The sequence below is a fragment of the Nyctereutes procyonoides genome, unplaced genomic scaffold, assembly GCF_905146905.1.
Source record: "Nyctereutes procyonoides isolate TBG_1078 unplaced genomic scaffold, NYPRO_anot_genome, whole genome shotgun sequence".
Taxonomy (NCBI): domain Eukaryota; kingdom Metazoa; phylum Chordata; class Mammalia; order Carnivora; family Canidae; genus Nyctereutes; species Nyctereutes procyonoides.
This window is the reverse complement of record NW_026575051.1, coordinates 3,092,429-3,162,145: the sequence shown is the minus strand read 5'-3', so window position 1 is coordinate 3,162,145 and position 69,717 is coordinate 3,092,429. Positions and strand designations below refer to the sequence as shown.

Genomic DNA, 69,717 nt, shown 5'->3' with positions numbered 1-69,717 from the left:
TGGCCCTGAGGCTGGGGCCTCCTCTGCTGGAGCTTTCAGTGGGACCCCTTCCTTTCCCTGCACTCATTCCATAGTTCACCTGCCACCCGCACTGTTTGCTGGGAAGATGCAGCCCGCCCCCCTCCCACTCCTGAGGAGGGAGGGCACATGCAGGCTGAGCTCAGGTTGCTGGTGTTGGGCTGGGACCTCAAAACGGCGGACCCCAGGCCAGCAACCTCCCAATAAGGCCGCCTTGCCGCCCTACCCTACCATAGCAAAAACTTGCCTTAACTGGAATGCCGCCCTGCCCCCATCTTCCAGCCAACACCATCTAACCTCCCTACCCTACCATAGCAAAAGACCTGTAACCCTTGCCCTAATTGGAATGCCGCCCTGCCCCCATCTTCCCACCAAAAACTCTTTTTTTTTAATATTTTTTTCTTTATTTGTTTATGATAGTCACACACACACACAGAGAGAGAGAGAGGCAGAGACACAGGCAGAGGGAGAAGCAGGCTCCATGCACCGGGAGCCCGACGTGGGATTCGATTCTGGGTCTCCAGGATCGCGCCCTGGGCCAAAGGCAGGCGCCAAACCGCTGCGCCACCCAGGGATCCCCCCAAAACTCTTTATAGACCCCCCACCCCGCTACGGTTTGCCTGGGCGCGACTTCCCTGACTCAAGCCCCTCCAAGTCACGGAACCTCACCCGGCCCGGGAGCACTCCCCATTAAAGCACTCTTGAACCTACTGCCTGGCTTTGCCTTTTTTTTTTTTAATTTCTCCCCCGTTCATTTGGGAAAAAACTAACAGCTGGAGGGTAGGGACAAGCCACCTAGGAATGTAACCTGCTGCAGGCAGGCAGGACACCCTCTCTCCATCCTCCCTCTCCCCCCCTTCAAGAAGTGCTGCAGTCCCTGGGGTAAAACAAGCCTGTGAGCAGTCTGCAGCCTCCTCCTTTGTGTCTCCCATAAGGATACCACTTAGTCCACATAATTAGGTGGGGCTGGCCCCACTCTGGGACCTGCGAGGTTAGGGGTGTACTGGGCCTAACCAATCAGAGGCCTTCTGTGCTCTGGCCCCAGGGATTGGCTTAGGGATGGGCATGTGACTCGAGCTGGCCAGTTAGAACCTTCCCCTGGGATTTTTGCCTCAGCCCCTTCTCTGGGATTCCGAGCTGTAAGGATGGTAGGGTAGGCTGGGGACATGCCTCCCTCCCCAAGATGTATTCACTTCTAACAGCCAGAACCTATGAAGGTTACCTCATATGCCAACGATATAATTGAGTTGTAGACCTTAAGAGGAGAGGCTTGTCCTGGATCATCCAGGCAGGCCCTAAGTGCCACACCCAGAGGAGAAGGTGACATGAAAGCCAAACAGATGAGGTGACCACAAGGCAAGAAATGCTGACAGTCACCTGAAGCTGAGGAGGCAGGAACAGATTTTTCCCCTGGAACCTCCAGAGGGAGGGAGCACAGCCTTGCTGGCACTTTGATTTTAGACTTCTGGCCTCCAGAACTGTGAACAAATAGATTTCTACTGGGGCACCTGGGTGGCTCAGTCAGTTAAGTGTCTGCCTTCAGCCCAGGTTGTGATCCTGGGGTCGTGGAATCGAGCCCTGCTTTGAGCTCCCTGCTCAGCGAGAAGCCTGCTTCTCCCTCTCCCTCTCCCCGCACCCGCTCATTTTTTTTTCTCTCTCTCTCTCTCAAATAAAGTTGTTTTTTTAAAAAAAAAAAAAAAGAAAAAGAAGGAATACTGGGTTTGTTGTAATTTGTTTCGGCAGCCCTAGGAAACTAATACAGCCAGTGGGCACCTAGAGTGGCAGAAACACCTGTGCCTGGTGGAGGCGCCCACCTGTGAAGAAGCTGATTCTGAGGAAGGCAGAGGTGAGGGTGGAGAAAGAGGGACTAGTGGGTGGCAGAGGCCTCGGAAATCAGCCCCTGAGGACAACCTTCTTCCCTGGTCTTTTCAGCAACATAAACCAGCATGTGTTCCCTCCTTACTTAAGCCAGTTTGCATTGGTTTTCTGTCACTTGCAACCGAAGGAGTTCCGACAAATCCTGTGTCCCCCAATAATTACCAAGAGCCTTAAAAAGAGCTTAAATCTTTGACACAGCTTTGTGCCCTAAGAAAATAATTTGTATAAGGACAGGCACTATGATGAGGAAAAATAGGAGAAAAAAAAAACACCATTATATGTAACAATAGGACATGGGCACATCCCTTTTGAGGGATACTATGCAGACATTAATAATCATGTTTCCAGGGATCCCTGGGTGGCGCAGCAGTTTAGCGCCTTCCTTTGGCCCAGGGCGCGATCCTGGAGACCTGGGATCAAATCCCACGTCGGGCTCCCGGTGCATGGAGCCTGCTTCTCCCTCTGCCTGTGTCTCTGCCTCTCTCTCTGTGTGTGTGTGACTATCATAAATAAATAAAAAAAATTTAAAAATCATGTTTCCATGTTCATTATAAAATGTTCAGTGAATAGCAGGACATCACAGAGATGCACACACACACACACACACACACAGAATGAGCCCCTTTTAAATTTTTGTTTTAGATCATTTTTTAAGAAATAAAGCATTACACATACAATTGAAATCCTTTGTATATTTCTCCCAGTTCCTTACGTAGCCTCTTCCCTCCCCAAAAGTAGCCACCCTAAGTTGGTGTCATTCCCATGCATGATTTTAAACATACATACCACTCGTGTGTATCCATAAGTAATATATAATATTTGTTCAGTTTTACACCTTCTTAAATAGAACAAGACTTTCTGGGAGTTGCTTTTTTCAATCAACAATGTTTATGCACTTAATCCGTCTTGGTAACATGAAACATTAATTTTAATTCTTGTCAAGAACACCATTTATGTATCCCTCTGGTTAATAAATGCTGAGACTATGGACAACATTTTTCCCCAAAAAATGCTGCAGCTCTGGGGTCCATGGGTGGCTCAATGGATTAAGTGTCGGACTCTTGGTTTTGGCTCAGGTAGTGATCCTCAGTTGTGAGATGGAGCCCTGGGTAGGAGTTCACAGAGAGTAGAATCTCACCTGTTTGAGATTCTCTCTCTCCGTCTGCCCTCCCCCACAGTCACTCTCTCTCTCTCTCTCCAAACCACACACACACACACACACACACACACACAGAACAGACTGTAGCTCTTAGGTTTCCTTGTGCACACGAGTGAGACTGGCTCTGGGATTTACACCCCAAAGTGCAGTTGGGGTGCAGGGCATGCCCCCCTTCCCCTTCCCAGGGCGCTGCTACCTTGTGCTCCCAAGCAGTGATACCAAGAGTGGAGTGTTTCTGTTTCCCATATCCTGGATGTAGAGACATTTCATTTTTTTAAAAAAAAAGATTTTATTTATTCATTCATGAGAGACACAGAGAGAGGCAGCAGAGACACAGGCAGAGGGAGAAGCAGGCTCCGTGCAGGGAGCCTGACATGGGACTAGATCCCAGGACCCCGGGATCACGACCTGGTCCAAAAGCGAACGCTCAACCGCTGAGTCACCCAGTGTCCCCAGAGATCTTGTTTTGTCAGTCGGTGGGTAGGAACTGTCTCCCAGCGTGGCTTTGGAGTGCACGCCCTGGTCACGGTGCCCAGCACCTTTGCACACGTGGGTCCTACTCGGTTTCCTCTTCCATTACATGCCTTCTCTTCTACTGGGTGTTTGCCCTGCGAAGGGAAACTTAGTAGACCCCACATCCAAATGGGACAGCGCTTTGACAGGGAAGCTGCATTCCCCTCCCCGCAGGAACAGGACGCTTACCTCGGGAGCCTTCTCCGCTGGAGGAACCTGCACCCCACCTGGCACGCCACGAGGCCCAATGGGAGCTGATCCCGCCCACAGGCCACGGTGATTGGCCCGGGGTGAGCAGGTGCCCCAAGCTGGGCCAATCAGAGCTCCCGCGAGGTCCCCGCGCCTGGAGCGGTCTTTCCTGCAGCAGCCTCAGGGGGATGGAGCCGCCGACCCGGGAAAGGGCTGAGGGCGGGGACAGGTCCCGCACCGCCCTGCCCGTGGGGTCGCCGGTCGCCGAGTAACGGCTTCCCTCCTGCCTGCCTGGGCTCCAGTCGGCGGCCCCTCACGTGCCACCCAAGGGCTCCGATAACAGAAGACTCGTCCTCGTGTTTCAGGTTTTCGACAATAGGCCCGTAGGTTGCCACTTAAAATAGAAATTAAATAACACGTATATTGTTGGCTCGTACTGTCCTCTCTTCCGTGAGGGCTTCTCCGATCGCGCGGCCCAAGCCCTGACCAGCGGCTGTCAGAGCTGGGGCCTGGCCCTGGGGCAGCCCTGGGCTCCTGTCCAGGGGAAGGGCCCAATGGAGATGGGCAGCGGGGGGACAAGCACGTGGGCTCTGGCCGCCACTGACCTGCGCAGCCGCAGCCCTGGGGGTGAGGCCCGCCTGGCCGGAAACCAGCCCCTCCAGGGCACCCCCCCCAGCCCCTGCCCTGCCTCCAGCCTGCCCAGCGTCACCTGATGCCCAGCCTCTGGCCTCTTAGACCCAAGGCTGTGGAGTTGCCTGCTCTGGATGCTGAGGCAGCAACGGCACCAGGCTGCCACCAGGCTTCTGCACTGGTCCTGGACCCACTGACCCAAGGGGAGGTGTTTGCCAAGGGCAGACCCTTCGCGCCCACTCCAGTTCCCGCATATCTTGCACTTCCCCTTCTTGCTCAGTCCAGAGGCTTAAAATGAGAAGCATGTTCCAAAAGATGAAGCTTATGGGAAAACCTCAGCCAAATCAATTAATGATAAAACCCATGAGCAAACACAGCTACTTCTATCATTTTAGAATGTTGTGATTTGAGCAGCAAAAGAAATTAAATTAAAAACGCAGAGACTCTGGGTCAGAACCCCAGCTGCTCTCGTTGGTTTTTAATCTCCTATTAAATGATTTATCTTCTGATGGCTTTTGTCAGCTTACTCAATGTAATAACACAGGACGTGTGGCCCACCGTGACCCTCTCCACACCCTCTGCATGGCTGAGGGGGCAGGCACTGCTGGCAGCGAGGTCAATTGACCAGCTTAAAGTGAGGACAGAGAGGTGGACTGGGGTCAGGGGGAGGAACAAGGGGCTGCACGGGTCTGTAGGACACCAGAGCTGTGTTGGCAGAGGGCAGGGCCATGAGGTGCCTTGGGACCACCTGTCTAACCACCTACATTACAAATGAGACACTCAGGACCCAGAAAACAGACGTTTTTCCCAAGTCACACTGAGTCAAGATGAGAACACAACTGTCCCAATGCCTGGCCTGTAGCTCATTCTGCTGAACTACCCACATAGGTCATCCAGAAAGGAGACTGGGCTTGGTGCGAGGGAGTGAGGTCCCCAGCCCTCCACCTTCTCTCAGGGCCTTAGCAGTGGGGCTTCTGAAGCACAGTCTGGAAGACAGTTAGGATTCCAGTTCCCATCTTTGGGGAGATCCTGGCCATTGGGGAAAGGCTGTTCCCAGGCTTGGAAACCTCCCAGTCTGATGGTGGGATACAGACAAATACATGGAGCTGAATCCACAGGTAAATTGTTCCGGTGAGAAAAAAAACACCATAACAAGAAAGGATGGCTCGGCAATTGTGTCATCTTCACCAAGGTAGTCTTCCTGGAGGAGGCAAAGACTTAGGGAGGAAGAGCTGGTCTTAAGACAGCTTAGGCAGAGGATCTGAGGCAAGACAGGAAGGCTGAAGCTGGTGAGGGAGATGAAACGGAGGATGAGTCGCCTCCATGAGTTGTCTGTACCCACACACAGGCACATCGATAAACACACGGGCCTGTTTGCATACACTCATGCCTACGGGCACATACTCAGCCGTGTGCACTCATAACCACATGCTTACATGCCAGGTGTAAGCACACACACACTTTCTCATACCTCCACATGCACACACACATTTTTGTGCCCACACTCCTACACATGCAATCATATGTAGTCTTGTACTGGCCAACCCAGCTTTGTCTACAGCTCAAATATGCTCTGCTCTGTACCCAGATAGGGGGGGTCCACTGCCCACAGCCTCACTTGGGGCCCTCAGAGCCTGTATCACCTGCCAAATGTCCCCGAGCCACCCCCTCACCCCCTCACCCCCTCTTGGGCTCTATCTGCATCCCCTGCCCCTGCTGTGGTCCAGACACATGGTTCCCAGATCTGTTGCCTCTCCTCTGGCCTTGTGGGTGGGCAGGGACCATGGGCTGATGTGGAGAACTCCCAGGGGAGCCGCTGAGAGCTCCCTCCTACCCAGAGGACCCATAGGCTGGGGAGGAGTCTCCAGGGGTTGCCTGGGGCACCTGCCAGCTTCAGAGTGGGACTCCCTGCAACCACTCACTGCTCCATCTTGTTTACTCCAAATGTGACAGGTCAGGTTCCTGGGAAACAGACTCTGAGCTGGAGGGTCATGTATGGGTTTCCTGGAGACAGGACCCATGGGGGAGTGAAGGAGGTAAGATGGGGCAGGGTACGGAACTGGGCCCTGAGCAGGCACAGCAAAAGCCTTGGCTTCCCCCATCCCAACCCCCATCCCCAGGAGCTGCCAGTAGGGGATGGTCCTGCAGGCAGTCGCTCAGGAGGCCTGGAGGGCCTTCCCTTATGCTGTGCATTTACCAGTCACTGGATGCAGGCTGCCTCGGGAAAATGGGGTAACCTTGGGGAAGGAGGGTCCCTTCAGCCGGCAAAGGATCCCTTTCCTCCTGCAGGTCAAACTCCAGTCCCTCCCACTGCAGCCAGATGTTCCCCTGGAGTGTTTCTGGGCCCTGCTCCCTTGTCTGTCCTTCCCACATCACCCCATCTCCCTGGACTGGTGATGATGACTCCCCATTGCAGGCTTAGGTTTCCCTCCCAGAAATCCAAGGAGGAGGCTCCCTCCAGCACACCTTCCCCTTCCTTCCCCCAGGCAGAGAGCATCTCTGAGCAGCAGGGAGCTGAGTAACAGGGGAGGGGTTAGGACAGTCACTGCGCCTGCTACTCCTCCATGACTCAGATGGGGGGACAGGGGCTGAGGCCATCTGTTTTTCTCTGGGCTGACATGACGGTGGCTGGGCTTGTGACTTTATTATTCAACAGGCTCTGTAGGTGGTAGATTCATTTCCACTCTCTACTGCCAGGATCCCCTTCTCAGCTTCCCACCCCCCCCCCAGCCCTCTGTTGATATCACCCCCATCTCTGGTTCTTCTCACAGACAGCCCTGGCAAGGGTGGGAGCCAAAGCCTTTGGATCAGAGGCAACCCTTCCATTCCTTCCTTTCCAGGGAAGGTGTGAGCCAGAGAGCGCCTAGCTTAGAGAGGAAGGGGCTGTTCCACCTCCATCACAACTGTATTTTATCAAAGATGCACATTTGCTCTCACATTTTAATATCGCTGAAACTAAGGTCCATCTAGTTATTGATGGCGCCTCCTGGTTTAATCAGCAGCATTTCCCCCCTTTCATGGTACCTACGACAACCATCACTCTTTAAATGAATGGAATCTTGGATTTGACGTGACCAAGTGGTGCCGCCTCCTCAGCACTTAAAGGTGGGACTCTGTCCCCCTCCTTCAGGTTTTCACAGCACAGCTTCGGGCTCGAGGCTCTCCCAAGGCCTTCTGCAGGCAGACGAAGAGCAGAACCAGGTTCCAGAGCCAAATAGAAAATACTTTTTGAGACTCAGGGCTAAGGTTCTCTTCCTGTGCCCTGCAGACTTCATCTCTGAGATAGAAGTAGCTGCAAGCAGGTCCTCCAGCCGCCCGTATGTGGCTGAAAGGATGTCAGACATGTTAATGTGGGTGCAGACAGTCTGGGGGAGAGCTGGGAGCTGCAGTGCCAAGTGAGGCCTCTTAACGTAGCACGGGGCCTGGCGCTGTCTCCAGGTGAGAGGAGCCGCCCCGCGGGTGCCAGCTGTACCAAGCTTGGGACTTGAGGAAGAAAATGCTGCATGGGAGGAGAGGCTAGGCTGGGGGAGCCAGGGATGCTGAGCTGAGCAGGGAGGAAAATCATCTGGGCCTGATCTGGCTACAGACAGTGCAGAGAGTTCTGGGGTGGGCTCCCCCCAAAACAGCCTCACTCTGCAGCCAGGCACTTAACTTGCTCTGTTTTCCAGAAGCCTTCATGAAATCCCAGGTGGCCAGCTGAGCCAGGTGAGATTTCAACAAGCAGCAGAGACTGGAGGAAGCCATTCAAGGGGCAGGGGCAAGTGTGAGGGAGGCCCAAAGGAAGACACTGGGTGCTGAGAAGGTGGGAGGACCTGAGGGGGAGGGGTGCAGCGTGTGGCCTGGGAGCCCCCTGTGCTTCCTCCAGAACCAGAAGCCCACAGCAAGGGCCCCTGGGAAGCGAAGTTTGCAGGAGAAAGGCAGGAGCCCTGCCAGCCCCCCAGGACCCTCAGGGCCCCCAGGCTCCCCAGGTCAGCTCTCATGCATTCCTTCACCCACAAATATGTTCTGAGCACCCACGGCAGGCCATACGCTGAGCTGGGTGCTGGGGGTTCAGCAGTGATGCAGGCAGACAACCCCCTCCCCCCCACAAGAGACTGTGTTCCAGTCTGGAAAGAAGGGTAATAAAATAAACATGTAGAACGCCAGTGCTATGTGCTATGGAGAAAGATAAGGATAAGGGAGCAGGGGAAGGATAGGGATGCTGCTTGATGTAGGGTGATCAGGAAAGTCCCTCTGGAAAATTTGACTAGAGAGCTAAATGAAATGAGGGAGTGGGCTAGCAGGGTATCTGCAAGCGATGGGCTGCAGGCTCAAGAAAAGCAGTAGATGCAAAGATCCTGGGGCCAGAGCGAACTTTGGTCGAAAACTAACAAGCCCAGTGACTGCAGTAGAGGGAGTCCAGGAGGCAGGAGGAGGCAAGGACAGGGACGTAAGTGGCATCTGATCCTGCAGGGATTGCTGGATGTGGAAAGTACTTCAACTCTCACTCTGAGTGGACTGGGGAGCCTGGGAGGGTTCAAGCAGAAGGGCCTGATCTGACTTCTGTTTTAGCAGAACAGATTGTAGGGGGCCAGGGACCAGAGGCAGGAAGACCCATCCATCAGGAGACTATTGTAATCTTCCAAGTAAGAGATTATGGAGGTTGGATTCTAGATATATTTAGAAGGCAAAGCTGACAGATTGATTCAGGGTGCATTCCAGTTGTCTATTTCCACATAACAAACCACCCCCAATACTTGGTGGCTTAAAACAACCACACTAATTTATTTTGCTCATGAGTCTGCAATTTGGCAGGGTTCAGTGAGGAAGACTCATGTGTTCCATGTGACATCGGCCGGGGCAGCCTGACAGGAGCTACCAGAGCCACCTCCAAGACAGCAGGCACAGCCAGTGTGGGTGACAGCGGCTGGGAGCTTGTCCCAGGCAGGTGGCCCAAGGTCTATTCCTCTTCCCACAGGCCTCTCCCAGGTGCTCCAGGCTTCTTTCTCATAACTGGCAGCTGGTGACAAGAGCAAGTGTTCCGACAAACCAAGGTGGAAGCCTCTTGTGATCAAGCATCTAGTCCTAGAATCTCATTCCACCACCTTCTATTGGTCAGATGACACCGAGCCGGCCCTGACTCAAGAGGAAGGTGATTAGCTACCACCTTCACCTTTCAGTGGGAGAAGTGGAGAACTTTTGGCCATCACTAATCTGCTACAGGGCGTGTGAGGGAAGGAGGTGAGTCAAAGGATGACTCCAGGATTTGGGAGCTGAATCACTTCTGTCCTGACTGGGGTTTCTATTTATGTCCAAGGACAAGCTGTGTGACCTTAACTGAGTCCCTTCCCTGCACTGGACCTGTTTCTTCCTGTCAAATGAGGGGCTTCGATTGGGAGAGGCAGCCATGTTTCCAGCCCGGACACTAGCCACGGGGGCTGGGAGCACCCTGCCCCATGGGCTTCCCAGAAACCAATGACCTCTCTTCCCAGGACAGCTCTCAGAACCTCGTGGGGAGGTCTGAGGCTCAGGCCAGAGCAGCTGACAGGAGGCTCACCACACAGCAGGATCCCAGCTCCTTCACATCCTGCCTCTGCTAGGCTCCCACGGCCCTCCCCACCACAGTGGGCTTGGCCCAGGCCACAGCTGCCCACCGAGGCCTACCTCGGTGGAAGGAAAGAGGTGGAAGGGCCCAGCCGCTAATGCCAGGTTATGGTTTCCAGCTGTCTCCAAGCCATTATTTATCAAGACCTAACTAAGCAACAAGAGAACCAGGGCAGTTGGCCAAACCGTGCCCACTGCGGCCCCACTCTGGGCTGGGCAGCCTGGTGGGGACCCTGACGTGCTTCCTTGGTGCAGAAGAGGGGTGGACGGGGGTTGCTGCAGTAGCTGTGGCCACACCTGGGGCCCCGGAGGGGTATACAGTGCCCCTGGAGGAAGGACTGGGGGGATCTAGACCCTCCCCTGAAAATGCTCAGCGCAAACTCTGATGTGCCTATGAATCTCAGGGGGAATAGAGTTAAAGTGCTGAATCTGCATGGGGTTTCTGCATCTCTCACCAGCTCCCAGCTGGCGATGCTGCTCAGCCATAGAGCAAGGGCCTGCGCTAGCCAGACCCGCGGCTTCCCAGGTGGACACTACAGCACAGACAACCCAGCTGGGGGGACAATCATCCAGCCTCCCCTTGCTACAGATGACACGACCAGCAGCCTTGGTCAAATTCCTGGGCTTTGAGTCTCCATTTGCTCATCTGCAAAATGGGGAGGGAGCTGGAAAGTGGGAGAGAGGAGGAAGGGTTGAGGAAGGAGGTAGGGAGGGAATGGGGAAGCACCCCCACAGGGGACAAAGGGGAAGGATGGAAGGGGAGGGCGAGGGGAGGGCAGAGAGAAAGAGACACAGGCCAGAAGCCCTGAGCAGGAGTTGGCAGGGAGACCACCAAGAAAGCATGCTGAGGTGGAGATGAGGGGCCGGGACTGGGAGGGAGGGCAGGCCCAAGGGGTGGCAGTGTCTCTCATCTCCTCCTGAGCTGCAAGGCACTAAGGAGAAATGAGATTCTAGCTACAACTCTTCTGGGAAACATCTGCCTTTTCATTTATGAGGAAAAAGCAGAAAAATGACCGGGGGAGGTACCACTCTGTTTTTTTAAGCAATCAAAGCAAAAATGTCACCACTGGGAGTGTAAAGCCCAACAGGATGGTTAAGTAATGGCCTGGTGGCCTTCATCAAGCTCCGCCACCCACAAACTCCCCTTCCCTGAGCCATATTTCACCCCAGGGCTCCGCAGTCCAGACTTGCCTTCCATCCTGTAATGAGCCACAGGACAGATGTAAAATGCTCACTATTGGTCAGCTCGCTGGCAAGCCAGGCCCTTCTAGTGCAAGATTCAGAACTTGCAAGGCCTTGACTGTCCCACCCCAGTTCCATAACACAACTGTACAGAAACTGAGACACAGATCTTCCCGACCCCTTTCTGGACCACCAGACTTACTCATTGTACTGGCTTCCCCTTCCCAGTGGGACCTGCATGGGACTAGAGTTATCCCTGGGTTCATGGAAAAACTGTTTGGGAAACTCCTTAAAAAATAGAAAAATGGAGGGACACCTGGGTGGCTCAGTTGGTTAAGTGTCTCCTTCAGCTCAGATCATGATCCCGGAGTCCTAGGACCGAGCCCTGCATCAAGCTCCCCCCTGAGTGAGAAGTCTGCTTCTCCTTCCCCTTTGCTTTTCCCCTTGCTTGTGCTCTTTCTCTCTCTCTCTAATAAATAAATAAAATCTTTTTTTAAAAAAAATAGAGAATGGATATCTGTGCCTTTCTGTAGCCCACCCCCCACACAAAAACTTTCTCTTTAGATTTTTTTTTTTAATTTTTATTTTATTTATGATAGTCACACAGAGAGAGAGAGAGGCAGAGACACAGGCAGAGGGAGAAGCAGGCTCCATGCACCGGGAGCCCGACGTGGGATTCGATCCCAGGTCTCCAGGATCGCGCCCTGGGCCAAAGGCAGGCGCCAAACCGCTGCGCCACCCAGGGATCCCTCTCTTTAGATTTTTGCCCAGAAACAGTTCTTGGTTAGGTAAGGCTGGTGTGGGAAAGGGAAGGGGAGGCCTTGGAAAAAAACCAAAAGAATCCCATCAATGCACTGCCCAGAGTGGAGGCTTACATTGCAGGCCCCTGAAAGATGCCAGGGCCATGAGGGCTCAGCATCTGTCCAGGGTATAATTAGTGAGCACTGTGTGCTGACAGCACCTGCCAAGCTCAGGCAGGGGCTGGGCCTTGAGTAGAAGGAGGGGGTCTGGGGCAGCCCATCCCCTCCTGCACAGGGTGGGGGGCAGAGGGAGGGCTGAGCAGCCCCTGCCGCACCTTAGCTCTGACTGTACCTTGGCCCTCTCACTCCCCTTCCCTTTCCCACACCAGCCTTACCTAACCAAGAACTGTTTCTGGGCAAAAATCTAAAGAGAAAGTTTTTGTGTGGGGGGTGGGCTACAGAAAGGCACAGATATCCATTCTCTATTTTTTTAAAAAAGATTTTATTTATTTATTAGAGAGAGAGAGAAAGAGCACAAGCAAGGGGAAAAGCAAAGGGGAAGGAGAAGCAGACTCCTCACTCAGTGGGGAGCTTGATGCAGGGCTCGGTCCTAGGACTCTGGGATCATGATCTGAGCTGAAGGAGACACTTAACCAACTGAGCCACCCAGGTGTCCCTCCATTTTTCTATTTTTTAAGGAGTTTCCCAAACAGTTTTTCCATGAACCCAGGGATAACTCTCCCTCCTGTGCAGCTGTGAGTTTTCTCATCCTTCATGGCCCAGCCAGGGTGCCGCCTCCTGGGAGAAGCCCACTCTGAATCCTCCAACCTCCTGACCAGCCTTCCCTGACGGGCCAAGCCAGCTCATAAATGGAATCCTGTCCAAGGAAGAATCATATGTGACCCTGAGGCCAGTCTTGTCTCTCTCTGTAAACACACCAGAGCCCCTTAAAGACAGAGCCTGACACCAGCCCCTGGCTCATGTGAAGAACGTTTGGAAATTCCCTTTCTCCTGCTGTGCAGAAGAGGCCAGATCATGCCCTGGCCTGTTGGCTCTGCACTCCGAGCTGCTGCCACTCTGGATCCCGCTAAGGTCACAGCACCTGCTGTAGCCCATGGCCCTTCTCCCACACTGTCTCTGAGTTCTTTCTTGATTGCCTAATTCTCCGGACTAGAATGTAAACTCCATCCCGGCAGGCTGGTTTTGCCTGTTTTCCTCACTGCTGGATCCCTGGCATCTGGAATAGCGCCTGGCATATGGGAGGGGATGATGTTTGTTATATCCCGTTCTTTACGAAGATTGAATGTATGCAATGGGTCTTTTCTTCTAATTGATCCATAAACAGAGGCCACACAGGCAACTGGTGGGCAGTGGTTTGTACTGCATTGGGAAAGCAGAAAAGCACAGGAGAGAAATGAGTCCTTTAATACTATTTGGGCGTCTTGCCTCTTCCCTTTGGAAATGCCCATAAAATTCCCTTATCTAGGACACCTGGACTCAGTGGTTGAGCATCTGTCTTTGGCTCAGGGCGTGATCCTGGGGTCCCGGGATCGAGTCCCGCATCGGGCTTCCTGCGAGGAGCCTGCTCTCCCCCTGCCTGTGTCTCTGCCTCTCTGTGTGTGTCTCTCATGAATAAAAAAAATAAAATCTTAAATAAATAAATAATAAATCTTAAAAAAAAATCTCTTATCTGAACTTCAAGCTCTCTGAGAGCTCAAAACACAGATTTTTGTTTGTTAATGTACAGGAGAATATCTAGAGAACCAGTGCCTTTTTGAGACAAGAGCAGTACAGCAACTTGCCAAATATCACATAGCACGTTAGTGTCCGAGCCAGAGCCTCACCCTGCCACAGTGATGCACTTCCACCACCCCTTCCGCACCAGGGAAGGGGACTGGCCATCAGCCCACACTGGCTCTCTTTTGCCACCCACTGAGACTAAAGGAGACCAAAGGCAAGGAAATTTGCTCCAAAATAAAATGCAAGGATCTGTGATAGGGGCTGCACCTGCTATACCTCCCTCCTGTCTGGGCCAGAGGGGTTCAGGGTGGCTCTGGCTCCAGGAGCTTCAGCCCTAACTAAGCTGGTTCTCAGTGGCTCTCACCTGGAGAGAGTGCTAGGCCTGGTCCTCAAGTGGCTGTGGCTCCCGCAGGCCTGCATTTCTAACTGAGGTTGATGCTGTTGCAGGGCCGGGGGGTGGGGTGCCAGCTTTCAGGACCACTGGCCTAGAGAAACTACTCCCTGTGATTGACAGGCCCACTCTGGGGAATTAGACTGGGAGACAAGTATGAGGGACTCTTGCTTTTTATTTATCTACTTCCACAGGGTTATGAATGTGTAAAAGCCCTGGGGATGATTTTTGTAATGATTTTCAAAGTTTTATTTTATTTTTTTATAATAAATTTATTTTTTATTGGTGTTCAATTTGCCAACATACAGAATAACACCCAGTGCTCATCCCATCAAGTGCCCCCCTCAGTGCCCGTCACCCATTCACACACCCCCCCCCGCCCTCCTCCCCTTCCACCACCCCTAGTTCCTTTCCCAGAGTTAGGAGTCTTTATGTTCTGTCTCCCTTTCTGATATTTCCCACACATTTCTTCTCCCTTCCCTTATATTCCCTTTCACTATTATTTATAGATTTTCAAAGTTTTAAAAGAAAACAAGCAATTCATGTAAGATGTGAATGGCAATTATCTCTCCAAAGTAACAAGCATTTATTATGTGTCTATTGTGTCCAGGGCAGATTTTTCAGTGAATAAGACACAGTCCCCATTGTCCGGACACTGAAGAGTCAGATGGGGGATGAGAGTGAAGCGGAAGTAACAGAGAGAAGGCGGGACTGCACCAGAGGTGTTTACAGGTATGATGGGAGCACAGGTGGCCATCGATTCCACCTGAGGAGTCAGGGAAAGCGGCCAGAGAGAAGGGAACATTTTCGCTCAGGCTTGAAGGACCCCAGACAAGGGGAACAGTATGCCCAACCTGCAGGAGTGCAGTATCTGCATGTTTAAGGAACTGACCAAGCCTGGGGTGCAGGGAGGACTCTGGGATGGGGGATGGAGGAATGGAAGGCAGGGCCGACAAAGCAGGTGGCCTGCAGGTGATGGCCTCTATCTATGGAGCTAAGTAGCTGTGACTCCACGGAGAGCCCTCCAAGTTGTGAAGCAGGAAGATGAGTCCCCCAGCCCCCGACCCTGCTGCAGTTTCAGAAGGACATCTTTGTGGCCATGGGAGTGGATTGAATGGGATGAAGCAAAGAGAAGCTGGAGACCAGGCAGGTGATGGAGTCGGGTTGGGGGGCAGTCAGGAAGTAAGCACAGAGAATGCCCCATGGTGATGACAGGCCTCAGGAAGCCAGAGGGAGAGGGAGGAGCAGATCTGCTCTGAGGTTCCCGGCTTGGCCCTAGGACTGTGGTGGTAGTCCTGTGATCTGCATCATGTGACCCCACCTCATTTCCCTAGCCACCGCTGACAGCAAACAACTCTGTCCCTGACTCCCAGTGCACCGAAAGCTGTTCTCCACCCAGGGGCACTCTCTACCATCTGTCTCACACCAGCCCTGCCTCCCCACCCCGTCCCCCTCCTCTCCCCTTCCCACCTCCTCTCCCTGTCCCTCCCCCACCCTGGAGGTTATTCCAGGGGGACTAAACTTTGCCCTCCTCCTGTGTCCTGTTTTGTCCATTTTTCATTTATCAAAAGATCCTATTGTGGCTAATAAAATGCAAATTCATCCAAAGCCTCCTTGAACCAGGGTGGATTTTTGCCACTGATTTCCCCACACAGTGATGCACTTCTACCACAAGTACAGTTGAAAGTCTTTGTTTTCAAAGGATTGCTGGATTTTGTTTTGTTTTAACTCTTCATTCTGGAGAATTTCAAGACTACCCGAAAGTGCAGAGCAGGTTCCTTGTGGCCACACCCCAGCTACGCCCCTCCCTGTTCTTGGGAAGCACACATCCTAGCGCCCTATGTCCTATGGGTCCATCCGTCCATCCGTCCATACTACACTATGCATCTCCACTTCGCTTTAAAGTGGAGTCAAAATACCGTTGTCACACTTAATACTTAATGGTAACTCGGTCATATCCAGTCGGTGTTCAAAGCTGTTGAAAGTTTTTTTATATCAAACATGGATCCTGATACTTGAAAAGTCGGGGAGCCTAGCTTGTCTCAGCCTTCATGTCTCCCTTTCCTTTAATCGCAACCTTCCTCTTAGTCCCCACCCCAAGTCACCCTCCAACACAACAGATTGGAGCAATCTCAGGCCAGAAACTGGGTCAAAATCTTCTTCTCATCTCCAGGGGAGAAACGGGTCAGGACCACCAATTGTGGGGTCCATGGTGGATGCTCCAGAAACATTCATTCAGTTGCATTGAGCTGCACTCTTAAGCTGAACACAGCTGTAAATCTAAGACCTCAAAGCTCCAACAACAGTGACAAACAGTGGGCACCCCACCCTGCAGCAGGAGCAGACCCACTAGGAGAGGGTGGGGGGCAGGGGACACAGTCAGCTTCCTCTCTAGGTGCCCAAAACAGGGTTCCCATTCCCAGACACTTTGCAGACAGGCCTCATTCTCAGCTCATCAGGCCCTGAGAGAACCTGTCCTTGAGCACCCTGCTCCCACCCTGCATCTAAATGTGCCTCCTCCAGGGAGTCCACCTACCACAGGAGGCCCACCAACTTTGTCCTCTCTGTCCGCCAGACTTTGCCCAGCCCACCCTTCACTGTGGATCATTTGCTGTGAGCTTCTGAAGGGCAGGGGCTGTGCCTTGTCCATCTCCCTCTCCCCCATGTAGGTAACTTTACAGCTAAGGACTAGCAGACCATCTTTCTACCTGAGAGTTTCTTTCTCCCTATTCCCCCTCACTAATTTTCTCTAACCTTTAATCATTTTCTCTTTTAAATATTTTATTTATTTGTTTGAGAGAGAGAGAAAGAAAGAGAGCATGAGTGGGAAAGAGGCAGAGGCAGAGGGAGAAACAGACTGCCTGCAAGTAGGGAGCCCAAGTCGGAGCTCATCCCAGGACCCCAGGATCATGACCTGGGCTGAAGGCAGACACTTAACCACCTAACCCACCCAGGTGCCCCTCATCTTCTCATTTTTTAAACCATGACTTCTCACCCATAAACCCATTTATTCAGCGAACTCTAATTAAGCCACATGGTGTGTAGGGAGAGGAGAAAGTGAGGTCACTCCTTCCAAGAGGAGGTCAGCAGGGACACAGTGCCCAAGATGATGTTACACATCTGTACACATAACCAAGGGCAGCTTCTCCAAACCCTCCACGCACAGATCAGGGCCCATGGCCCTCGGTTCACACAACCCCATAGGCCTGGCTCTGCCCCACAAGCAGAGGTTGGCAACTCAAACCTGAATCAGATACGCAGGCCCAGGGACATGTGGGCAACTCAGCGGTTGAGCATCTGGCTTTGGCTCAGGTCATGATCCCGGTGTCCTAGGATCGAGTCCCACATCAGGCTCCCTGTAGGGGGCCTGCTTCTCCCTCTGCCTGTGTCTCTGTGTCTCTCAGAGAGACATTTATTTATAAATAAATAAATAAAATCTTTTTTTTTTAATTTTTATTTATTTATGATAGTCACACAGAGAGAGAGGCAGAGACAGAGACATAGGCAGAGGGAGAAGCAGGCCCCATGCACCGGGAGCCCGACGTGGGATTCGATCCCGAGTCTCCAGGATCACGCCCTGGGCCAAAGGCAGGCGCTAAACCGCTGCGCCACCCAGGGATCCCTAAATAAATAAAATCTTAAAAAAAAAAAAAAGATACACAGGCCCGTCTACAGCAGCAATGGCAGTTAATATGAGACACAGAGACGTTGTGCCTTGCCCAAGGGACACACAGCAAGGCAGGGAGAGAGAGAAGCTGGGCATGAACCCAGCTCTTTATGTGCCTCTCAGTGGTCCACACAGCTGACCGCCAGGGACCACAGTAAGTAGAGACCTGAACCCACATACACCATGCTTGGTCTGGCCCCTTCCAAGGCCAGCCATCACCCAGAAAAATCCTCCCTCTCCCAGTCTCTGGTATTCAGAGAGTTGAGAGGGACAACCCAAACCCTCCAGTACAGCCTTCTTTTCCCCAGTTCCTTGTAATGCTGTTGAAGTACCTGAGCCAAGATGGGGAGAACACCTCAGCATGTATTGAATACCTACCATATTTTCCGGACTCTTTGTATCCAATATGTATTTAATACTCAGAATGCCCCAGCCAGGCAGACCTGATGATCCCCATTATTCACATGAAAAGGGGCTCTAACCAGGCCAAACCCCAATATTTCTGCAGCCTCGATGGCCAGAAGTGGGAACAAGCTTCTATAATCAAAGCCGTCAGCAATTCTCTGATCCATATTGTAGAAAGAGCTCGTTTGTTCTGGGCAAAATAATTCGGTAGAGTCTTTTTGTATCAAAGTGCAGCCAAACTCCTATTCTTGACTAGACAAGATGGATTTGATGAGAAGTGCATGGTTTCAGAAGCAGGGTGACCTCTCTCTCTGAGCCCAGCAGAGGTTGGGGTCCTCGGCTCTGGGTCACAGGCTGTGGCCAATGGCATTCTCATTGAGAGTCTGAACAGGTCTGTAGCATCAGATCCAAGCTAAGATGAGAGTCACCCTGAGGGAGAGGGAGAGGGGCTGGCTAAGCCCCAAGTAAAGCTTGTTTAGATCCCAGAGCCTACTCATAGCCAGGCTTTGGGAATTATGGGAATTAGAACTGTATCCCAGCTGGAGGGAAGGAGTTTGAGAAGGAAGGAATTGGCCTGAAAATGCCCACATGAGGCAGAGACAGCAGACCCCAGGAAGAGCTGTCATCTGGAGTGAGATGCTGGAGGATTTGGAGGGGAACCTGGGCAAGACTGGGCTTCCTGCACACAACGGGAGGGCTCCGAGCCTGTGGTCTGGGTGTTGCAGGAAGTCCAGTCTCTGTAGACCAGAGAAGCAGGGGACATCTGGTTAACAAGGCGGAGAAAACTGAAGGCCCAAAGGGAGAGGTGTGGCAGCTTGCACAAGGCTGTCCCAAAGCCCCACTCTCCTGCTGCAGCCAGAATGCTGCTCTAGGCCTTCCGCCCCACCTCCACGCCACCCGTGCTCCTCGGTGGAACCAGAGGTCAAGAGTGAGTGGCTCGGGTGCCTTCGGTCACCAGAAACTCATTCGTCCACCTTTGTGAAGGGATCCAGTGTTCTTAGCAGAAGGCAGCCTGCCCTGACTCGCCTGTCTGCCCTCCACCTTGGCTGATGGACTTTTTACTTCCCTGCTTGTCCAAGCAATAATTAGGATCCCCTTTCCATATTAAGCAGCAGCTGTCATCACCATTTGATGGCTCTCCTAGTCACATTTCTCCTCCTTCTCTATATCCTGGAGGCAGGTTTCTGACAAGTCGACTGTTTCCTTGTCCCTGCAGAAAAGCAGAAGGATGTTGGACACGGAGGCTGGGAGCAGCCGGCGAGCAGAAGCGCTTTCTTAGAATGTGAGCAAGGCTGGTTCTGACTTCCAAGGTGGATCCATCCCAGATGGGATAGGTCACATTCAGTCTCTCTGTGGGGAAATTAGGAGAGATTCTTGGGTCCCCCAGCTCACCTGTCCTGTGGGCTTGAATCCCCTCCCTAGTGATTTATTCCTTTGAAAAAGGCACGTTAGAAATACAGATAATTTCTGGGAGAAGACTAGTTAACCTGTCACTGTGATTTCTGGCAGACATCTGTCTGACCCCTGCCTGCTTCGCCTGCACTCCTGCTCCTCTCTGGATCACGGCAGCTGCCCCCAGAAAAACGACATTTCCAAGGCTCCTGGCCTGCTGGCTTCCAATCAGATTCAGCCAATGGTTAGAGACCCGTAGGAGGGAGAAGAGGAGAAGCCAGGGTATTTCTTTCCTCTCTCTGATTTGTGGTGTCTCTGCCAGAGGCTGCTTATCTGGCAGTGGCCACATCTCTGCCGTGGCCTCAGCCTCCCCAGCCTGGGAGACCCTTTGGGCAGCCCCTTGCCCACATCCTAGCTCCCACCAGGCAGCCTTAGGTCCTGGGCTTGTACCCCAGGACCTCTTTTTCTCTTATACCTCTATCCTGGGGGCGGGGCTGTGGGAGGAGTGGGGGAGAAGGAGCAGATCCCCGTTTCCCACTTCCTGTTTTAGCTCATTCTGCATATTGTGTTCCCTCCATTGAACTACCTGGCAAAAGTTCTGTTTTCCTGCTTAGACTGTCACTGACCATAGCTGCTCACACTTAAAATGTGCAACATGAAACTGTTGATTCCACCTGCCTCAACATGAATCTCCTCTGTCCTCAGTCCTCTTCAGGACTGCCCACACTGTATCCAAGTCAGAACCCTCAGCACAATCCTTTTATTTAAAAAAAGATTTTATTTATTTATCTGAGAAAGAGAATGAGTGGGGGAGGGGCAGAGGGAGAAGCAGACGCCCCACTGAGCAGGAAGCCAGGCATGATCCCAGGACTCCAGGACCATGATGGGAGTCGAAGGTAGACACTTAACCTACTGAGCCACCCAGGCACCTAAGCAGCATCCTTGATTCCTTTTAGCATCTATCCATCATCATTGAAGCCATGTCCAAGTAAATAGGTCTTGAGTTCTTGGTTTCCCTGCTGCCATCATCTCCCATCTGGCCTATAGCCTCCAAGATGGTATCCCTGCTTCTTTTCCTGCCTCCCCATAACCCACTCTCCACGCAGCATCCAGAAGGATCTTTTAAAAGTTCCCTGTTGGGGTGCCTCAGTGGCTCAGTCAGTTGCGTGTCTGCCTTTGTCTTGGGTCATGATCCTAGGGTCCTGGGATCAGGCCCCACATAGGTATCCCTGCTCAGGGGGGAATCTGCTTCTGTCTTTCCTTCTGCCCTCCCCCTGCTCATGCTCTCTCTCAAGTGTGCACTCTCTCTCTCTCTCTCAAATAAATAAATTAAAAATCTTTTTAAAAATGAATAAATAAATAAAATCCCTACTTGGGATGACTGGGTTGCCCAGTTGGTTGAGCATCTGACTCTTGATTTCGGCTCAGGTCATGGTCTCAGGATTGTGAGATAGAAGACCCATGCCAGGCACCATGTTGTGCAAAGGGCCTGCTTAAAGTTCTCTCTCTCTCTCCCCCTCTGCCCCTCCCTGCCTCATGTGCACATACACACTCTCTTTTTGTCTTAAAAAAAGAAAGAAAGAATAAAGATCCCTGCCTAAAACCCCTCAAAGGCATGCCATTTGAATCCAGACTCCCATGCAGGATCAGTCAAGTTGTACTCATCCATATGTAACACCACCTTTTCTGTCTAGTATGAGAAAAGAAGGCTCTTCTGGGGAATATCAGGCCTCAGAATTGATGACGGAAGACTCTAGGTGTGGAAAACAGGCAAGAAACATTTTTGGCATCAATGGCCAGGACAGAACACACTCAAGGCTGCTAGGCCCCACATTCCCCAACACTACCCCAGAGAGAGACTGACTTTCTTCCCATCTTTGGCTACTTGAGACTCAAAGTGCAGGGCAGGAGGGAGCAATTGGCCAAGCAAATTCAGCCAAGAGAGAATCTGACCAGATTCCTCTCACTGCCCCAACAGGGAGGAAGGGTGGATGCTGGACAGCCGAATCACGATAAATATCTCCTGGTGGCCTTCAAGCACTGCATGATCCATCCAGCTCTTGCCTTCTCCTCACCCCCAGTTTATCCACTTCCCACCAGCTACCTCCTGGGTTCACTCCACACATGCTGACCTACTCAATTTCTAGAACATGGTCAAGCTCTTTCCTGTCATAGGAGAGATGTCTCATGATCCCTGCTACCCACAGTCCTTACTCAATTCACTTTCTATGCTGGAGGGAAGGATGGGGTAAGAGAGTTAATCTTGTGTCTAGTAGGTGCCCAGGTCATGCTCTAGTCAACTGAGATGGGTGACCCTAAATCCAGCCTTCAGGGTCAGCACAGTCTCAGAGCTACAGTGTTGTCAAGGTAGCTTATGGAATAGGCCTGCTTTTCCCAAGGGTGCACCATCCAAAGCCAGTCACACCCCACCCCAGACTTAGCATCTTCCAGGGGGTGCTTCTTCTAGAAGCAGGGCTCACCCTCACTGGGCACAGGAATCTGGTCCCTCTGTATCCCTTCACCCAAATGCACCTTCTCTATCACCACCCACCCCCTTCACCAACAGCAGCAATATTTCAGCAAAAGCATAAAAGAGGTGCTTATCTTTGGCTTTATTCTTTTAAGAAGAAAAACAATGAAGAGACAAACCCTAGGAAATCAAGTGGGGGAAAAAATCAACCCTATGTTCTGGGGGAAATGTTACATCAGCTAATTAAAATGCTGGTGATGATGGAATGCCTAGGTGGCATCTGCCTTCAGCTCAAGGTGTGATCCCAGTACAGGGATCCAGTACCACACGGACTCCCCGCAGGGAGCCTGCTTCTCCCTCTGCCTGTGTCTCTGCCTCTCTCTGTGTCTCTCATGAATAAATAAACAAAATCTTTTAAAAAAATGATGATAATGAAAGTGGGACTGCCAGGTGGAGCCTGTCACACCCACACTCTGACAATGACAGTGTAGTGATGGTGGGGGGGACACAGGCAGTGTCAGGTTGTGAGGCTTAACGTCAGTACCCCCATTCTGCTGGCTCCTGAGTTCCCTCTTGCTGTGGCTTCCCTCCAGTCTCTGGGCCTTCTCATCTTCCTCTCCAGTTTAGATAGTCTGGGTTGGAGGGAGCTCTTGTCTCTGCCCCTCCACACCACCAAATTGTCCTTAGGAGAGTGCTCCCTAATGGTGGAGTGATAATGGAATTTATAATAAGAAATACATAGTTGGTCTTCCTCTTTCCTGGCTTAGAGCTCCTAAATCCTTGGAATTTCCCAAGTGAGGAGAGCAACTGGGGCATCTTTTGTTAATGTTTGTTTTCTGGTTCCTGAAATAGCTCCTGAGCAATGAAAATAAAAGGAGTGTCTTGTTATTGACGACAAGCCCCTTTCTAATGCACCTGGGTTTACGTTAATAAGGTGACTTTTGAAAAGCACCTAAGGGTGGTGGCTTGTTGCCAAAGTGAACCAATCACTTGACTAAGAGGATTGGAATATTCAGCCCCATTCCTCCACCTCCAAGGAAAGGGAGAGGTTGCTGGAGATTGAGTTCAGTCCCCACTGGCCATTGATTTAATCAATGGTGCCACTGAAACTCCTATAAAAAATGCAAAAGGACGGGGTTCAGAGAGCTTCTGAGTTGGGAACACATCCACATGCCAAAAGGGTGATGTACCCCCAGGTCCTTGGAAAGAGAAGGTTCTGTGCTTGGGACCCTTCCAGATCCCATCCTGCACACCTCTTTATTTGGCTGTTTATCTGTATCCTTTATAATAAACTGGTAAACATAAGCTTACCAGTCACAGAAGCTGACTTCTATGAACAATGTAATCAAACCTTAGGAGAGGCTCGTGGGGAATCTACAATTTATTGCCAGCCAGTCAGAAGCACAGGTCACAACCTGGACTTCTGATTAGTACCTGAAATGAAGGCAGTCTTGTGGGACTGAGCCCTCTAGGTAGATAGTGTCAGAATTGAGTTAAATTGAAGGACACCAGCTGGTGTCACAGAATTTCTTGGTGCAGTTAGAGAAGACACGCATTAGAGATGGCCTCCACACTCTTGGTGAAGAGATAGTGGCCTCCTTGGCTCTCTAGAAACAGCCTCTCCTGCCTCCCCCCCCCCCGGCCTGGACCTGGTCCTCCTGCCCACCTCTGTCCCAGAGAGTGTTGAGCCCCCAAGGAGATGGACTACATTCCTATTCCTTATGGACACACAGTCCCTTCGTCATTGACTGTGACCATGGATCAACTGACTACAGAAGGATTTCAAGTGGATTAAGTTGGTGGGGAGAGGGGGCTGAAAAGAGGAGAAAGAAGTGGCTGACAACTGTGGACAGGGGTTCATCAGAGGTAGCTACTCAATGAGAAGCTGTACGACAGAAGAGAGAGGAAGTGAAGAACATTTGGAGACAAGACAGAAACCCAGAGAGTCAGCCAGCAGGATAGAACAGGGGCCAAGTGGAGGTGGGGCATGGGCACCCCTCCGGGAACCTAAGCTTATAACTGAATCAAGTAAGAATTTGTCCACCCAGTGCACAGTAAGTCAATAAAACTGATACTCCACTGCAGTGAAGAAATGCAGGCTATTTATTGGTGTGGTGCCACTCAGAGGAACGGGAAACTAACACTCAAAAGTCCCAAACTCCTCCAGGGGCTTGTCAATGAGGGTTTTTAAGGGAAAAATTGGGGCCTGGGGTCTCCTGAGAAGGGAGATGCCATTGATTGGAGCCCCATGAGGCCATGCTAGCAGGTGCTCTAGTGGAGCTTCATCTTGTTCCCCAGAGGTCTTCTCCATCTCAAGAAACTTGGAATCTGAAACATATCTTTATTTTTTATGTTAGAGATTTCATTGAGTACATCTGATTCATAAGGAACATAAAGGTTTTACCTTTAGGGTGTGCTAATTAACTACTTGTGAACTAGTGGGGTTGCCCTTCTACAGGTTTTTTGGCTGGTCCAGCCCTGCCTGGGAGTGATATTACCCCTAGTGTTCATTCTTTCATCTCAATTGACAAGTTGGACTACAGCTTCAAGCTGGACTCAGGCCTGAAGGGGTCCTACAGGACCTTGGAGACAGCAGCTTGTGAGTTGGAGGGTGAAGGAAAGGTCTGCTGCCCACCAGCATAGTTAGCACCACACCCAGATTGTTTCATCCTTTAATGAGCCCTCTCATCCCCACGCAGCATCTGCCTGCGTGGGTCTGTGTGGTGCTGCTCTCTGTGACAGCCTGGCCTCGCTAAGCAGCTGTGTTTTAGGACAAAGTAAGACCTTCTTCTTGGCACAGTGCTGGGTCTGTCATCAATGATAGGGGACAAATTGGACCTACTGTCTCCCAAAGAGCTTGACAAAGCCAGAGGCTGGGGGAAGGAGGGCTGAGCATGACCACCAGAGCTGGCTCTTCTTCTCGGGGCTCCTCTCTCTTGTGTACTAATGGCAGGCCCCACCCACAGTGGGAACACCACAGCAGAGGCTGCCCACACTCCTCTCTTGCTCTCCTAGCTCCCAGCAGGGTTGCTGAGTACATTGAATGAGGGGTAATTGTTCCAGAGATGCAGCAGGGAATGTTTTGCTGCCCATAAGGGAAAGGGAAATATATCCATTTGTTTAAATTATTAGGTCCTCCAGGGGTGCCTGGGTGGCTCAGTTGGTTAAGCATCCAGTTCTTTATTTTGGTTCAGGTCATGGTCTCAGGGTCGTGGGATCCATTGCCATGTCAGGTTGGGCACTGAGCTTGGAGCCTGCCTGGGATTCTCTCCCTCCCTGTCCCTCTGCCCCAACCCCTGCCTCCTTTTCTCTCTCTCAAAAAAAATTTTTTTAATAAAAAAAATTATTCAGCCCTCCAAGTTCCAAAGCTGGAGCAGAGTGCCGTGGGGTGGCGGGGGAGCCTGATTAAGTGGGGCAACCTGGGATCCTCAGCACCACGGACAGAGCCCTGGGCCGGAGCTGCCACGGGCTGGAGGCTGGAGGATGCTGAGGGCGAGGCCAAAGAAAAGTCCACACTTGAGGCCCTGGAGGATGTCCCTTTCACTGCAGCTTGAAGGAACATCGGATAAAGAATGTCACCGCCAGGCCCAGTTGCCTGGTAATCAACCATCCTCAGTGCCCTGCATGGAAAGGCAATTAAAGCAAGAATTAAAAAGCCATAGCATCATTTAAAATCCAATAACACGGCTGGCCTGAAATGTGTCTTCAGTCTCTGGAGAGGGTGGAGGTGGGGTGTGGGGAGGTGCTGAGGCCAGAAGGATGCAGCAACAAGGGGAGAGAAAAAAAGGGAAAGGGAGAGATGGTGACACGGTGGCGGAGAAGGTTTCTGAGGCTTGGATGCCTTCCCACCACGCCGCTTGCCCATCCCAATGGCATTGGAAGGGCTCTCCGATGACTCTGGCCTTAAGGAAGTTCTCCCCTCTGGAGTCTTCCAGAGCTTACTGCCATCTCAGGGTGCTCAGCATTGATTGGTTCCTTGCTGTCAGCTTTCCTTTTCAACCAGAATATATGCTCCTGCAGGGATAGGCTGTGCTTGTGTCATCCGTGTCCACTGCCCCACCCCACCCAGTGCCTAGCACAGAGCTGAACCCTGCATGGGTGATCAGTTACTGTTATTCATTCATTGGTTCAAAGGCTGAGGCTTTTAACATAGTCTGATCCCCTCATCCCCCATTACTTACTCACAGCCCAGCAAGGCCATCCTTAAAATGAGAATCAAAAAACTCATGATCTTCATGGGCTCATGTGTTAACCACAAAGCAAGCCCGGCCACTCCCCCCTTTTGTTTCTAGTATCTAAAAGGGGGTTTAGGCACATTCCTTCATGTAAAAGCTTTGAATTTGCTTTTCATTCCTAAAAGACCCAGAGAATTTCTAATCTGCTAAAATGACGTTAACCCTTTTCACATCAAATAAAGCCCTCCTGCAGGTAATCTTCCTGTCACAAGCTGACTGCCTTGATGTGACTTGGAAGTGAGTGGGGATATTCGGTTCTCTTTCATATTCCATCCCCCTCAGTAAAATCCTAAACCAGGAGGATTCAAGTTTGATTGGAGCTGTTCTTGCAATTTATGCCTCCTGTCCCTTGGGAGCTTACACGTGCCTATTTTAAATAAATTCTCCCTTTTTTCTGTCCTTTTTACAAAGAACAACTGCAAATCTTCTCTGAGCATAGCTTTTCTTTGGGGTGGAATTCAGATCTGACAGTCAAACACTCAAGAGATGAGCCCTGGGTGAATAATAATTAGATGAATTATCACCATGATTGGGTCTTGCCTGGGACCTGGGGGCATTCTCTCAAAGTCCCGCAGTGTTGTTTGGCTGCAGTTTCTCAGTAACTTGGTTGTTTTTCCAAGAGAAATATTATTCTAGGAAGCAGAAAATGAAAAAAGGAGGACCAGGTGCTGCCAAGGGGGTGAGAATGAGCTCTATCATCCCTGTCTTCAGAACTGCCCAGGGCTGTTATTGTGTAGGACCCTGGTCAGAGTAGCCAAGACTTGCCACTGTCTATATCACTCTCTCCAAGCCCATGTTGCCCTGGCCTGGCTCCCATGGTGCCTCTGGCTCGCCCTACCAACCTATTCGAGAATTTAGGACCTGCTCATTTGGCCCATACCTCGCTTAGAGGTGCCGCACAAGAGATCACAAGGGTTCAGGACCTCTGCAGCATGCTCACTGTGGTGACAGATCAGGTCTCTGCTCAGCCAGACATCTACGAAGGTGGCTGGAGCTGGGAATGGCTCCTGAGCATCAAAAAATTTCTGCTCAATTCCTGGGTAAACTCGCCCTCCTCCACTGTCTTCCACACTTACCCAGACCCTCCCTGGCCACCCAGCCCCAGCCATGGACCACAGAGGAAACAGTATCTTGTCTTTGCCCTGCCACTTGCCTCCAGAGTGGGCTGGTGGGAAGGAGGTCTGTGTGACTGCCACAGCTGTCAATGGCAGAAGCTGCGTGTGGCCCACTGTTCCCATTAGCAGCCACTGACAGCCTCCCAGTTCCAAAACCTGTCAGCCCAGTGGGCATGGGAAAGTCAACAGATGCAGTTCATTGATGCAATGGAAGAGAAAAAGTTTGGACAGCTAGCTCCTTTTACCTGAATCTACCCTGGATTGGGCTGACATTCGAAATGATTTTGGCTTCCCATCCACATGGTGTAAAACCTCCACCAAGACTTCTTTCCTCCTTAAACATGAAAGCACAAACTTTTCCCAACCACAGACTCCCTTAATCATTTATGAAAATGTGTCAGCTGTCTCTGCCTCCTTGTTCTAATGCCTCATGCCCTCGGATCAGGGCGCTGGGAGCCACCAGCCCTGAAGCTGTTGAGGAGAAAGGAGAGGCTTTGGCTTCCCTCATAATTAATTTGTCACTTCCAAAGCCATCTGCTTTCTCTTCACACACATCCATCATCTCTATAAAACTATAAATACATATATTTAAAATTCAACTAAAAGGAGACTTGGTGTCACCAGCTCAATTAACAGTAAGAATAGAAAAAAACAGATCCCACCAGAGAGTCCAGCCCATAGTTTCAGCTCTTAGCACCTGCATCCTTGTCCCTGGAAAAAAAGTTATGTGACCTCTTTTTGAAGTTTTATAACAGCAGCTTTTGTGATAAACCCCCATAAATAGAAAGGGAACCCAGAAGCAAGTTAGTGACTGGGACATTTCTAGGAGTATATTAACCACCCAGGGAGGTATTGACTGGGAAGTCAGCAGGAATGCTATTGTAAAACTCAACCGAGTCCCCAAATTCTGTGCACACTGTCAATAGTCCACGACGCTGAGCTGAACAGGAAAGCATTTTATTGGATTGTTTGGGGTCCAGGGTTGTCAGTGCGCATTGAATGGACTCAACAGGAAGTTAGAGATGTGGGAGCGTTAATTCGAGTATCAGATGCAACACACAGGAAGCTCAACAAATTGGAAATTAATTCTGGACAGACTCTCTCAGAGTTCGTGTTTTCCTTTCCACTCACACTATTTCCATACCAGGGGGCTCTTGGTGTATGGCATCTGCTGTGTATCATTTCTCCACAAATCATTTGTGGCTTCTGAAAAAAACCCTGAGCCATTGAAGGATAAGAATAAAAATACCCCACAGGTCACCAAAGCATGTGTCCCATGGGCCGGGGCATGTTGTTGCCTAAAATACATCTCTCAGTGCTTTGCTTGCTCTAGTTTTAAGCGTCATCACCATCAACTAGTATTTCTGCTGGTAAGGGGTGGGGTCACACACCTCTAGTTCCAGGAAGGCCGCCTGGAGGAGGAGCCACGGCTACCCCGCCCCTCTCCCGCCGCTACTCCTGCACTTGACATTCCGGCGGCGGGGGCGGTGTTCTTTGCCTCTCCTTGGCCTCTGCTCAACATTAGCAATCGCACATTTAAACCTTACGAGCATTCTGGACAAGCCGGTCTTTTGAAACCTTTCATTTTTCATTTTTATACCTCAAGTTTTAGCATTCCCAGCAACCTTGGGGCAATTTTGACTCATCTGAGCTCTGCCTTCCTCTAGCCACTGTCCTCTGCCTCTTTGAGGGAACCATCTGGTAAACAGGGTGATGTGTGCACCATGTCCCCCACCCCACCCCAGGTCACCCCAGTTGCCGCTTTCCTTCTTTGCTGGCCTCTCCCCACGACCCACATCCTCATCTCGTGTCCTCGGGACCTGGATGACATATGTCCAGCAGTTCATCTGGACTTTTCCAGCTTGTAGTTCTAACCTCCTGATGTCTTCTTGTATTAGGGCTCTGTCCTCCCTGATGTTTGCTACATCTCCCAATTTAGTATCATCTGCAAATTTAATTAACATGCCGTTGCCTCCCTGTTCCAGGCCATTAATGAAGATGTTATGGCAGTGCCCAGCAAACAATATTTTCAAGGTCATGAAGAGAGGAGAGCTAAACTGCTAATACTTCTGCCCAACATGGGGGAGAGAGGCAATCAAGTGGCCACATGTGGTTTGAGTCATTTCCTCTGAGTTTTGTGAACTTCCTTTCTCAGACTTGGGTTAAGTTTTTTGCCTCCCCTCTGCTTAAGCCATTGCACATCCATAGCGGTTCCCTTTTGGAGAATGGAGAACATCAGATTATGCCTTCCTTTTATTTTGGCCAATTATTTATTCCTCGTAGGAGAAATAGCCACTAATTGAGCATTTGTAGGGCGAGACGGTGTACATGGTAAAGGCAAAGTAGCCGTTATTAGGCTTGTTATGCACCCATCTCTCCTTTTCTGAAGCACTATCTGTGACAAGAGAAAATGTACCTCGAGGATCAAGGCACCTGACAGAGAGGAGACAGGATATTCTTCTAGTGAGATGTTTCCTAAAGATGTTTCCTGAGCCTCAAGATCCACAGCCAAGAGGGGCACAAGGGAGAGGCCCCTTCATCCTTGCAGCTCGTGACTCCAGAGCAGAGGCCACAGCAGAGCACCCCTCTGCTCCACGTTTTCCTCTGAGTTACAAGGAGCAGCTCACTGTGAACCCTGATTTGCCTTCCTTCTGGACCAAACTGCAGATATCAGACTGAAATATGGCACATTGCTTGGATCAAAAGTACTGAATCACAGGAAAGCTCCAGGATAATGCTGTTCTCGCCCAGAAAATTGATCCTGGATTATTTACTGTTCCCAGCACCTCCCTTCTTCCCATCTCTCATCACAGGCCTGTCTCGGGTACCGAGGTTCTTATCATTTCTCAGACAGAGTGTCTCTGGACTAGAGCCTGGACTGGCCCAACAGACAGGGTACTGGTCTCAGAACCTGGGATAGAGGGGTGACAGGGAGAGGATTCGACTTTCCCTTTGTGCTTGACAGGCGGCCTGGTCCACCATCAGGAGTCCTCCTCTGAGAACAAGAACAACCTGTGTTGTCATCCAGTCAGTCAGCTCGAATGGGTCATACTCAGATGCCTTGGGGGGGGGGGGGCTGGCTTATGAGAAAGTGGCAGGTTTGCAGAATTTCCATGGGGTACTATTAAAAGGGCCTTCCCCTGCTGTAGACATCCGTGTAGTCATGCAACAAACACCAAGTGGCAAAAAAAGCACAGGGGACTCTGAATCTGGATTCTTTGAATCCTGGCCCTGCCATTTTAATCACTGTGACCTTGGGCTCATTGTTTCACCTCAGTCTTCCCACCTGTAGAATAGGATGATATCACACCAGCCTCAGTGGTGTTGTGAGATTTTAAAAAGTTGATCTGCAGGATGTCTGGCTGTTATTTTTTACATAACAAGCACCTTCCACACTCCAGATACTGTTGAGGCAAGGGGTAAGCAAATTTTCTCTAGAAGACCCAAATAAGGGGTCCGTGGGTGATTCAGCAGTTGAGCATCTGCCTTTGGCTCAGGCTGGGATCCCAAGTCTTGGGATCAAGTCCCACATCCGGCTCCCCGCAGGCAGCCTACTTCTCCCTCTGCCTGTGTCTCTGCCTCTCTCATAAATGAATGAATGAATAAATAAATAAATAAATAAATAAATAAATATATTTTTTTTAAGTCCCAAATAATAAGTATTTTCAGCTTTGTGGGTCTTAATGTTTCGGTCCAACTATTCAACTCCCTTGCTTGTAGCCCAGAAGCAGCCACAGATAACAAACAAATGAATGAGAGTGGCCATATTCCAATGAACTTTGTTTATGGCCACAAGAATTTGAATGTCTTCTAAATTCACATGTCACCAAATATTCTTCTCTTTCTAATTTTTTAAATTATTAAAAAATGTATAAACAACTCTTAGCTCACAAGCTGGATTTGGTCCCTGGTCTATGTGTTAGAGGTACAGATATCGACCCTTTTCCCTCCCACGCTTGCCCCTAGAAATCCGTGGTGCGGATGGAGCCTCCTGGAGCCTGGGAAGGCAGTGGGCTCCTTCACAGCCCTCACACCACCTTGTCTCCACCGAGGTCTGTGACCACATCTTAAAAGCCACTCTTGCAAGCTGGGGCGGAGTGGGGACGGCATCTCAGTTCCAAGTCCCGGCATTTCAGGCTCTAATTCCTCTGAGATAAATCTCAAAGACTGCAGAGACCCAGGGCACATGTCCAACAACAGTTGGCGGTCCAGCGTGCTGGGGGAGCTTTGACCTGGTGTTGGAGTGGAATGCAGAGACCCTGCTGGCAAGAAGCCTTGATGAGCAGGGTATTTAGAAGTTATGTGGGTTGGGTTTGAAGCACTGCAAACATTTGTTTTTTTCTGAGAGAAAAGCCACAGCCGACTGAAGGACTGGCAGGGGAGGGGTTCCTGGACCAGAAGCAGTCCCCACCTGGATGTCTGGGGCAGCCTCTGTGAAAGGTGCTAATGGCCAGCAAGGTTCACCTGGGGAAATAGCCTCTGTTAGCCCAGACCCTCTGGACCTCGCAGTCTGTCTGAGACACCTCCCAGCCTCCACTCACCTTGCCCCCGTGACTGTACTCTAGTACAGTCACTGCGTGACCTTCCAGCATGACACAATTATCATGAAATTCAGCCCCTTCCAGGCACCATGAGGGCCCCAATTTCTCCCCTCATTAAACCCCCCACATTCAGACCCTGGAACTACCCTCCCCAACCCACACAGGGGACTTCCAGGGATGGCCCCACCCTGTGCCATCCTTTTCACATCCTATGTGCCCTGCATCCCAGAAGCCCCCACTCCCACCCACTGCCACACTTGGCCATATCCAGCCTTGACTCTTGTGTAAAGAGACCTTGGGGGTGCCTTGTTGGCTCAGTTGGTAGAGCATGCAACTCTCAGGGTAGTGAATTTGAGACCCACATAGTGGTTAGAACTTACTTTAAAAAAAAGAGAAAGAGTGATCTTGCAGTTGAGTCACAGAGGAGCTATTTAATTGTGCCTCAGTTTCCTTATCTGTAAAATGGGAGATACAGGAGCACCAGTTTCATGGCACTGTTGAGGCTTAATTAGAACATTCATGTCAAGCATTCCCTGAGTGGTGCCAGAGACGCAACCATGTTCCAGAAATGGCACTGGCCGGCTGCAGCTGCAAGCCCTGCCTGACTCCTGATTACATTCACCCCTTCCCTCTTAATTTTTTTTTAATATTTTACTTATTTATTCATGAGAGACACGGAAAGAGAGGCAGAGACATAGGCAGAGGGAGAAGCAGGCTCCATGCAGGGAACCCAATGCAGGACTTGATCCCGGGACCTTGGGATTTCGACCTGAGCCAAAGGCAGATGCTCAACCACTGAGCCACCCAGGCGTCCCACCCCTTCCCTCTTTAAATTTTTCAATTGGTCATTCGAATTATGCAATACCATGAGATGTTCCCAGATTGGCGGCTCCTCTTCCCCATTGGGCTACAAACCCATAAACCTTCTGTCTCACACACCTTACACCGTTCCTTGGCTCCCACAGAGCCTCTGGTGCTCCACAGCCTTGAGTCTGGACTGCATTTTCTTTTCAGTAGTTGATTGAAACTGCCACACACCCCTGAGCCCTTTCTTTCTTTTGTGAGGGGCTTCGGGGTGGGGCGGAGGGTGAAGACAAGCTATCTTTCTAATGCAGCACTCTCCCTGACATGCTGAGAATCTGATCACTAAAGAGCTGGTCCAGAGCCGCTCAACAACATCATATATTTAAGTAACAAAAAAGAAAGGGCTTTTGTTAAAATGACCCTCTGAGTGGCAGCTGAGTTCTAAGTGGCCCACAAAGTGCCATCTGGGTGGGAGTTGGCCTCCACCAAACCTGGACTGTTGTCTGAAGCAGAGGCCTTCCAGGAAAGCCCCAGAAGTCCACGGCGTGGCAGGTCCTGCCCATTGTTTCCATGAGCTTCAAGAATCCAGGCTCTCCACCCAAAGCCCCCAAGGGGTGGCCAAAGGTTAACGGGCTCCTAAGGGAGGGCCCGAGGGCCCATCAGACCAGCCAGACACCAGATATAAAGACCGGTCAGATCTGCCAGAGAGCAGAGGACAGCAGAGACCGACTCCGCCAGCCCTGCTCCGACGTGCTGCTGTGAGTAGCCACAGAAGGGGGTGAGGGGGCGGTTAGCATAAGACCCAGGACAGAACAGTGATGTGACCAGAGCCAGCCCAGCCCAGTCCAGAGATCACATCTATGCCCCTCAGCCACCTTCAAATACTTAGCTAGGCTAAGGCTGAAAGTGCTGAGCTGATTTCCCGAGGAGCAGGTTAAAGCCACACAGAGTGTGAGCAAAAGCAGGACTTCCCTGGGCACAGAATCTGGATGGAGGAGCGGTGGGTACAATTCTGGCAAAGGAGAGGCTGTCTGGGGTCCATGGTGCCATTGACTACAGGCCAAGAACCCAAGCCAGAGCCCAGCACGGGCACAGGACCCTATTCGGCGCAGAGGCTTCTCTCTGGAAAGTTAGCAGTTAAGCTGGTGCCTAGGGAGCCTGTGCTACTGTGGGAGAGGAGGGAGGGGGCAGGCGCCCCCCATCCAGAGCTGATGGCTTGAAGGCTGGAGCCCCATCCCTGGAGATAGAAAAGGAAGTCAGTATCTCATCATACAGTGAAAAGCTCTCCCACTCCGAGCTCCCAGGAACACAAATGAATGTAGGTGACATGCCAACTGCCAGTTGGATCAAGAAAATGAGCAGCAATTGGATTTTGCCTTTTTTTTATTTAAAGTTTTTATTGATTCTTATGAAGTGAATTAAATCTGAACATCAGAATGAAAAGGGCTCTATAGCATCTCCATGAAGGAAATGGGATGCCATAAATGTGACACATCCATCTCCACTGGGAGGGAAATCGGGGCCCAACAGACTCCACAAGGAAAGGACAGGAACAGGAGGGGGAATCATGATCGGGAGCCCTCCACTCCGCCCATCCTCTGTTCTGTTCCAGGTCCTCCTGGGCTCCTGGACAGGGTCTTGGCTTCCCGAGAGGTGGTCTTCAGAGGGAGGGCAGTCTTCTGACCTTACTAGGAAATCGTATGTAGCTGGCATGAGAAGCTTTGGCTGTCATGCTCTCATATGCTTTCTCATGGGGTATTAGCCAGATGGAGAGAAAAAGTAGGATGGGGACGGAAGGATCGAAAGAAGGCAAAGGGAGGTGACTTAGGGAGGTGCTTAGTAGAGGTGGCTTCAGATGACCCAGGAGAAGGGTCTCAGAGGAGAGGCCGATTGCAAGCCCACAGCCTTGGAAGATTCTCTCCACAGGGGTAACTGGGGTTGGACCTATGAGAAGCCTGGAGGCTAGTCCAGGGCAGGACCCTCTTCTATTAACAGAATCCAGGCTGCCCCATGGCTGTGGGAGCCCCGAGCTGACTCCTCCGAAGCTCTTCCTCTGCAACCTTTTAGTCACCCCACTCCTGCCACGGCAGGGCTGCCCCTGGCCTCCCCTCTTTGCTCTGGTGCCTGGCCCTGCGCTCAGCAGCCCACTCGCCACAGGAATGTGGGTGCTCCAATAGTATTCAACAGGCTGCCCCCGCCATGCCCTTCCCCGCCCTCTGCGTGCAGAGGCAATGCAGAGTGGGGTGCAGGGCCGAGCAGCAGGCCTCAGAAGGCCAGACTTCCAGCCCCTGCCACCTCTGAATGAGTCCCCTTAGCCTGTCTAGGTCTCCTCCCCTCCCCAGATTGCACCTGCTCCCAGGTGAGGGCAAGGATGGTGTGGGACAGGGCTTGGAAGAGGACTCCGTGCACCAGGGTAAGGAATCAACTGAGACAGGCACCCAGTGGGCAGTACCCTCCTCCCCCAACCACAGGACTATCCTGACCGGCCCAACTGAGCCTATTTTTTAAGCTTTTGCACTCCTGGGGTCACCACCCCCTTCTGCTCCCCGGCAGGGGTCCATCCACAGCCCACCTTTCTATCCACATTGCAGACATTCCCACTCCTGGGACACAGGAAGCCCCATGCATGCACGCAGGCACCCCCAGCACTGGTGGCATTCTCAGCTGTGCAGGGAGTGGGCGCAGGGAAAGGATGCACTCCCTGTTTCTAGACCAACATGCAGCTAGCTGGAGCTCAGGAGAATCTTGTTCCAGACCCAGGGCTGGCCCCCATAGGGGTAGAGACCCTGCTTCCAGCTCTTGGGTGCTGTTTCCTCCTGGAACTTTCCATTTGACTCTGCCTCCATCTGGGGAGAAGTTTCCAGCCCCTTTCTCTCCAGACCCAGGGTCTTTATCTGGTGCTCTCAGGGACTGCCAGGGTCATCTGAGCCTGGGTCCATCTCTTTTGTCATCCCGATCAGCCCAGGAAGCAGAAGGGCTCAAATGGGGCACAATTCTGTGGATAATCTAGTCTTTCTTCTGAAACATGGAGTCCTTCCCACTTCAGGAGCCCTGCTGGCCTTGGAAGACCTGACCTGTAACAAAGAGGGGGCCCAACATGTAGAACACTTCTCCCAGCCTGTGGCAGGGCCCAGGCCGCCTCTCCCGGGTGCTCGCTCACGTCCCCTGGCTCTGGCACAGAAGGGGCTCTGAGCTCCAGTAAAGCCCCGCAGCCTATCCACATCAGGAGAGTCTCGGCGGCTCGCTCCAGGTCACAGCTGCAGGCAAGGTGTGCACCCTGAACCCAATGACAGAGCTTCTTGTCACTGTCCAGCCCTAGGATGGTGTCCCGAAAGGCCGTGGCTGCTCTGCTGGTGGTGCACGTGGCTGCCATGCTGGCCTCCCAGACAGAAGCCTTCGTTCCCATCTTCACCTACAGTGAGCTCCAGAAGATTCGGGTAGGAAATCCCCCAGGCTGCCTGGTTCCCCCGTGTAGCCCAGGTGACTCAGAACCTTATTCAGCACTGAGGTGGCTTCAGTCTAAGGGACAAGTGTCCCTTCGATATGCCCACATTTAATCAGCTATGCCAGCCATGTTGAGGACAGCATGGAACACCCGGACCCAAGCTCACCCCAAACTCCAGCTGCCGCTCTTCTACCTTCACTCCTCCCTAACACCACTCAAAAGTGACAGCAGCTCCCACAAGCGACACCTTTTCCCACCCCTGCCTGGCCTTCGGGAGAGATTTTCAATTAACAAGCCAATAAACATTTGCTGAGCATCTCTGCAGTACAAAGGGCCACCCTGGGTGAGAGGCCAGGCATACAAGGAGATCTGAGGAACCTCTGTCTTCAAGGAGCAGGCTTAGGAGCCAAGGTACAGACATATGAAAAATTCACTAACGATAGAAAACAAGGGAGATGGCACGAGACAGGACATGATTAATTGCCCAGCAAGCGCCGCTGATGGTGAGTGCTGAGCTCCCTGGAGGGCGAGGTCTTCGCGGGCTGGCACGGGTCAGAAGCCTACAGGGGAAGGGTGAGCCGAGCTGGGGGTCTTCAGAGAGAAGGAGGGGATGCTGTGGGAGCAAATGCCCAGAGTGGGAAAGAAGATGCTGCTCATGGAAGGCTCACCCGAGCCGCTGCCACTTAAGAACCCAGAAGAAAACAGGGCAGGCTTAACAGAACCCAGGCGGTGGGGCCTCCGGAAAAGTGGGCCGCCAGACCTGGCTCCTCGTGCCCTTTACTTTAGATGCCAAGGGGTTCTGAGTATCTTGTGCAGTCATTCGTTTCTCTCTAACCCGAGGAGATGATGAAATGGGTCTTCCACATCCCTCCAGTCTGAGATCAAGGTTCTTTTTTTTTTTTTTTAATTTTTTTTTTTTTTTTTTTTAGTTTATTTATGATAGTCACAGAGAGAGAGGCAGAGACACAGGCAGAGGGAGAAGCAGGCTCCATGCACCGGGAGCCCGACGTGGGATTCGATCCCGGGTCTCCAGGATCGCGCCCTGGGCCAAAGGCAGGCGCCAAACCACTGCGCCACCCAGGGATCCCTGAGATCAAGGTTCTAATAGGGACAGAGACATGAATCGGTTCTCTGGTTGGTCACGCGGCCTCTGGACCCACATGCTCTGTCTGGGGCAGGCTGCCACAGGCCCAGTGGCCCGGGTCCTTTGCAGAGCCAAGGCTGGCCCCAGCCCCCCTTCTTCAGGGGTACCCATGGAAATCCAGAAGAGATGCGGCAGGCTCCCTAAACACACTTTCTCCACCACTGGCTTCCTCCCCAGAAGAGACAGCTGATTGCTCTAGAATCACCATGTCTCAGGCAAGGCCTGGAGCTGAATCCCAAGGGTGCCATTAAAGAAACCAAAGGACTGAGGTGCCTCTGATTTCAGTGCCCTGGGACCCGGCAAGCAGGACGCCACATAAGATTTGGGGCTGGGCAGAAACAGTCAAACTCGATAGAACATAAACTAGCAAAATGGCAACCAAAGGACACTTTGCATTAATCCGCTCTCTGGTTTTGCGCCTCATAATTGCCAGGCACCAGGATTTTTATGAAGAAGCTGCAAACTCCTTCCACCATAATTCATCTCCCTGTCTCGCCTCTTATAAATCACCTCCCAGGGACTCCGGTTTCTGGGCCACCCCGTGGTGCCCTCGCAGGCTAGGCTGTCTTGCCACTGCTTTTATAGGCTCTCTGCTAAGAAAAACATATTTCCACACTTAATATGTATGAAGGGCAACCATTATTTTCAACATTTTAACTTAATTAACAGTAACAATCTAGGGGCAGTGTTTGAGCGACAAAGGAATGGAATCTTCTGCGAGTTGATCTGTTGGTGGATGGTTCTGTGAGCCTTTGGACTTGGGGGGCCCCTTGTGTAGAGGCACCTGGGGAGGAGGGATTCTTTAGGCCTGTGGGAAGCCAGGCTGCTTGGCACCCTGGGCACAGACAGGCAGTGGAGAGACCTTGGTTTTGTGCGACTTTGTGTTCTGCCCTTAGGAAAAGGAGCGCAACAAAGGGCAAAAGAAGTCCTTGATTTTACAGAAGAAGTCTGAGGAAGTGGGGCCTCTGGACCCTGTGGAGCCCACAGAGGAAGAAGAAAACCAAGTTATCAAGGTGAGCAGGCAGGGGGACGATGCAGAGAAACCTCGCTGGGGAATGGTTCCCCCGGCCAGCCACAGATTATGCTAGGATACAGCAGCGAACTAGACATTCTGGCAACAAGCTCCATCCTAGAAGAAAGGGAGACAGACACCAACAATGAGACAAGGAACCATTTCAGGCACCGCATAAGGAGGTAGGATAGAGCATGATGGGGTGGGGCTCGGGGCCATTCCTTTGGCTGGGGGAGGGGTTAGGGAAGGCCTCTCAGAAGAGGTGACACTTATTTGATTTGAAACCAGAATGATGAGAAGGAGCCTCTCATACAAAGAGCTAAAGAGCTAGAGCAAGAACATTCCAGAAGGAAGGAAAGGTGAGTGCAAAGGCCCTGCTCAGGAAGCACACTGAAGGTGCAAGGTCCTCGAGGCAAGGGTGCACCGGGAGAGAACAAGAAGTTGGCAGGGCCTGGTGTCCAGGCTAGATGTCTGGAAGGTCACCTGGGGTTCAAAGCAGGGAAGTCACCTGATCTGACTTTGAAAGATCCGGGACAGCACAAGTGGAGGCAGGAGACCAGTCAGGAGGCAGCTGTCGTCCTCAGGGGACAGATGACGAGGGTGCCAGTTCCTCCCCCTAGCAAGGAACCTAGGAGACAACTACAGGGTCAGCCCCCAGCCCCCGGGTCAGTGCTGAGTGCGGATAGCACAGATTGCAGCGGTCAGAGTGAGGCTTGAGTTTGTCCAGGGCAGCTCTTTAATTTCACAAACTCACGCAGGCGACAAATAGTTCCCAAACTCTAAGTGCAAAGCATGGTTCTGGGCCCTGGGAATAAAGTGGTGAACAAAACAGGTAAATCCTCCAAGCTCGTGGAGCTCACACTCGAGTGGGGCACTGGAAATGAGATACCAGAAGGACCGGCAACAGACTACACACAGGATAAATAAGCAACCTTCACGGTGTGGCCAGTAGTGCCATGGAAGAGAGTAAAGCAGAGAATGGAGATGGATGAGTTGTGATTTAAATAGGGTGGTCAGAGCAGGCTTCATGAGTGCATGGCATTAGCACAGAGGCTTGGAGACAGTGAGGCACTGAACCATAAAAATGTCTGGGGGAAGAGCATTCCAGGCAGCAGGAACAGGGCAAAGGCCCTGAGGCAGGGGTAGACCTGGTGCATCCCAGGAACAGTGAGGAAGGAACAGTGAGGAGGTTGGAGTGGCTGGAGCAGAGGGAGTCAGAGAAAGTGGGAGGAGAGACCAGACAGTGGACTCTGTAGGCTATTGTTTGGACTTTGCGTTCATTCTGCTGACGTGGGAGCCATTGCGGGCTTTGGAGCAGAGAAGGGACATGATCAGATTTATATTTTAAAAGAGTTTCCCCAGGGGCATCTGATCTGGGTGGCTCAGTCGGTTAAGCATCTGACTCTTGATCTCAGCTCAGGTCTTGATCTCAGGGTAGTGAGTTCAAGCCCCACATTGAGCTCCATGCTGGTCATGGAGCCTACTTTACAGAGAAAAAAAAGGTCTCGCTAGCTTCTGTGTTGAGAACAGCCTGAAGGGGCAAAGGCAGGATTAGGGGGAGCTGCTGCAGCATCCAACAGCCCAGGTTGGTCATGGTGGAGGCAGAGCAGAGTGGTCAGGTTCCGGAAATATTTTAGAGTTAGAGGGCCTCAGGGTTTGCTATGAATTTAGGCTATAAAGAAAAAGAAAAGAAACATGGACTTCAAGGTTCTGGGCCAGAAGACCTAGAAGGATGGATTTGCCACTCATGGAGACGGTTAACCCTACGATTGGCCACAGGAGGGCGGGAGGAAGGTCGAGTGGGACAGGATCTATGAACTGTAAGATGCCTCCAGGTGGAGGCATGGGACAGGCAGGTGGATATAGGAGAGCTTAGGGCTGGACACATCCATGTGGGAGGCATCAGCAATTTGCTGGAATTTCAAGCCAGGACTGGGTGAGATCCTAGAAGGGGTGAGTGTGGATGGAGAAGGAAGGCGCTGCTGGACCTGAGTGGGGGACACTCCCAGGGGCCTGGGAGGTGGGGAGACTGATAAGTAGAGTGAGTGAGGGCCTTGCCAAGGTCACACAGTAGTCAGGGTGAAACTGAGCTGCATTCCAGGTCTTCCGCCTCCTGCCAGCCACCGGCCAGGGATCCTTCCACCCTGGCAGGTTGTCACAGCCTGTGACCACAAAGAGGGAGGCCAATCACAGCCCAGAGAGGGACCTCAGGGCTGTCACCACACCAGGTGACGGGGTTAGGGCAGTGTGCCTTCCTCTCCCACATGCTCCTTGGGCTCTCAGGAGGAACTGGGAGTGACTGGTTCAGGTGGCAAAGGGGAGCTCACTCGGAGCTGCCCAATACCGGCACCCTGGGCAGTGTAAGGCACAAGTTACATCCTGTGGGACATCTTGGGGAGGCTGTTCCCAGCTGCCTAGACCAGGACACATGGGTCAGGAGGTCCTTTCTGGATCATTCTGTCCAGCCTCCTGACTTTAAGGACGCTGATGTCGGAGAGAAAAGCGTAGCACGGCAAGGGGATGGCGTGGGTCGGGCTGGAGCCGGACCCACAGTGACCTTCCTTCCGTGTGGCCCTGCGCGAGGCCCCAGCCTGTTTTCCACCGCCAGGGAGCCCCTGGGAAATCCTGCGTACAGCTCTCCAGACAGGCAGGGAGTCTCCGGTCTTCTGCCCATCTGCCAGCTGGCGTGGGAACCAAGATCGCTGAGCCAGGAAGCTCTGGGGTGATGGCAAGATTGGTCAGCACACACCCCCTTCCCCCGGATGGGCCACACCCACCTCTCTTGGTGGGGAGCCTCTCCTGAGGCTCCTCTGGGGTCTCTATTGTGTCCCCATAGGGCTAGAGAAAGTCTCGCCTGCTGGCTAGAATCAGGCCCCCTGGGAATGACACCTTTTCCCTCTGCCACTTAGCACCCGTGTGGCTTTGAGCAAGTTACTCTACCTCTTTTTCCTCAGCTTCCTCATCTGCGAAACGGAGACCCTAATGGTCCCTACCTCATAGGGTTACTAAGAGGCTTCTTATACATAAAACTTCCGGAAAGACTCCCAGCTCTAAGGCTCCAGGCGTTGGCCCTCATTATTCAGGAGGAGTGGGAGGGAGAGTTTCCTCCCAACTGAAAAGCCAAGGCATTTCCTGCCCACTGCTCCCCTCCATCCCAGCTTCCCCAGTAGGGAAGTTTGTGGCTCCTCCTCCCGGCCAAGTCTTGTGCGACTTCCAGGATCCAGCCCCCGACCTCGAGTGCAGGGGAGGAGGTGCCACAATTCCCTGGCTGGCCTGGAAGTCCAAGGAGGATCAGGAACAGCGGGGCCACTGCTGAGCAGTCCCTCCCGCCACCTGTAAGGCACCCAGGGGTTAATGGCGCTCTCCGCATCTCTTCCTCCTTGTTAACTCTACCTTATTTCACAGTTGACTGCTCCTGTGGAAATTGGAATGAAGATGAACTCCAGGCAGCTGGAAAAGTACTGGGCCGCCCTGGAAGAGCTGCTGAGTGAGGTGCTGCTGACCCCCCAGAACGGTACGGGAAGGCAGGGCCCTGCACCTGGGACCTGGCCTCAGCCATCCTGTGTCAATATTCTGGGAGCGCACCTGAGCACGGTGTGCAGATGACGATTTGCTTTTGTGCCTTGCACTTGAGAATATGAAGCTGTCTTCTGGGGAAAGGGCACCCGTCTCTGAGAAGAGCCTAATCATTGAGCAATTCCCCAGCCAGGGGCATTTCAAGGTCCTGCCCTGAAGGCTCAGCCCCCTTTCCCAAATGCCCTCTGGCGGAGCAGACCACAACACACCCAACCCTCCCTCTGCTCCAGAAATGTTCGCTCCTTCCCAAAACACTACCAAGGCTGGGCTGTTCCTCTAAAGGAAGCTCTGGAACTGGCCAACCACAAAGGTCTGCATTTTCTTGATCTGTTTTACAGATGCAAGTCCTGAGCTCCACTTGGCCCTCGCCCAGTTCAAGGTCGGCCCAAGTAACTTGGGTCAAGCTAGGACTTGTCTCACAAACAGCCACTGATTACTTCTCCTAGTCTCCAGGAAACTCTCTCTCCAGGAGGGGAGGAGAGAGGCGGGGAGAAAGTGTTCAAGGTGGAAGAACGAGGTTAAATGACTTGCCCCAGGCTACAGAGAAACCTAGCTGCAGAGCTTCCAGATGCCTGACCAATCCCCCCACTCCCCCCACCCCTCCCACCTCGAGCCCCTTCTCCCTTTGGTCAGCAGGCAGGTTTAGAAGTCAGTTTCATAAGTGGAACTGCTGTCACTGAGCTGCAAACCTCCTCTCCTTTTCCCCAGCAGACAAGTGACAACCTGCTCCTCAGGTGGCGGCGGCAGAAAAGGTGGATGACACCAGGAGCCCGCTTCCCACCCGAGGCAGGCCCCAAAATCTGCATGCCCGACAGCCAGGCTCTGAAGGAAAATACTCTCTCCCAAGCAAGCCCCCCTCCAGCAAATAAAGCAGGAAATATACAGAAATGACTCTTTTTATTTAATATTTTAATTTTTAAAGGTCAGCTTTAAGTCACTCCATAAAGGGGGGGGGGAGAATAAAGCTCAGAGGGAGTTGGCCATAAATGGTGGTACATACAGTGGCAAAACATCTGCCTTCGATCAATTCTATGTTCAAATATTAAGTCAGACCCACAGAACTGGAAGATTCGTGCCAATGAGGAAAGATAGCATTTTCTGCCCCCACACCAGTCAGTGGCAGAGCAAGGACTGGAATCCAGGTCTCCTGAATCTTGGTCTACTTTCTGTTTATTGGCAAGCTCGAGGTCTAATGGGCTAGACCTTGTCAGTCTTCTGCACTCAACCCCTTGCCAAGTAACTTCCATCTAGCCCTTTAACCTCAATGAGCCTTTGCAAAAGCAAGGTGGTAATGCGTGCCCTGAGATGGGGGCGGGGGGGGACAGGCACCAGCAAATCACTATCAGTATTATCATCATCTTGTGACTAGACGCTCCAGCATCCGCAGCAAAATTCCACAGCCAACCCACTTATTTCTGCCTTCTAAACAAAACTGGATGAGAAATTTCATTCTAATTTAATTTTACATTAATGAATGTTCATTTATTTATAAACTGGGGCCTTAGAGGAACCACAGCTCCCTCTATCCATAGGTTACCAGCAACTAGACATGCTGCCCCTTTCACATTTCCACCCACCCCAGCCATTTTGAGAGCTTAGCCACAGATCATAGTTATCAGGACAAGATAACTCTGACCCTTAGAAAGGATGCTCCTTTGGGGTGCTCTGAATGCTCCTGAGGGACACCCAAACCTTACATGGGACCCAGACCCCTCATGCTGCACAGTCACAGGATTTCCTGTGTACGTACTGATCAGCTCAAGGGCAGGGGCAGGTTGCTGGGAAATGCTGCCAAGGCACCCTGTAATAAGCGGAGAGAGGGCTGCACAGGGCAGGGGAGGAGCAAGGAGGAAGAAATGAAGGAGAATCTACAAAGTACATGGTTGGGAAGAACTGATCCAGGACTCCTTGCCCTTCAGAGTTCCACCATGCATGCTATTCACACCATTATCTGGAACCCACTCCAAAACGCAGGTCAACAAAATGCTCCCGGTCTCTGTCTAGGTGGAAAACACAGCTTTTGTGTCTTTACCTCACTCTGCTGGGGTCTGTCCCTACACGGAGACTACCTTCCCCCACCACCAGAGGAGGGGTGCTCCTCTCTCCCTCCACCCCTGCCTCTCCGCTTGCTCGGATTCCCGCCCCCCATACCCCTCACCCCCCCCCCCGGGAGGTTTTCCTTAAGATCCTGGGGTTGGATAGCAGCATTGAAATAGGTGCCAAGGAGGAAATGAGGCCCCTAGGTGGTTGTACCCCAGGCAGTCTGCATTTCTGAAAATGGGAATTGGTTCCGCAGCCACAGTACCTAGGTGGCAGGAGGGTGCTGTTCATCCTGCAGAACAGCCCTGTTCAAAGCTCAGTGCTTGCAGCCGGGTTGTCCGTGACCCTCACCCAGTGGCCTCTGATGTGCTGCTCAGTAATGAGCTGCAACAGGGACCCAGCTGCCACCTGCATCTGTATGCACAGTGCCCCAGCTGCCCGGTTAGATGTGTCGGCTCCTTTCTTCTCTACCTTTCCTCCTCCTGCCGTTGTTCAATTTCTCACAATCGGCTCAAATAATTCTTTTTCTCTGACGAGTTCCTCCAGTTTCCAGGACAGCAGACTCGATGGCTTACAGGACGGGCACAGCCCTGGAAGAAATTAAAACTGGGGGAGGCTGGGAGGATACTGTGAGCTGAGCCAAGACCAAAATGACCATATTTTCAAAAAAAAAAAAAAAGAAGTAAAGAGAGATCCACTCTTGGCTAAAGCTATCCAAGGCCAGGACCAGGACCCAGCCAGGAGGGGAGAGGGGGCAAGTGCCCAGAGGAACCAGTCAGGTGAAGACACCCACCTTCCTCACATCTTACTGAGGTCCATCCAGCAAAATCTGCAAGAATCTCTCCAGAAAACTGGGCCATTACAGAGAGCTACAGATTAGCCCCTCTTCATCTGGGATGTACTTTACACTTAACAGGACTATGGGTAATCAGAGGGCAACCTGAACCCAGCTTCACAAGATGAAGATGATGAGGTATTTTCTCAGTAACTGCATCGGTATGATTTTATAATTACCAAGCTATGAGGATTTGCCATGAAATTGAATAGTTAAAAGCAAAGAGTAATTGCCTGATATCTGTACTCTGTAATTTAGTATAATCTAATCATGGACAAAGCCCAAAAGAAAATGTTCTGAAAGCATTACATTTTTCTTCATACACAATTCGTTATTGACATCAGGGAATGTATTCTAGGCTTCTGAAAGAACTCTTACCCACAGATATCAAAGTGTGGCCAAAAGAATGAGAGTTTTGTTATATTTTCAGCCGATTATGAAAAGCAGCCAACATAACTGCCCATTATACCTGTTCTCACATTTCTCTGTGACTCTATTTGCCCCTTCGTCTACCTGGAGAGATGAAAGGTGGCTCTCCTCTTCACCAGAGCACTGAGATGGGGCAGCCAGAAGTTGGGCAGTGCTGGGAACATTCCCAGTCAAAACCTGAGCCTAGATGGCACCTGCTTTGTCCCCTACTTTTCAACCACACTCTCCCAGTGCCCCCACCACTGCACAGCATGACACCACTCACGATATGGTTCCAAGGAAGCCCAGAGGGATGCTTGAGGCTGGTGAGAGGGTAGATCGAGGAGGAGTCCATGGTCCCCCTGCATCTTTAAGGACCTGATAAATGTGTGCAGGGCTTTTTGCAGGAGAAGAAGGAGAATGGAACCCACTAAAAGATTTATGGCTGTTGTTATTATAAGGCTCTGCTGAGACAGAGGGAGGTCAGCAGGACGGCAGGCAGCGTGGCAGCCCTCTGGGAATCCAGAGCCTCCTCCTCCTGGAGGCCCCTCTCTTCTGCTAAATGCGTGGATGTGGTTACTAAGTATATTTGGACATTGCAGCTTGTTTTTCCACTTCCGCCTTTAATAAATCAGGAAGACTGCCCACAGCCCGGCTGCTCACCTTTAAAAAACCTGCAAGAAAGTGAGGAGAGAGGGGGGCCTGCAGGGCAGCCACTGACTTTGCAATGGTGCCTTTTTCTTTAAAATATGCGTTCCCATACTCAACACAGAAGGCAAAGGCACGTGCCAGGAAGAGCCTCCTGGGCAGCTCCCAAAACGACGCAGGGGTACCAAAGAAGCACCACGGCTCAGCCGGGGCCTGGAAAACATGAGGGTCAGTGAAGAAAGCATGTGGTGGTCATGCAGGGGGAGCATGAGCAGCAACAAGCAGGTAAAGTAGTCTTGGCACAGAATGTTGATGGCGGGCCTCAGAGGGACTGTCAATCCACAGAGGAACAAGACTGGGACAGGATGCTCAGGAGGAAAACAGAGATGCCCCAGACTTGAGAAGGACGACTGACTTGTGAGGGGTTTTCTGATTGACTTTTCTCAATCAGATGGTGAGGCTTCTGCCTGGGGGTGGGCGTGGCAGGGACGCGGGCTACCGTGGCGGCACTACCCCAAAGGCTCCTTGGAGCCAGAGAGACAAATTGAGCATCTGGTAGGAGTCCCATGGAGGCAGAGGGTAGACCACCTGGGGGCAGAAAGCCACGGCTGCCAACATGATGGGTTCCGGGCTGGAGGGAAGACAGCAGGTTGGACGGGTGGGGGTCATTTGGCCCTAGGTATGTGTAGCAGCAGCAGCGTCCCCAAACACAAGGCAGGCTGACAAAGCCCACACTGGGGACCACTGCAGGGGGCGGCTCCAGTTCAGTACATATTTTTAAATCATCCTGGGATCCATTGTGATGAAACAGACCGTAACTCTGCGAAATGTCAGAACGTTCACTTTGTTGAAGCGTCAGATTCAAACCCTCTTAGAATACACAGGGCCGGTATTGATGCTGAAAGGCTCATTCCTTATATATTGAACTGCACAGCTGCAAGGAGTTGCACAAATGTTACCAACTCATTTGTCATGCAAACAGTGCTTCAGAAAGAAATAAAATACTATTATGTGGTATATGTGTTAGGCAATCACTATATCAAATTCATGGCATTCCGTGCAAACACAGGCAGAGAAGAGGAAAACACTTGGTGAGAAAAATTGCACCACATGGGAACAGCTACGTCGGGGGATACGAGGAGGCTAACAATGGAAGCCTGACCGAGCAGAGGCTATAATTTTTCCAGCAACCGTGGCCAGTGTAGGAATACCCTGTGGTGGTAGGGCAAGTGGCAGGGATGCAAACCACCCGCAGAGGGGCCTTGCCCATGACCCAGGGAAGGAAGAGGGGAAAGCAGGGTGGGGGGTGGGCGATGGGCAGGCAAGGGGAGAACCGAATTAGAGGAGTCGCAGTGGACCGGAACCCAAGACGCCAAGGGTGGCCATAAACGTTTGGGATGGGGCGGGGGGGGCGGGGCGGATGAAGAAGGCCGTGGAAGGCCTACAAACAGGGGAGGGAGGTGGAAGGACACTGAGCCACAGCTCTGCTCGCACGTGCCTCGCCCCCCAGGCTTCCCTCAGGGCCTCGCCGCTAAGAGCCGCCCTGCAGTCAGGTGCCGTCCCTGCACTGCCCACGCGGGAGGGCATACGTGGGAGCACTACCAGGCCGCGTCGAAGCCCCGTTCTAATTCTCGTCACCGACTTTACTGGCCAGGAGGCCAGAAATGTTCACTGGATGCGATCACACATCTACCAGTGGCGCCCCGGGCGTTTGAGAGGCCCCACCTAAATCCGCAAGTGACAGCCGACTGTCTCGGGAGCTCGGGCACCCACCACCCACCTCTGGGAAGACCCCACCACAGGGCCTCCTCCCAAAGCGGGTGCCGCCCACTCAAGCCCAGGGCATTGGCTCTGGGGCAGGTGCCTGGGGCCGGGCCCACGTCGCGGAGCTGCGCTGAGCGCCTGGACACAGGCCCGCCGCCCGCCGCCCTCCACCTGGGGTCCAGGGCCGGGCCTAGTCCATGACCCACAGCCCTCCCCAAGCACAGGAGGATGCAAAGGGTCCGCAGGGGCTCGTCCTTCACCACCAGGCAATTTATCCACTAGATCAACACTTTACTAGGTGTCTACCGCGTGCCCGGGACCGCGCATGGGGAGGAGTATTCGTAAAGAAACACCGATCGGTCTTACAGACAAGGACTGAGCAAGGAGGGGAAGGAAAGAAAAACATTTCTTAAATTCTCGGACCTCCCCAACATGGCGGCATCAAGGGCCGAGCCTGACCTCCTCAACATGGCCGCCAGCCGGGAGGGCGCGGGCAGACCTTCCCGTCATGGCGCGGGGCCCCGCCCGCTCCGCCGCGGCCGCCGGCGGGAGCAGTTCCGGGTGCGGTGCGCGCCGGGGGCGGGCGGGGGGCGGCGTCCTGGCCATGGCCGGCCTGTCGGACCTGGAGCTGCGGCGGGAGCTACAGGCCCTGGGCTTCCAGCCAGGACCCATCACCGACACCACCCGGGACGTGTACCGCAACAAGCTGCGCCGCCTGCGGGGCGAGGCCCGGCTGCGCGGCGAGGAGCGGCTGCGGGAGGAGGCCCGGCTGCGGGGCGAGGAGCGGCTGCGCGGGGAGGCCCGGCTGCGCGAGGAGGCGCCGCTGCGAGCCCGGCCCGCCGCGGCCTCCCTGCGAGCGGAGCCCTGGCTCTCCCCGCCGGCCTCGGGCTCGGCCTACGCGACCTCCGGGGCCTACGGCGACGGCGGGGCCTCCGCGGCGTCCTGGGCCGGGAGCCGCGGCCTCGCCTACCCCGCCCGCCCCGCGCCGCTCCGGCGCCGCGCCTCGGCCCGGGGCAGCTCCGAGGAGGACGAGGACGCCCGGCCGCTCGACAGGGCCGCGCCGGGCCACGGAGGCCGTCGCTGGTGGGCCGCGACCCCGGCCCCGGCCCCGGCCCCGGCCCCGGCCCCGGCCCCGGCCCGGCCGCCCTCCGCCCTCCTCGGCGCCGACCCGCGCCCGGGCCTGCGGGCCACGCGAACTGGCCCTGCGGGTGCGGCGCGGGCCCGGCCCGAGGCGGGGCGGCGGCTGGAGCGCTGCCTGTCCCGGCTCCTGTTCTGGGCCAGCCTGGGGCTGCTGCTCGTCTTCCTGGGCATCCTCTGGGTGAAGATGGGCAAGCCCTCGGCGCCGCAGGAGGCGGAGGACAACAGTACGTCCCGGGCCGGCGCAGGGGAGGGCCCCGGGCGCGCGAGTGCCCCCCCCCCCCCCCCCCGACGGCCGCCGGTTGCTCTCCGGTTGCTCTCGGCGCCAGGCTGCCCCGGCCCGGGCCTTGCCGGCTGCTTCTGGCTGTCTTCTCCCCTCCAGACCTTGCCTCTCCTCCCTGCCGCCGCGGGAGAAGAGGCCTGGAGTTCTGCAGCCATCTCTGTCCTCACTCTCTCCTGTTCCTGTTCTCCGTTTCTGCCCTAGCCCTCCCTACCAGTCTCCCTTTCAACCACGTGCTGGAAGCAGTCTTCGTTCCTAGTCATTTCCACCCCAACCTCTGGTTTTCCCTCTCCAGAGAAAACCACACCCCTCTCCAACAGGCAGGTCCACCCCCATTCCTTTTTGGTTCTTTCTTAACTTGGATCTCTGGCTCATTCACACATTAGTGCCCATTTGAAGACACCCCAGGTTTGACTGCCCACAGATGGGATCTGGTTGGGTTCCCAGCTTTGCATCTCCAAAAGCGCTTAAACTGATAGACATGGAGGTGTTTATCCTTGCTTGCATTAAGAGAGTTCTGTGAGTCAAGGACATTCCTGGCCATGCTTCTGTCCACATTTTAGTTAGTGATTGGACATGCCAATAAGAGGTCTGCAGGATACAGTAGGTATCCTGACTAGTTGAGGATTGGTATGTTTCTTAAAACGGGAATCTGCTTCTTGGGTAACTGGGCTTTAGTCTCAACATGAAAACCATTTCTTTATAAATGTAAAGGGTAAAGTGTATGAATCTAAAGTATAAAGTGAGCTCACCAGCTTTTGATATTCTTTGCAAAGCATTGTGATGAATACTGTTCCCAGCCTCCCAAGCCAAGGCCACATCTTTCTTTCCATGCCTAGCAGGAACAGCCAAAATGCAGGGAGAGGCTAAATTGTACCTTAGCTGTTGCAGCAGATGGGTGTTTGGGTATATGAATAAGTCTGTGGGCATGGGGATCCCAGACTCACACACCCAAATAACTTCTTGGCTATGAGAGCAGTCTATCCACTTGCTAAAGAAATTAAGCAGACCTGGGAGGGTCGTGGGACTAGATGATACCACAGCAGTCAAGCAGTACGCTTTTCATAGTCCCTGCTGAGATACTTTAAGACAACAGCTCTTGGGTATATCTTGGGATTTAGCTGGAGCTCCCCTCCCATGGTGGTACTAATCCCTACTCAACATATCACTTGGCAGTTTACAAAACAATCATGTGTATTGACTTGTTTGAGGTTTACTCCTTGAGTTAAGCAGCGGAAGCTTTATTGAAGCTCCCATTCTACAAATGAGGAGATGGAGGTTCAGAGTGGTTGAGTTGCCCAAGAGCCCATGGCTAATCATTTCCAGCTAGGACTTGGACCAGTGGTCCTAGTCCTGATTCCTCATCCGGGCTTGGGAAACCCTTACATCTTACTATCTACATTTTACAAGTGCCATATTTAGAGGACATCTTTCTGGTCCCCACCCTTATGGGAATGTTTTACTTCCCCTGAATTTTGGGAATGGTTCTCTTTTGTAATCTTTTCCTGAACCCACACTTTTAATTTCCTCTGTGTTTCTTTTCTTGGTCTCAGTGAAATTATTGCCAGTGGACTGTGACAGCAAAACAGATAAGGTGAGTCTGAGTTTCTCTAGCTTTTGTTATTCCTCCCAAGGATGTTAGCCTCCATCAGGAGGTAAACTTCCCCAGAAAAGGATCATAATAGGATCATTTTCAGGAGTGCTTCCTGTAATGTACCAGAATCACATCGTGTTCTGTGATGTTTGTGTCAGACTCAATTGTGGCAGGCAACAGAGTACTTGAAATAGAAAGAATAGAACTCCCAAGATCCAACCCTGGCTTGTTATGGTAGCTCTTCCATCACTCACAGCACCGGGGACTTTGATCTGCCTAAGTCAATCTAGGCGGATGCAGTAGGTTGGGCTAAAGGACCTCTCAAGCTCCCTGGCTTCCAGAGGAAGGGCTGGCAGTTTTTAAGCTTCTGGAGGCCGAGTTCTCAGGTACACGTTCCCTCTGCTCCGGTTCTGTGGCTGACAATGTTGTTCGGATTTGAAACATCAGGGAGCGGGTGGGGTTGTTTTAAATATATCTGAAGTGGAATTAGGCCTCTTGCCTATAGATTTGTTTTATGAGGCTTTAATGTTCCCTACAAATAATATTTGAGGAAGGCGAGCAGCCCCATCCATTTATGAGTCAGGCACGCGGCATTAGCTAGGAGCTGGGATGCTGGCACAGGTGATAGTCTGGGGAAGATAGGAGGCAATAAATTTTCAGGTCATAAATCCTACCAGGAGGAGCCTTTTCCTGCTAGAGGGCATGACTTAGTAGTCTAATTATTAAGTGTGCAATGCCAGGCCTCTCCCAAGGCCTCAGTCTCCACGTCTGGCAGCCCCGGGGCCTAGGAAAGTGCACACAGTCAAGAGTTCACTCTCTTACCCATGTTAACAGAAGGGGTGGCCTGGTGTAGATAATAGCCTTTATTTCTTCTCTGGCTTCCGCTATGTCATCTTTGGGGTTGTTTTATTACATTCACTTATTGCATTCATCCACCAAGTATCTTTGCCTCTCAGTTGTTTTGTGAAAACAGATTCATATTAAGTTGAAAGTGCCTTCCGTCATAGAAACCACAGTTGATGATTACAGGAAGTGGCCCAGAAAAATAGGTAGTGGCCAGAGGGAAAACTAGAATTTTGAACCCGAAAGCAAGGAACTTTTCTGTAAGATTTCTCTGTTTTTTTTTGTTTGTTTGTTTGTTTGTTTGTTTTCCTGGTTTCTCTGGTTTCTATCTCTTGGTTCATCTCCCCAGCTGAGTGAGCCCCAACGGGCCCATCCAGGGATCTTGCTAAAGATGTGCTCGGTGAGCAGCGTGGGTACTCGTAACATCAGAGCATCAAAAGGCAGAGTCTGGGCCTCATCACAGGCCCCACTGAGCTGAGATCTCATGGGGTGTTCTTGGCCGTCATGAAGGGTGGACACAGGAATAGGCAGTTTGGGAGATGCTTCTTGGCTTTGGTGAGGCTCTTGCTGAGAAGTCTTATTCTTTGTGTGGCTCAGGCTCCCCCAGAATCCAGATGGGCATTGGAGTTTGAGAGATATGTGTTCTTTCCCTTCTCAGCCAACTATGACACTTAGCATTTTTCTCTGTGCCTTTGTGCTGCTGAAAACACGTGGATAGGCTGGGAGTGGGTGTGCTGTCTCAGGCCGTCTTGTGGTCTAGTGCCTTCCGTCCTTCTGTTCCCTTTAGGTGGGATCAGCCCCGCTTTGCCTAAACGTCGGTGAGTTTGAAATGGAGTTAATTGTGACCACTTCTCTTTTTTTCCTGGTTGTGACAGTAATAGATGTTTAGTGTAAAAAAAAAAAATGTGCCAAAATGAGTCATGATTCTGCCACCAAGAAATAATTTTGGTGACATTTGGGGGCATTTCCTTCCCTTCTCATTTGTTTGTGTATGTATGTTTATAGAATTGGGATCTCCATGTATATTCAGTTATATTTCTTATTACCAACATTTTCCATCACATTCATCTTTAAAAGGTAGTTTGGGTATCTGATTCTGCTTACAGATTGGTGCGTTGTTTCTGAACGTTAACAGTCATGTGTGTAAATCTTGGTAACCCCATTTTGTACTTGGAAAGGCTTTTGGGTCTTTAGGCAACACAAGGGAACATATCTTGGCCTCTGAGACTTTCAGAAACCAAGTCCCTCAACGTTGCAGATGAGGGCATCAAGCAAGCCCAAGAAGGAAAGTGACTGTGGTTCTTTCCACAGTTGTCAAGCCAGGCCCGGAGCCCAGGACACCCCAGTGACACCCCAGAGGAGGTCTGAAGGGGGCGGTAGGCTTGGAGTTGATCATCTTCAGCACTTGTTAGCTGTGGGATCTTGGTGGCCTAGCTATGGACTCTAAACCTCGGACTCCTCATCTGAGAAATTGGGGTGTGTTAAGGATTGTGGTGAGGATTCAGTGCAGACTCATGACAGCCCGTCATTCACTCTCAAGGAAGAGCAGTTTTTCTTTTAAATATTCTAAATCTAGCAAGTCTAGCAAAATGGTTTCAATTCTGTTATAAGTGGAGGAGATCTAGGTGTATTCGTGTTCCTGTTTTCTCATACAGATGACTTTTGTCCTCTATAGTTTTAAGATTTCTAGAAATTTCCCACTTCTAGTCTAGAATCCAGTCTAAGATGAAGCAGTTGCTGCAGCTAATCCACCGGGCAGACAATTGATAGGCAGAATGTAGGCACCTGACTCTCCAAAAACAGACAGGAGTGGCCCAAGGGAAGACAAGGCTGCAGTAGTAGCATTTGCCTGGCCCACCAGGGAAGCTGGGCTGCTGCATCTCCCCACAGCCTAGTCACCTCTGGTCCACCGCCCTGCTTAATGGCCTTTATTCCCGTGGGAACTGCAGGACAGAGGCTGGGAGCCTTCAGGATGGCAATTCCTTAGTTACTATGTCTGCTTTTAGTTCTGCCTCTGTTTTCATGGTGCTCAGTTAACCCGGTATTTATCGACCCCGTCCCTGGGCCCACCACTTTACAGAATTTGGGTTAGGAGTTGTGCCTTGCTGCCTAGCACTTGGCAGTGCAGCCAAGGAGGTAAAACCAGCTGGACGGAGCCCCCTGCCCCCACCACTGCTTGCTGACTGCTTGTCCTGTGCCCTTCCAGTTCTGTCAGGCCAAGCAGAAGGCGGCCTTGCTGGAGCTGCTGCATGAACTCTACAACTTCCTGGCCGTCCAAGCCGGTGAGTGGATATCTCTGGGCCTGAGATTCCTCGTGGGGGCTGTGGGCTCTTCCCCTCATCAGCCTGGCTGGGGCTGGCTGGCAGGAGGCCGAGATGCTTGCTGGTGATCTCCCAGAAGACACACTCAGAAACCAAGTCTTGCCTCGATTCTCCACTTAGACACAGCTTTCTTAAGCCTACAGTTGGTTTTCATATGCCCTTTAAGGGTCTCAGGGGTCTTGGCCCCTGCACAAGCCTGTTTTCTCTGGATGCCCACCACTCGATGCTTTCATCTTGCACTCGCAGGAGCCAGGCCCCAGGTCTCCTCAGAGTCTGGATCTTCTGACCTGGAGAGCCTCCTGTACCAGATGGTTGGCCAGGCCAGGAGGAGAGGCCTATGCAAGTGGCAGGGGCCTGCCCGGTGGGCTGGTCACACTCAGGTCCACCCAGCTTGCCAGGGCCCCCGTGTCACATCTGGTCCTGATCTCCCCATCTAGCTGCAGGACCTCGGATAAGTCCCTTAACCTCTCAGAAACTGTCTCCCTCTCTAGCCAAGTGGTCCTTGGTCATTTTTTGTTTTGTTTTGTTTTGTTTTAACAAATGAAAATTGTTTTACTCTAGAGGAGGACATTTTCAGTACCCCATGAAGTACCTCTAAAAAGTAATCCATCCAGAAGGCTTCCCTACTATTTTATTTAGAAAATTATTCTTTGAGGCCAGATATATCACCTCCCCATACCTCTCAGAATCACTTGCTTAGGGCATAGTGTGACCTGAGCTTGTGGCCCAAGCTTGGTGCACCAGAACCAGACAGAGCTATTCAGTCTTATGGAATGTTCAAGAGGTGCCTCTTACCTGTGGGGCCAACCCTTGTCTAAAGTCATTGCTAGGGAATCCAGGATGGATGGGCTTGTTGTACTGGGCCCTCAGCCCTTGGGGCAGGTCTTATGGGCCATAGCTTTGCCACCACCTCCCCCCTGACTAGCAGGAGACTAGTGGCGGTCAGGAAGGCATCTGTGAGCTCGGAGGAGGAGCAGTAGGCATGGGAGCTCACAGCATCACAGGCCCCAGGGGCCTTTCTGCATGGCCTGGGTCCTTGGACTATAAATTCTGGCCCTTTATTTTTTTCAAGATTTTATTTATTTATTTATGAGACACACACACACACACACACACAGAGAGAGAGAGAGAGAGAGAGGCAGAGATACAAGGCAGAGTGAGAAGCAGGCTCCGTGCAGGGAGCCCGATGTGGGCCTCGATCCCAGGTCTCCAGGATCACACCCTGGGCTGAAGGCAGGCGCTAAACCGCCGAGCCACCCGGGCTGCCCAAATTCTGGCCCTTTAAGAGAGTATTCCAGACCTTAGTAACTTAGTTGTGGTCCAGGGACAAGCAGCATTAGGATCACCCCGGAACCTATTGGAAATCCAGAATCTGAGGACCCATCCCAAACCTATGAATCAAAGTCTGCATTTTTGAAAAGCCCTAGGGTATAAAGTAGGGAAGCTCTGTCTTAAACCAGAGATGCTGGTAGACATTTCTCCTCCATCCTGCCCTCCATTTGTGGTCCTGGCTTATGCCATCAGGGGGCCTAGGGCCTCCTGTCCTCTGACAAGCCTGGCCAACGGCAAGTCTGAGGGTCTCACTGCAGGGGAATGAGGGCTCTGCTGGGCCATACTCTGCCCAACCCCAACCCCACCTGGGAGGTCACCTATGGACAGGGCATTGTGCTTCCCTTGCAGCCCACAGGGTGCTTATGATCTAGTAGAAGGGACAGGCCACCTACCTCCCTGACCAATGGCTGTTATAAGGTGTGATTAGATGAGAACCAAGAGGCCAGAAGTTCCAGGAGGCATGTTACCTTTCAGCTGGAGCAGTCAGGAAAGTATCACAGGGGAGGTGGTGTCTGTGCCAGACCCTGAAGCCCAAGGAGGATTGATTCTGTATATGTAGGGGGCAGGGTAGAGCCAAGAGGCAGGAAATGACAGAGTCAGGGATGGAAGCTCTTGGCTTCATAGGGGAAGGAGAAACAGAAGGAATGGAGTTTGGAAAGGTTGGTTGGGCCCCACCATGGATGGCCATAGATGTCAGGCCACCAGGGCTTTGATCACTGCAGGCGGTGAATGCCAAGGAGGCTTTTGAGCAGCAGAGTGATATGTTGAGAGCCAGGAGCTAGGAAGGCAAGGGTGACGGCAGCTTGAGTGTAGTAGTGCGATTTAAGCAGAATCCTTTTAAACTTTTGTTGATCAAACGTGGATGAGAAAGGAGAGAGGACGAAACTAATCAGGAGACCATGGCTGTGGTCCAGGCCAGCTTAAGCGGGGCAGGGCATTCTGGGGCCTGTCGGGAAAAGCCAGCTTGATCTCAGGGGTTCCATAAGGGCAAGCTCAACTTGGCATAGGAGGGATAAACTTTAGTTCGGTCTCAAGATTTTTAAAGTTCATTCCCAGCCACTCCCTCCCCAGACCCCAGGCTGCGCCAGGTTAAGAGCAGTGAGGCTCTGTGTGGGTAAAGGATCTTGTACATGCCCCCAGCCTGTGCTGTACCTGCTCTCAAGGCATCTAGTGACCCACAGGAAGCAGAACATGGTGGGTGGACCATAGTGAGCTGTTGAGATCCACTGGCTGTGGCAGGCCCCCAAGTCCAGAGTGATTTGGTCCGACAAGATTTCCCCATGGGCCGGGGAGTTTTCAGAGGAGGTGGCCCTGGGTGGGCCTAAGGGGACGCTCCCAGCTTCATCCCAGGTGGGACCTGATCAGAAGGGGGTGGCCCCTTGGGGCACCACACTGAGGCCCCACTGCCCAGCACAGGGATGCCCTCTTTCTCTGTGGGGCATTTTGGCCCTCCCTCCCCAGAACCCCTTAAAACAGTGGGCCTGGAGTTCCTAGCCCCCTGCCTGTGTCATGGCCAGAATCCCTGCAGTGCCTGCAGCCTCCCTGCCTTTCTTTTTTTTCCCAGGTCGTGTTTATTTATAGTGCCATTCTGGTACCTTCCAAAGCTACCTGTCTGATCTTTTTAGGGATCAATTGAGAACAGACCTTAGGATTGGGTAGCTTTTTAGTCATTTAATGCAAATCACTGCACTCCTTTGCAGGTCAGGTTTTAATGATCTGGAATCGATCCAGGCTAAGTGGCTTTTGATCTTGCTGCAGACTGAGGATGCCTCACCAGAGTCATGGGGCCACATGCTCCCCATCAAAGCTGATGGCTTGATTCTTGCTGCATTTTTTTTTTTTAGTCCATTTCAGAGTATTTTTTTCCCCCACCTCTTCTTTTTGTTTGAATGTGTGTTTTTTCCTCCTAGGTAATTTTGAATGTGGAAATCCAGAGAAGCTAAAAAGCAAATGCATTCCTGTAGTGGAAGCCGAGGAATACCTAGCAGTAAGTAGGCTGCAGCGCTCACCCACTCCCAGGAAGTCCTGGTGCTTTTGTTCTGATCTTTCAGACCCTGCCTTTTTTTTTTTCTCTTTCCATTTTCTGTTTGCTTTTTGGCTTTTTTTTGTTTTCCCTTTTTTGTTGTTTCTTTCTTTCTTTCTTTCTTTCCTTTCTTTCTTTCTTTTCTTTCTTTCTTTCTCTTAGTTGAGTGTTAGGCTACTTTCAGTTTAGGCAGCAGGAGAGGTGACTGGTCCCAGCTGAGCTGTGAGCCGGAGCCCTGCCTGCCACAGGTGGGCGGGGGTCTCCTGAGCAGCTGGTGTGGCCACTGTAGGCTGCCTCTTCTTGAAGCAGCCCCATTACTTACCCCCTGCTTTTCTCCCCTTCCCAGCAGCTTTACAGACCTACATTTCACCTGTCCATTCTCTCCTTTATGTTCACTGTGTAGATTGCTCGGGGTCTGTGTGGCCGTTGGCCTGGCCCCAGTTTGACAGAATTCTGGAACCTTGGAGCCAGCAGAAACCTAGGGGTCCCCTAGCCTATTTTCATTTACCAGATGAGGAGACTGAGGCCCAGAGAGGGGCAGGGACTGGCCCCTGGGGCCCCCAGCCCCACACGTGTTTTTATTTTCCCCAAGATGAGCTGCTAGCCCTTGACGCTTTGGTACTTGAGAAAATTCTGTTTTTGGCTACCTCAGACCTGCATCACTTTCTTGTGTGCTCCCACCTCGACTCCTCCCAGTAGAGCCCCTTCTTGGCTCTCATCAACCCGCATTTCCACCTGCCACTTTGTCTTGCATTTAGCGGAATGGGGCTCTGGGGCCCGCTGGAGGACACGGGAGAGATCTTCCCTAATCCAGCAGGAGAACAATGTTCTAGCTGGTCCCCCCAACCACAGCACTAATCTCCCACCCCCTCCCACAGAATGTGACCGGCAACTCCCCTGCCAAGTTTGAAGCTGCGCTGACCTGGATACTGAGCAGTAACAAGGACGTGGGCATCTGGTGAGTGTGGGCAATGCACCACAGGGTGGTGGCACTACCACAGGCACCTGCGGCCACGGTCAGCTCACAGGTGTCTGAAGGTAGAGCCAGGTCTCCCTGCCGAGTCCTTGTGGGCTAAGCCTACAGCCAGGGAACGGAAGGAAAAGGTGGTTGGGGTGCAGCGGAAGGAGCCACTTCACGATAAGACACAAAATCCAGGTTAGCCTAGTTTTCCACCTATGCCTTTGAGTTTCAAGTAACTCACTCTGTGCCCTTTGAACTCGCTGGTCCCACATAGAGAAGTCATTCTGTATTTCCTTTTGTCTGGTGCTGGTCTTCATTCCTATGAAATGTTTCTGTCGGTTTCACTCAGGACGGAAATTGAAAAAGGACATACTGGATTTTATTCTGACTGGGCATTTGACCTCATTTCTACCCCCGGGGAGCACTGTTAGCCAGGATGGCGAGCCCTCTCAGCCTTCTGAAAAGCCCCATCTGGGGATCCCTGGGTGGCGCAGCGGTTTGGCGCCTGCCTTTGGCCCAGGGCGCGATCCTGGAGACCCGGGATCGAATCCCACGTCGGGCTCCCAGTGGAGCCTGCTTCTCCCTCTGCCTGTGTCTCTGCCTCTCTCTCTCTCTCTCACTGTGTGCCTATCGTAAATAAATAAATTAAAAAAAAATTTTAAATGAAAAGCCCCATCTGGCTGCTCAGCCTGTGGGGGATGGGCACACCAGTATGCCCCCCCACCCACACCCACACCCCTTGCCACCACCAAGGTTCTTCATGCTGGGACTCCCTCCCATTTCCCAGGGTTCGTTAGGGTCTCTGTTCAGGCCACAGCTCCTGATACTCAAGTACACTCTAGGGTTTTGTTCCCTCCGTCTCTAATCCACCCAGACTACTAATTCCATCAGCAGTGCCTCCACCAGAAGCCCCTCAGGCTGTTCAGCCTAAAGCTTGATAACTGGATGCAGGACACGATTAAAATGCGATTAAAATGATTAAAATGCGTTGGCTTAAAAAAATAAAGCTTCCCTGAGTGGCTGAGCGATTTTCCTGTTGTGTTAGGATAGGCGGAAGAGAATATGGATTTTATCCTCAGCAGTGCTCACCAAAGCTGCTAGCACAGAAGAATGATGGCACTCGCCTTTTCACACTGTGGGAAGGCAGTCGGAGGGTGGCCCAGCCCAGCTCAGATGACCAGTGTTCAAAGCGAGTCACGAGAAATTAGAACACTTCGGACACTGGGCATTCCCATACATGAGACTGTCACCTAGCCAGAAGAAGGTGCAGGCGTGGGCATCCCCATGTGTCCTGACACCTCTCAGAGGCCAGAGTGGAGGCGCTGTGGCTGGGAGCCTGGCCTCAGAGAGCCCAGTGGTTATCCTTCCCCGAGCCTCACGACACCCCAATCTTTATACTTAAACAGCTTATGTGCCTCCTTGTCACCGTCAATGAGGAAAAGCACACCCCAGACTCTTTCAGTTCTTGCTATGCAGTGCAAAGCCAGTGATTCAGTAAACATTTCCATTTCTATATGCTGGGAGGTGGGAATCCAATTTACAGTTTAATCTTCCACACGCTGAGAGGAGTTGTCAGAAGACTCGACAGAGGGAGATGTCACTTTAGCAGTAGGGGTTCAAGCCTGCTGCCATCTTTAAAGCTTTCTTCTTTCTAAGTAGCCAATGTGGGAAATTTCTGGAAAGTATGCGACCAGGATACCAAGTCTATTTTATAAGCAAGTAGAGGCCTCAAAGCCCCTCCTTTCATCTCCCCTTGCTTCAAATTGGGGCTGATCCTATGGTTCCTGGGAGCTCCTGAATGCATTTGCAGCCCTGTGTCCTGTTTCAGGTTGAAAGGGGAAGACCCATCGGAATTGGTGACAACTGTGGACAAAGTGGTCTGCTTGGAATCCGCCCGCCCCCGCATGGGTGTGGGCTGCCGCCTGAGCCGTGCCCTGTTCACCGCGATCACCAACCTGCTCATCTTCTTCTGGTGTAAGTCCTTGGCTGCCCTTCTCCCCTCACGCCCCCCTCCCCCCCGTGACCAGACCCTCCCCGCCCTTGCCATAGGGACTGCTCACACAGCATCTCCCAGGAGCCCAGCTCAGTGACACTCCTAGGCATGAGTGATGAGCTATAGAAACCCAGGCCCAGAGAGTTCATTTCTGTCTGGTGAACCTGAGGTCTGTCTAATAAAACAGAGGAGATGAACAAGTCAGCCTCTGCCCTGGGTCATCTTACCTTTAGAGATTGGTGGCAGGAGCATGAGGGTAACTGGAAAATATCCTTGATCGGGGTCAGAGACTATCATTGTCCCCGAGGGGGGAGCTGGGCCTTGGCTGGAGCCCAGCATCGTCACCCCCAGAGCTCCAGGGCACAGGCCTCTCGGAGGAGGAGGAGGTGCAGCAGGAGCTTGGCTTAATTTTACTCCCTGAACGATGTAAACACCTCCTTGGAGCTCTGGGTACCCAAGGAAAGCAGGAAGGACCCAGGGGGCTGAGCTGCAAAGCAGAGCTTAGCATCTTGTGGCCTGGCATCGGGGGCTGCCTTTGAACAGAGACCTCAGGGTGTTTTGGAAGGTGAAAGGCCGAGTCACAGAAACTGCCAACTCTGCAGACGTGACAGAGAGACAAATCACCAGCCATCTGGGCGTGCACACAGCTCCCTCACCCACGCCATCAGGCAGAGACGTCATTATCGGCAGCAGCATCTTGGAATACAAAGGGCCCTGCGTGTGTATATGTATGAAACCCCGTGGTCTGGTTCACAAGGGAGGAGATGAAAGCCCGGAATGGGGTTGGGAGGAGCCTCAATCTGGACAGCTGGGGATGCCTCCGTGGTGACAGCCGGCAGAGGAAGATGATTACTTTGTAGCCTGTCTCCCCTCCGCCATCTCCCCATCCTGTGTAAGCTGCATGCCAGCCCCGGCCTGACACATAGCAGGTTCTCAGGACACCTAACCCAGCTCACTGACAGCCTCCAGCACAGCGACTGGCCTGCACTGAGACCCAGCATGCAGCTGAATGGCCACAAGTGATGAGATGGATTAACGGGGCCTTTGTTCCCTCATAGGTTTGGCCTTTTTGTGGGGGCTCCTGATCCTCCTGAAATATCGGTGGCGGAAGCTGGAAGAAGAGGAACAAGCCATGTATGAGATGGTGAAGAAGATTATAGGTGCGTGGCCCCTGGGGAAAGGACCACTGGCACCCGCCAGAACGTCCTTCCCCTATATGGTGTCCTCTGTCCTACCTTGCAGATGTGGTCCAGGACCACTACGTGGACTGGGAGCAAGACATGGAGCGCTACCCATACGTGGGCATCCTGCATGTGCGAGACACCCTGATCCCTCCACAGAGCCGGTGAGTCCTGGGCTGACCCAGCCTGGTGCCACAGGAGAGGGCCTAGAGCATCAGTTAAGGGGCTGCGGGTCATCCCTGAGGATCACAGATGAGGGGGCCAGGCACACCTCCCGCCGCTGCCCCAGCGCTCGGATCTTTGGCAGAATGCACAGCCGAAGTACGGAAGCATGACCCCACTCTGTCAGCGTCGATACCAACTGGAGAGCTGTGGGTGGCAGGTGCTCGTGCCTTCCCCCCAGTGGCTCAAGTTGGGAGGGACCTGGTGGGTTTCTATTAGTGGAAGTCCAGAGTCCCTTGGGCTCCGGGCACAGAATAGTCGAGACTCTAGTGCCATTTCTCTGTGATGCTTGTGGCCCTGGCCTCCGGGATGTTGTGGGCTGGTTGGAGTTCCTCACAGACACAAGTGGTAGCCAGCGGCAGCTGGATCGTCGTCTGCCTTGTCACTGCCAACTGGGGAGAGATGGGCCTCCGGTCACTCTCATGGGCAGGAGAAAACATGCCCAGAAGCTGCCAGTGACACACTCCTTGAGGCCTCGCTGGCCAGAACTGGTTACTTGTGTTCTTGAATCAGTCACTAGCAAGGATGAGATTGCCTTTCAGACATTTTTAACCATGACCCATGACACTCCCCTAAAATATCATGGTTTGCTTCCCACAGTCGCAGGCACACCTACACATGCATGCATGTAGTTGAACACGGGGTTTCGTGGCAATGGATGTGGTCAGGTGCACGGCTGCATGGGCAGGGGTAGCAGGCCATTGTCACGCATGGTTCCAGGGGGCCTTCCACATGGGCTACAGATGCTAGGTGGCCCCTGACAAAACCAAACGTGGGGAAGCTTTGTAGGAGGAGGGCCCAGGGCCCAGCCAGCAGGGCCCTGGCATGGCGTGGGCTCAGACCGGGGGCCCTTGTCAGCAGTTTGGTGCGGTCTCCGGCTGGATGCCATCCCCTCGGAGAGTGACAAGCACTCACATTTGCCAAGTGCTTGCTGTGAGCCGTCCTGCTCTGGGCCTTCCCCAGCACAGTCCCACTTGGTTGACCCTCACTGTGGCCCTGGGAGGTGAGAACAGCGAGTATCCCATCTTACAGATGAGGGAACTGAGGCACGTGGAGGCTAAGGAATTTCCTCAAAGCCCACCGCTGGTGGCATTTCTGTGCAACCCAAGAGGAAGTGGAAGAGTAAAACTGCTTTTAAATGTGAATTTAAGGCCACTTTTAAATGTGAAGATGCTCAAGAACTTTCCCTACTCCTTGGGAAGGTGCAGGCAGGAAGCTTAGGGAGAGCTGGGATCATGGCCTTGGCTTGTGCTTGCTGTTGTTGCCCAGCATGAGGCAGCTGTGTGGCCTTCCTGCTCCCAGGGGGAGGCTACTTGGTGCATCCAGACTCCCACCAAATTCCTGGCCCGGCCAGGAGTCTCATGTGGCCTTGGGGAACAGCCTCCTTGAGCCAGTTTCCTCATCCCAGACACAGAGACAATACCACCACCTTGCAGAGGGTTGCTTTGAAGCCCTCCTTTATTCAGCAGATGTTTAGTGAGCACTTGCTACGGGCCATACACTCCTGAGTCATGGGGGTGGGGTATGTTGGGGTGTGGGGAAGAAGCCCAAATCCCCACCCCACCGTGCTGGAGTGTTGCTTCTCAGGAGGAAGAGAGGTAACAAATGCATAAAGAAACTGTGCTGTTAGGTATTGACAAGGCCTCAGGAAAAGGGGAGTGGGGGTGTCGGAGGTGGCCTCACAGCTCATCCCAGGGCAGCCCTTATTGCTCCAGCTCGGGTTATGTGCAACCCACACATGTACATGTAAGTGCAAAAGTGCCGTCTCGGCTTGTCTCGGGACTGAGCCCTAGCAGTGAAACCCGGGAGACTCACACTGTTGGCTCTCAGCCTCTTGATTCCTACCCCTCATCTGTGCAGCCAAGCCCTCCAGTTGTGAGGACACATCCGCTGCCGTGGGCCCCCTCAGGTCTGCCTTGCAGATGAGGGTCTGCCTGTGAGACTGAGGGAGGGCTGAAGAGCCTGGCTGGTGAGGAAAGCAGGGGGGCTAAAAGCAGCTGGCTTATTCACCTATTAATAGGCAGCCAGGGAGGGAGGGCTGGGTGACACCAGGCAAGTGGGGACTGCCAAACAGGCTGAGGGGTCGCTCGTGACAGGACCCGAACTCCGAGGAAGAAAGCCCCAGCACCCCCATTCTTACTCCCGACCCAGAGGCCACCTCAGGAACTACCTCATTTGTTGTCCTGGGCCCTGGTGGAGCCTTTCCTGCTCACACATGCCCATGTCCACAGTCACTCTCCATGTGAGGGGTCATGGGGAGGCAGGCTGCGGAACTGCCAAAAGACAGGAACTCATCAAAGAGAGGACGTCAGAGCAACCTGACTGCCCTGGAATCTTCCTGTCTAGTCTAGAGGGGGAGGAGGTTATAGGGGCGGTCCAAGGGGATGCCAGGCCCCGGGGACCCAGCAGAGCAGAAGAGGGAGCAGCTCCGGCTTCTTGGCCTCCCCCGTCAGATGCTGAGCTCATTCCCATGCTCCAAAGCACTGTCAAGTTTGGATTCCACAGCCCAGTGGCCACTCTTTAATTGGCCCACATGGGGCATTAGAATGCAGCCAGTGCTGGTGATGGGGCCACCTGGCTGGGGCTGCTGCAGTAACAGGTCCTGGCAAGAGCTGGCCAAGGTCAGCACAGCCCAGTCCCACTCAGACACACCAGGGGGTCCTCCGGCACCTCTGGTCCCCTTCCGCTCCCTTTAATTGAGCGCTTTTAGAGCAGAGAAGGTTGAGGGATGATTTTTTTCTGTGGCTCAAGAAATTTCTCTCTGCAGGAGTTCTGCTAGTACTTGACGCAGTTTCCTCCCACAGATAAATTCTGCGTGGGCTCCTGGGGTCTTGTCCCCAGGGCGTGCACAGGCCAGCTTGATTCTCTGGGCAGTACCAGACAGAGCTTGCGGGGGGCGGGGGGCTGCTGCCTTGCTGCTGAACCTGGTCCCTCTCATTGCAGGAGGCGCATGAAGCGTGTCTGGGACCGGGCTGTGGAATTCCTAGCATCCAGTGAATCCCGGATCCAGACAGAGTCCCACCGCGTGGCTGGGGAAGATATGCTGGTGTGGAGATGGACTAAGCCCTCCTCCTTCTCCGACTCAGAGCGATAAATCCTGGGCGGGGACCTGTTCCCAGTCAGCCTGTCCCAGGCCAGTCCCCTCCAGGGGCGTGAGAAGGCCACCAGACCTGCCAGTGCTGAATTCACGCTTGCCTTGACTTTCACCCTCCTCCCCACTCTGGTTCCAAAGGTCTCTCTGTAAGATTCTTGAGAGATTAGCTTGTAGGAAAGCTTGGGCTTCCTTGAAGGGCAGCTGCGGGGTGGGGGTGGGTGGCAAAGCCAGTGGCCAGGTGGGTAGCTCGTCCTCTGCATTGGTCCAATCCTCTCTGCCCCGTGGCTGGCAGGAAGGGGGAGAAGGGTTTGTTTCTGATGCTTAGAGAAGATGAAAGAGCAGCAGCTGGGAGACCCTGCAGAGCAAGTATGCAGTCAGGTGGGCTGGAGCTCTTCCACCACCGGGAGCACTCAGCAGGGTGGGCGTGGAGCCTGTGGGAGGTGGGTCGGGATGGCAGGCGGGGGCAGCAGGGGTTGGGGAGCGGTTTGGTCCATGTGCCTTCAGAGGGTGTTACCGGGAGCTCAAGGGTGAGGGGAGAAAGCCTGTCCTCTAGCTGGGTTGGGCCTCTTTTATCCTGAAGGGGTAAGGTGCTAGAAAGTAGAACAAGTACTGTAGAAGATCTAGAAATGCCAGGTCCTGGCACACGGGACCCTCCGGTCAGGAGGGGTGAGCTGCGGGGGCGGCCAGAGGGCAGGGCCGCCCCGTGCCACCCGCAGGGTCAGAGCTGGGCCTCTGCTGTGGTGCTTCTCACAGTGCGACACTGCGACACTGCTGCGTCGAGGAGGATGTGGATTCCGGGAGCTTGGGAGTGCCACGTCTCCATTGTTCGACGATCGCCCCTCTCCAGGGCAACCACGGGCGGCCCCCCTGCAGGGCTGCGGGGCCGTAGGGCCAGAACTTGAGGCCGACCTGGGGGGCGCGGGGGGCGGGGGCCACATGGCTGCCGGCCGCCGGGAGCAGGGCGCCCTATTAACTCAACGCGAGGAGCCCCTGGAGCAGAGCCTCGTCCCCCTGCGCTCTCCTCCGAGGCAGGCGGTAGAGGGGCGAGCCAGGGCGCCGACAACAGCGCCTCCAGAAGACATCAGCCACCCCTTGTCGGTCTTACTGGTATTTTTTGTTTCCTTAATAAAGCTCCAATCTCCCTCATTTGAGCAATACTCTCTCATTTCCTCTGATGTCTGGAAGATCGCGGGGCTGGCTCCGAGTGCCCGCCCCACGGCAAAGCAAGGGTCTAATCAGGCCCCAGCCGGAATTCGGAACGCGGCAACAGGCTTCACTTCAGGGTTGAAACCGTTGGATAAATAAACTATTAAAAATGGATGTGTTTCTCGTCCACGATTCTTTCCTTTCCCCCACAGAGCAACGTTGTGAGGAGCGGCAGCTTGCCAAGAGGTCAGTGGGAAGAGGAGGCCAGGGCGGGTTGGCTGGCTGTCTTCTCTCAAGTCTTCTCCCAAGGCTGCCCACGCGGCTCACCCCTCTGGGCCCCAGCCTTTCCATGAGCAGGTTTTTGGGCAAGCCTCATAACTTCTCAGCCTCAGTTTCCCTATTACAACACAGCGTGGCTATCATACCCGGCAGGGTGGACTCAGAACACCTGCCTGGTCGCAGTGAGTGGTGGCAAAGGGGGAGGGTCAGTAGAACCTCTTTCTGGCCCCATTCCTGCCTCCCCTCGGGGCCCCAGAGCCTCCCGGGGTGGGCGTGCTCAGCCCTGGGAGGGGGACGAAGAGCAGGGCAAGGTTGGATGGGGCTCCTTGGCAGCTGGTGGTGCCTTCCGAGGAGGCGGAGATCGTGTCCCCTGCAGCCTAGTCTCTGCACCTGCCCCTGCCACGGCTGCAGAGGCCCAGGTGCCATCTGGGGGGGCGCAGGACGGGCAGGACTCCAGGGCTCCGCAGGGTCTGGGTCTCCGGGGTCCCACTGATCTCCGCCAGGATAGCCACTACCCTGAGGGCGCAGTGGGCATGGGGACCAGCGGAGACACTGGGGTTGGCTCGGAGACCCAGCCCTTCCTTCGCACTGTGGGAGATGGAGTCGAAGCACCCAGAAAACACAACCCAGACAAACTTGAGCCCACCTCTCTTGCCTTTTCTGTTTTTCAGGGAAAGGCTTTCCCTCTGCCTTGTTTTGTCTTAAGCTGGGAAGGGAGCTAATGCAGGGCTCTATTTCTGTGAGGCTGTTTGCAGAGCGGGAGCGAGATCAAAATAAGTGAAATAACAAAAGGCCGCCCCCCCCCCCAACCTGGGCAGCCAGCCCCGGCCTTCCTGCAGCGCACAAAGCCCCGGGGTGCATCCGCATCCTCTGCCGCAGAGCCTCAGATCCGGCCCTGCAGCCTTCCTCCACTTTGAAGGGCCAAGTCTCTTCTTTCAAGCAGCTCTAAGTGCACAAGGGGAAGGGCAGGATGGTGGGATCGGCCCGAGGAGGGGGTCCAAGGGCCTCTTTTTGAGTAGGAGCCATCGTTGAGAAGTTTCCGTTGCCCGGCCCAGTCCCCTCCACGGCTCCCCAGTCCACCGGCCTGTCTTTCCTCAGTGACAAACAGCCCTCTTGGGCTTGGTGGCACAGAGACAGAAGCTGGAGGCGGGGGAGGGAGGGAGAGGCTGTACCCCACAAATCTCAGCCCTGGACATCCACCCAGGAGCTCCAGGCCATCTCCCGGAGCCTCTGCTCAGGAGAAAGGTAAACACGGCCATTTGTCACTGACTTATCAGAAGAACTGCAGTAGCAGCTGTTCCCCTTAATTAATACACCATTGACTTTGAGACACACACACACACACACACACACACACACACACACACACACACAAATCCCTTTGTGGAGGCAGGTGTGCGGCCTTCAATTCCTTTATTTCCTGGGCATCCACCAAAGGGAAGGGGCAGGGGAGCGGTCAGGCGGCAACCACCAACTGCTCCGACCAGCCCTCTCAGGCAGACAGGCAGGCTTCTCCACCCCGTCCGGAGAAAGCTCTAGAGAGAAGGAGAGAATCTGGGCAGAGGGGCCCCATGGTGCAGTCAGAAAAAGAGAGGCAGAGGGGATGAGTGGGGGGGGAGCATGCCACCTGGTGCTGCACCCCAGGGAGCGACTGGTGGTGTGGAGGTGGGGACTCAGCATCCTCAGGACCAGTTCTGTCCTTTACTGGCTGGAACCTTGGGCTGACCAATCCCTTTATCCCTGTACAGGGGACGTTATTAAGGAAGAAATGGTAAAATGAACATGATAGCATCATGGCATGCTCATAGTGAGCTGCAGCCCACTGAATGACACAACATCCCCATGCTATAGCTGTTCTTTCCTTTATATGGGGTGGGGGAAACTGAGGCACAGGTCGTTCGGGCAAGTAGTGGAACTGCGGTTTGAACCCAGACAGACCAGCTCCAGAGCCTGTGTTCTCGGCCCTGCTCTCTTCCCTTCACCAAAGTAAGGGGAGCCACTCATGATTTGTCGAGTTGCCTTGGGTTCACCAGGACAGTAAAACCACCGCTGAGCCAGGACCTCAGAGAGGCTCTAGGAGGCTCCCCTGGCCTGCCCTCATGCTCACCCCCGCTCTGCTCAGGCCATACACCTTGCTGCCCTCACCCTGACCAGGCCCACTGCTGCCTCCAAGCCTCCACACTGGCTGTTCCACCTGTCTGCTCTTTTCCCAAGTCCCCACATGGCTCTCTCCTTCCCCTCCTGGAGGGAGGGCTCGGAGCAGATTGGCCAGGATTTCTAATGGAAGTGACAGGACGTTTCCTCCTGCCAAGAGTCGGAGCCAGTCCAGGGCTGAGGCCCCGTGACCTGAAGGATGAACCCTAACCCGGGCAGTGGGGTGTGGAGGCTGCAGGCCACCGTGGAGGGGCTGCCTCCTGCAGGGACCAGGCTGCAAGCTGGTGGGACAGTCCGGAGCAGTGTCTCAGGAACAGAGGAACTGAACAAGCTCTGAGAAGAAAGGGAGCAGAGGTATCACTGGTGATTACAGCCCAATTTCTGAGCCGCTTCTGTTTAAGGAAGGAGACAGGGGAAAGTACAGCAATTTTCTTCAATGAAAACAGGCAACAGAATTCCCTTTGCCTCCTTCCCCTTGCAATTAAGCCCTTCTCTGCAAATGAAATGATTTGGTTTTCACAGGGACTAATTTAAGCAGACTGGAAGGGCCGCTGAACTTTCTGATTGCAAACACCAGAATGTGCAAAACAGACTCGCCAGCAGGCGGGGCTGGGCTGGGGAAGTGCATCCCGCTGCTGCCAAGGGGGCAGGAGTGGGGGCTTCGAAGGGGTGAAATGGGCTGAGCCCTGGGTGGGAGTCCAGCACTGCCCCGGAGTCTGGGGCACTCTCTGGAGCGCTCTCTCTCGGCAGGGCTGATGCCAGTTCCTTCCATTCACTTCTCCAGCCTCCACCCACCACAGCACAGGTGAGGGACTTGGACTGGAGCCAAGGTGGCAAATCGAGAAGCCTCTGACACAGCAGTGAGCTGAAGATGCCACACATGCTCTGCCACCCTCCCATCAGGAGGCGGCGTCTACCTCTTCCCCCTTTGGATCTGGGCTGATTCTGCGACTGCTTTGACCACAGGGCAATGGTCAGAGGGATGCTGGCCGGAGCCAGCCCAGGCCTGCTCGTTTCTGCTTTGCACCCCTTGGGCTCAGAGCCACCATGTAAAGTGCCCAGCTGCCCTGCTGGAGAGACTTTGTGGGGACAGATGCCTGCCTGCCCCCAGCTGTTCCAGCAGCCCAGTTGGCACACCAGATGCATGAGTGAAGCCACTCTTGCCAGTCCCATGTGAGCAGGGATAAGCTGTTCCCACCCAGCACTGCCCAAATGGCAGTCATGAGTCACTGCACTGTTGCTGTGTTCAGCCACTAACTCCGTATTACTACTATTATAACTTTTTAATTTGAAATAGTTTAAGATCCACAAGAAGATGCAAAAATAGCCCAGAGACTTCTCATGTATCCTTCACCCAGCTCCCCCCAAGAATAATACCCCACATAACTGTGGCATAGTGTCAAAACCAGGAAATTGACCTTGATACACTAACTCAGGCCCAGACCTCATTAAGGCACTTCTTGTGTGTGGGGGTGGGTGGGTGGGTGTAGTTCTATGGAATTTTGTCACATGAAACCACTAAGTTTTGGGGTGGTCTGTTGCTCATATGGATAATAGGTCCAGATGTGAACAAAATCCCCCAGAAGTGTGTATTACACAGGCCTTTGGGGTGGAGTGGAAGACATTCCACCCT

At 52.9% G+C, this 69,717-nt stretch overlaps 2 protein-coding genes across 3 annotated transcripts; both read left to right on the top strand.

Moving 5' to 3' along the window:
• The first annotated feature begins 35,972 nt into the window (after positions 1-35,972).
• MLN (motilin) lies at positions 35,973-42,574 on the top strand. Of its 2 annotated transcripts, XM_055330937.1 has the most exons (4): positions 35,973-36,089; positions 38,138-38,254; positions 41,659-41,767; positions 42,541-42,574. In XM_055330937.1, the coding sequence occupies exons 1-4, from the start codon at positions 35,973-35,975 to the stop codon at positions 42,546-42,548; spliced, it is 351 nt and encodes a 116-aa protein (XP_055186912.1). In that variant the 3' UTR covers positions 42,549-42,574. The 2 variants fall into 2 exon arrangements, with proteins under 2 accessions (XP_055186912.1, XP_055186911.1); XM_055330936.1 differs by lacking the exon at positions 42,541-42,574 and having other exon boundaries at positions 41,659-42,052.
• Positions 42,575-48,103: 5,529 nt separating this feature from the next.
• On the top strand, positions 48,104-65,825 carry LEMD2 (LEM domain nuclear envelope protein 2). The gene is made up of 9 exons (XM_055330455.1): positions 48,104-48,888; positions 50,495-50,535; positions 53,585-53,660; positions 56,942-57,018; positions 57,933-58,012; positions 59,844-59,989; positions 61,067-61,168; positions 61,251-61,353; positions 64,355-65,825. Exons 1-9 carry the CDS (start codon positions 48,129-48,131, stop codon positions 64,503-64,505), a joined length of 1,536 nt encoding a protein of 511 aa, XP_055186430.1. The 5' UTR covers positions 48,104-48,128; the 3' UTR covers positions 64,506-65,825.
• Positions 65,826-69,717: the final 3,892 nt, after the last annotated feature.

Bases quoted from the DNA above. Each gene is read 5' to 3' on its own strand.
- MLN (XM_055330936.1), top strand. From the start codon at position 35,973: ATGGTGTCCCGAAAGGCCGTGGCTGCTCTGCTGGTGGTGCACGTGGCT. The intron at 36,090-38,137 runs GTAGGAAATCCC...TTCTGCCCTTAG, and splicing joins GTGAGCTCCAGAAGATTCGG to GAAAAGGAGCGCAACAAAGG. The intron at 38,255-41,658 runs GTGAGCAGGCAG...CTTATTTCACAG, and splicing joins AAGAAAACCAAGTTATCAAG to TTGACTGCTCCTGTGGAAAT.
- LEMD2 (XM_055330455.1), top strand. From the start codon at position 48,129: ATGGCCGGCCTGTCGGACCTGGAGCTGCGGCGGGAGCTACAGGCCCTG. The intron at 50,536-53,584 runs GTGAGTCTGAGT...GTGCCCTTCCAG, and splicing joins GTGACAGCAAAACAGATAAG to TTCTGTCAGGCCAAGCAGAA. The intron at 61,169-61,250 runs GTGCGTGGCCCC...CCTACCTTGCAG, and splicing joins GATGGTGAAGAAGATTATAG to ATGTGGTCCAGGACCACTAC.